This window comes from Pleurodeles waltl, chromosome 4_1, assembly GCF_031143425.1.
Source record: "Pleurodeles waltl isolate 20211129_DDA chromosome 4_1, aPleWal1.hap1.20221129, whole genome shotgun sequence".
Taxonomy (NCBI): domain Eukaryota; kingdom Metazoa; phylum Chordata; class Amphibia; order Caudata; family Salamandridae; genus Pleurodeles; species Pleurodeles waltl.
Window position 1 is genome coordinate 780,179,006 of NC_090442.1, and position 72,089 is coordinate 780,251,094.

Genomic DNA, 72,089 nt, shown 5'->3' on the forward strand with positions numbered 1-72,089 from the left:
TGTCTTGCCAGACGCACCTCCTGGACACTTGCATGGATGTCCCCACTTCCGACGGGAGGATCAGCTGCTGCAAAGTCAGGGGATTCTGAGGGTGGTTGTTCCTCTGGCATGGCCTCCCTTCCTGTGGCTGACACAGATTTACTTGGGCTTGCTGTAGTTGGCCCACAGGAAGGCGTAGATGTTGGAGGAAAAGCCATGCTCAGGGTTGTACGGATATCCCTCATCACTCCTGTTAGGGTGCCTATGTTGGAATTGTGGTCATCCAATTTTTAGATGATGTCCCTCTGCAGCTGCCTCGTTTCCCGGAAAGCAGTTAACACCTGGCTCAACACTCATTGGGACTCCTGATAGACCCTCAAGATGTGGCTGATAGTATCCTGGTAAACAGTAGCCCCAGTGGCCTTACTCTGCTGGCCCATGGCATCCCTCCCACATACCCTACCCCCCAAAAGCCTGTGCCCTCGGCACATGATGCCCTCTCTGACTAGATCCTCAATGTTAGAAGTGTTGGGCTGCACCTCAGGATCCAGGACTGGGAGACACAATATGGTTGAAATTATACTAGGTACACAGGTTGGGTTGCATGTTGTTGGCTGTGATATTGATGCAACAGAGCTGGGAGTTGTCGTTGTGGGCACAGTGAGACTCACTGTTGCCGTCTGACCAGATTGCCCAGATGTGCCAGGACCGTTCTCCACATCCACAAGCCCAGGACTGCCACCATCACTGAGGGCTTTTTCCGGGGGTAGAGTGACAGTCTAGTCGGTGTACAAGGCCTGCCCAGGGGCTGTGCCAACTCAATCTGTTGAGAAAAAGAGTACATTGTTATTGGTTGAAGTGTGACATCTACCTCCAAATGTTTTATGTTATAGTAATTAGAGACATTGCACATTCTTAAGTGGTAGGTGATATGCTGATCAGTTGCACTTTGGATGAGAAAATGAGAAAGACATCTTACCAACAGTGAAGCCAACACAGTGGAGAGGCAATATGTGCATTTGACCATTCAGAGGCCTAGTTCAGCGTGATACTGGCAAACACACAACTTTGTTGTACCTGTATTTGAAGGCATAATGTGTGCAGTGTTGTGTCAATGTGTTTGCTGCCACTATGCATCTGCTGATGCAGCTTAAGGCCTTAGGAATACTTGGTATGGTGTCATTTCTATCCTCAGTAATTTATTCTTCGGATACCAGGGCAAGATGGAGCTAGGTAGACAGACAAGTCTTTGAGTTAAGCATGGTCTGTATATTGCTCACTCCCAGGTGAGCAAACTTCATTTGAGAGATAACAAACAGGTGTATTTGGGCAAGTGAACACTGGGCTGGTGGTTGGAATTACAGAAACATGGGCGTCTGAGAGTTGCACTCAGGTCACTCCCTCTACTTCACACACTAGACAAATGGTATACTCCAAGGTGAGTAAACTTCATTTGACAGTTAACAAACAGGTGTATTTGGGCAAGTGAACATTGGACTGGTGGTTGGAGTTGCAGTCAGTTCACTCCCTCTACTTCACACACTAGACATGTGTTGGGTATTACAACTGTTGCAAGACTTCATTTATGTTGGAGCATACATGTATTTTGAGACACCAGGAGTCCTGGGGTGGTTATTGATACTGAAACACTTACACGTAACTTTCTTGCTTATGGCATGTGACGGGCCTTGGTAGCTGGGATGTTAGGTCCAACAACACACAATGACAGTCTTACATCACAGATACTCTGGGTATTGAATGTTGGTAAAGTCAATGAATGACACAGTGGTAAAAGCTGCAGTATGAGCATGCAGGACATTGTAGTTTTGCTACAGTTTTTGTGTTGTAACTTACCAGACTCCACTCCCCCAGGTATTCCTGTCATGCCCTCAGGATGCAAGATGACCAAGACCATCTCCTCCCAGGTAAAGAGTTGTAATGGGGCACTGGGAGGGCCACAGACAGACTTGTTGACCTCCATCTGTTACCTGCAGGCCCAGGGAATACACCTTGCCCTTAAGGTGGTCCCACCTCTTCCTGATATTCTCCTTTGTGTGCAGGGTGGTGCCTGCAGCATTCACCTTATCAACAATCCTTTGCAACAGTTCCATTTCCCTACTGAGAGGAGTATGCTGGACTTGGGCTCGAAACTATTGTGACTCTACTCTTATGATTTCATCCACCATGACTCTTATCACATCCTCTTAGAAACTGAGATTTTGGAACATGATATGGTACGGAATTAAAGTGGGTGACAACGAGTTACTGACAAAAGAAAAATGATGTAGGGAGTACATGAAGAAAAGTGTGTGAAAGAGGTTTAAGGGATAATGAAAAATGAGTGCCTTATCTCTCTGAACAAAATCAAATCTTGGTTGCAGTAGAGCTGCAAAGGATCATGCTTTGTAAATGGGTGTGTTTTAAAGTGTGATTTGCAGGTGTGTCCACTAGGCCCCATGATTGTCAGCTGTGTTGTTTTTTAATTCATCCAATGCGCACTTGTCTGTTGCTTCATTGAACCCGTACTGTGGTGGTCGACCGTCATTGGCTAACCACCGCAAGGGGACCACCACATCGACTGTGTGTTTGTAATTGGCACTGACGGCGCCAGAGTACAGATCACCAAGATAGCAGACCGCTGCCCTGCTGGTGGTCAGCACTTTGTCTTGGTGGGCAGCGGTTCTGCCTGTATACTTCGTAATATGGCGGTGTGGCGACAGCTGCTGCAATTGTTTTTTTGGGACCACTACCTTGGTGGTCTGATAGACTGACCGCCAAACTTGTAATCAGGCCCAGTAAGTTTTCTTTTTTTCTTTTCTTTTTGGTGGGAAAAGTGTTATAATTAGTTTCTGTCAAAATTATGTAATTTTTATGTGGAATTGTTTGATTTATTTGTTATAATTATTTTAAATGATGGATTGAGCCTGTTTGCAACTATCTTGTTTGTAATGGTTAAATTGTTTAAAAAAATAATTATACATAGTTTTATTATATCAGTACTTATTAATATTGGTGTTTTAAATACTTGTTTGACCGATCTAATAAAATATTATATTTTCTTTAAAGGTTTGGTAGGTTGGTTTTGAATTTGTCATAGTTTTTCAGTAGTTTGGTAGTTTACTATTTTTTTTTTTTTTTTTTTTTTTAATCTGTTTATTAAACTTAATACAAAACAAAATGCAAAAGTATCAGTACATTACGTATATATTGTAGGGAGAGTATCCAGTACTTCTCCATTTGTATCTTTTTTAGTTTTTGACATTTGTACATTATACTGCACAACAAAGCTGTATCTGAGTGTACTGATTTTCATAAACATTATATAACTAATAACACATTACATGAGGATTACTGTTCTAAAATATATGTATATTGGCGTCAATTATTATAGTGAAAGCAGGGATCTGTATAGGTCGTAGATACTCCTTTTTTTTTTTTTTTTTTTTTTTTTGTGTATGTACATTGGTATCAGAGAGTCGCATTAACAAAGTGTAGCCGCTTAGCAGATTTATAATGGGTTAGACCTGATATTACATTGGCATAAGGTAATTTACGGCAATCTCGACTGCTATGGATGGCTTTTAGTATTAACGTATCTTTAGAATTTTAAAGAGATTGCTTCAAGGTGGGTACTTGTCGTTTTTGGATTCAATTCCAACTATAAAGAGGTCCCAACTGTCAATCCCGCTCTGTGCCTGACCTCTGTGCTGTAATTGCCTTAATGTTCGAGATTCCGCCAGTGCATAATCATATAAGTCTCGTATCCAGAGGGACTGGGAGGGGGCGTTTGGGGCCTTCCAATGTGTAGCTATCAGACTTTTATATGTCACGAATGCTAAATCTATGAACCTATGCTTATGTTTATCATTTTTTGTACGATGCCGCACATTAAGCAGACAGGATTCTGGAGTAGGGGACAGTGGATGGCCTACTATGTCTGCGGATGTAGCGACTATTTGATTCCAGCCAGTACTGATCACGTGACATTCCCAAACCATATGGTAAAAGGTGGCTGCAGGGATAGCACATCTTGGGCATATGGAATTAGCTCCTGGATATATTTTATGAATACGAGCAGGGGAAAGATATGCATGATGCACATAATTAAATTGCGTGTATCTTAGTCTGAAGTTGCGGGATACGGATTTGATCGAGGTGAGGGCCGTGTCCCAGGATTTTTGCGTCATTGGTGCGGGGAGAGCAGAGTCCCATCGATGCTTGGCCTGGGTTAGAGCTTTACAGCTCTTTGTTAAGAGTATTTTGTATAGTTTAGTAACAGCGTGCTTCGCTGTGCTCATAGAAAGCATTATTGTAAGTAGTGTGGATTCGTTTGGCTCATTTTGTCCACAGCCCCATATGTTACGTAGGAGGTTAGATATAGCACTGAACGTCAGGAAGGCTCGTGGTTGCATAACCCCCGAAGTCACCAAATCTGCAAATTTGATTGCACTAGCGTCGCTGTATAGGTCCCCTATGTTCAGAGTATTAATCGCCCGCACATCGTGATGTGAGGAAAGTGCATGGATACCCGGCAATTGTGAAATTGGGATTAGGGGAGAATAGGGGAGAGGTTGCATTTTGCCTTGTACATATCTCTTCCAACAAAATCTGGCCGAATCAAGCAGGGGAGTATTACATAATAGATGAGGGAGACCTGTTAATAACCATGTCAGTATCATTGTTGGGGATGTATAGGCCATTATTGCTGTAGACTCTATATTGGCCGGCTCATTTAGCCATTTAGTGACCCATTGAAGTTGGGCTGCTGCATAATACAGCTCAAGATTTGGCATGCCTAGGCCCCCCTCCTCTTGTAAGTATTGTGTAGTGGTTAGGGCCACTCTACGTCTGTCTCTGCCCCATAACAAGTCTGTTAATAGAGAGTGCACCTTGTGAAAAAAAGAGCGTGGTATGTTCAGCGGGAGTGCAGAAAAGCAGTATAAGAACCTTGGTAAAATTAGCATTTTGACTAATGCAGTTCGACCCATAGGCGATAAGGGTAAAGAGCTCCAAAATGACAAGGAGCCGCGGGTAGAGCGGAGCAGCCTATCTAAATTACCTTCTCTAATGTCTGCCATAGAATGATATACCTGAACCCCTAAATATTTGAAGGTTTGGTGCGACCATGGCAGTTGGTGCATGGGGAGTGATGCACGTTGTTCAGGGGTCAGGCAGGTCAAGGGGAAAATACAGGACTTAGACCAATTCACGTGTAAGCCAGACACAAGAGCGAACCTGTTCAATATTTGCATTATTTCAGGTAGGGAGACAGAGTGATTCCGCAGATATATCAAGGCGTCGTCAGCGTACAAGGATACTATGTGATATGTGTCGAACTCCTTTATGCCCCACTTATGTGCAAAGCTCCTAAGCTTAATTGCAAGTGGTTCCATGGCTATAGCGAACAGCAATGGCGAAAGTGGGCAGCCCTGTCTAGTTCCTCTGTTCACAAGGAAGGCTTCCGAAACCACCTGACCAGTTTTAACTCGGGCTATTGGTTTGGAATATAATGTAGTGATCCAGTTAATGAAGCCTCTCTGGAATCCGAACGCCTTGAGGGTACTGAATAAATATTCCCAGCCCAGCGTATCAAACGCCTTCTCTATGTCCAGTGACACAGTTACACTATCTGGGTCCTTGGTGGCGTGCATGATACGGATTACACGTCTAATATTAGAAAAAGTAGTTCTTTCCGGAATAAATCCCGACTGATCGGGATGTATTAAGTTCGACATATGGGGGAGCAGTCTATTTGCTAGGATTTTCCCCAGAAGTTTGCAGTCAGTATTCAGAAGAGAGAGTGGCCTAAATGATCTGACATCTAGTGGGTCACGCCCTGGTTTTGGTAGGACCACTATCAATGCTTCCCTCATAGAATCTGGCAATCGTTTCCTATTGCGTGCTTCATTAAACACTTCTAGTAGGGGCCGTAACAAGTGGATGCTGTGTGAATTGTAATATTCTGGCGGTAGGCCATCTGTGCCAGGGGTCTTACCACGTGCCATTTGAGAGAGGGCCAGACGAAGCTCCTCCATAGTAATGGGACCGTCTAAGCTATCAGCATTATTAACGATGTTCGAATTTTGAGGAATCTGAACTAAGAATTCGGCCAATTGTTGTTCTTTAGGAGGAGTAGAGGATTGGTATAGCGTGTGATAATAATTGTAGAAAGCCTTATTAATATCAGCTTGAGTGTTAACCTCTATACCTGTTTGTAATTTAATAGCTCCTATTGGTGATGATTGTGGGGTCTGTCGCACCAGCCACGCCAGCATCTTGCCCGATCTGTCCCCCTCAGCATGTTGTCTCGTTTTGAAGTGTCTATAGTCATGTCTGCTAAGGCTGTCATCCGTTTCTCTATATTTTGCTTTCAGTGATATCAGTGTTTCTTGTGAGGTATTGTTTGTTGAGACTTCATTCTCCTCCCTATGTATTTTGGTTTCTAACTTTAGTAACTCCGTGGTAAGCATTTTCTTAATGCCCACAGATGCTGCCAAGCAGTGCCCCCTGATTACTACTTTATGGGCATCCCACTCAGTAGCACGATTCGATGCTGTGTTTTTATTTAATAAAAAATAGGTCGTCAAGCATGTGGCCAGTTCGGAGTTAAATGGGGGGTCAGTCAAGGCATCTGGCTGCAAGCGCCATGTAGGAATGCGGGAATGTATGTATCCCCATAGTAATACGGAATAGTGTGGGTTGTGGTCTGATATAGTGCGGGCTAGATAGCCACATGTAGTTACCTTTGGGATTATGTTAGATGTAGTGAAGAGCATATCCAACCTAGTGTAAAGTTTATGCACTGGTGAGTAAAACGAATACTCGCGCGATGTGGGATGGGAAGTTCTCCACATTTCGCTCAGTCCGTTATTCGACGCCCAATCTATCAGGTCTAGCGACGCACGTTTAGCTGGAGTGTGCTCCAGTGGAGGAGTAGAGCGGTCTTTTAAAATATCTAGAACGCAATTGAAATCCCCCCCCCATATGGCATCCATTGCAGGATCGCTGAGCATACTGCTGCCTAGTGACACCAGGAAGTCGCGTTGGTTTATGTTAGGCGCGTATACTGTTATCAGTGCTAAGGGACTTCCATCCAGAGTACCCTTTAGTATTGCGGATCGCCCGTTGGTATCGTATTGAGTGCGGGACGTAATGTATGGGATATCAGGGGCTATCCAGATTACCGTGCCTCTCGCGAATGTCGAAAAAGTGGTACCATACAATTGACCTTTCCATTTTGTTTTCGTGTGTGCTAACGAGGATTCGTCTAAGTGGGTTTCCTGTAGCATTGCTATATGTATCTGGTGTCTTCTGAGGTATGTATAAATCCGTTGCCTTTTGTTTACAGATGCCATACCCTTTACATTCCATGTGAGGATTTTGTAATGTGTATTATAACGCTTATTTTGGGTCACCATGGAGTTTGAGTGAGGTGATGTGGAGGAATGCAGCTTGTGTCTGCAGAAGCCCAATTATCCTTGCTATTTGACCCTCTTTCGTAATATCTAGCCGTTTGGTTATTAATATAGGAGCCCAGCCTTTAAGGTTTACATTGTGATGTGACGCCCTACAAATGATATGTGTCATTACTTGTAACAATAAAACATATTGTTCAACTACTACAATAACATCCACTATATATAGCAACAATAGTAGTTGAGATAGCGACAGGGGAGTGACGGAACTTGTCAACTTAGGGTAACAGTCCTTACGGATCGGAGGGTAGTCCATGGCTATGGGTAGTTAAGCGTCTTAGACCCGGCCTATTTTGCATATATTGGTGCCCGTATCAAGCAGTGTCGGCAGCAACCCGAGCATCTTAGGATTGTGCAGACCCAAACGATAAAAATCTCCAGACAGGGACAGCGGTCAGGATGTACTCTAGTACTTAGAGACAGGTATCTAACATATATCAAATGTCATCCGCTGATCTAGGTGTGAGGGTAGGACCCCGATCAATTTCCGTTGAGTCGGAATTTAACTCTGGGTCAAGGTCTGCATCTGATTGCCCAGATATGGATGTCGGCGACGTCCTGGCAAAGCGCGACGTAGATTGCAACAATAGTGAACGTTCAACACGTGACTGTTCAGGGGAAGGTTTGTTGTTTTGCTTGTTGCGAGGTCTCCGTTTATTCCTCGGAGGGAGACTTTTATCGGTAAGGGATAGTGTATCCGCCAGACCTTTTGCATGGAGCCATGTCCATGCATCTTCAGGGGTAGTGAAAAAAAGAGTACGGGTATTGTCTTGTACTCGGAGTTTAGCAGGGAACAACAGAGAATATTTAATATTGTGCCTTCTTAGGTGCTCTTTGATCCGGTAGAATGAGTTTCGTTTTTTTTTAACTTCAGTTGTAAAATCCGGATAGGCTGATATTTGTGCGCCCTCAAAGTATATTGGGCCAATTTTCCGGAATAGCTGTAATATGAGGTCTCTGTCGCGGTAGTTCAGTAGTTTTGCTATGAGGGGACGTGGATAAGCACCCGGAGGTGGGGGTCTGCCCGGAACCCTGTGGGCGCGCTCTATTGAAAAAAACTTTGGAACATTATCTTTCAGCACCGTTTCAATTAGCCATTTTTCGATAAAAAGTTCCGTATTGGGACTTTCAACGCGTTCCGGAAATCCCACGAACCGGATGTTATTCCGTCGCGATCTGCCTTCGGTTTCCTCGGCCCTACGTTTGAGTGTCTCAATTTCTGCATTTATAGCGCTCAATTGGGATTTAACTTCCAACATGGATGGTGTGAGGTGTGACGTATCCTTTTCGAGCTCAGATACCTTTTCAGCTAGTAACTGATGGTCTACGCGGAGTAGATTCACCTCTTCCGTGAGTGATCCCATTTTCGCTTCTAGCGTTGTTTTAGTATCAAGGATGGCTTGCAGCACCCTTTCGAATTGTGTTGAGTGCGCTTGTAATGTCTCTTCCATTTTCTGGAGGGTCTGGAGTGTGTCCACAGGAGTGGTTGTTAAAGGCGACTTAGTAGAATCCATGGTGTCTGGAGGTGCACGCGAAGTTTTTGGTTTTCCCATCGGGAGATTTCCGTGCAATATTTTTATTTGTCTCTGGGTTCAGCGTTGTATTGCTTGATTTTATCTCAGTGGGTGAGCATTACAACGGCAATGGCGCGTCGTATGCGGCAAATAGCAATCCGGCTGTGACACGATGCTTGAGGATCCCAGACCGTGCTCCCCCTCGCTCCCTACGCACTCGTCTATAAGTGCTATCTTAGCCAATTGCTTCTGCGGCTCATTTACGTCTTCATGTTAATTAATTCTGCGTTGACATGTCCTATGTTTTTCATCCACCCCCAGATCGGGTACTACGTTTCTTTGCTGGGCCACTCTGTGAATATACAGCGCGCACACACTTGGCCTCGTCCCGTTATGGCTGACTTGCATTGCTTTGTACTCTTTGGGAACTATTCTTTTTAGGAATTGTCAGCCTTTCAGGTTTTTTCTGTTCAGGGACCTATGCGTACTTCAGTGCTTCGCATGGGGTTCTTTGAAAGGTCTATTGAGCCCACTTGAGACTTCCGGGCCTACCCTTTTTCAGTGCCCGCAGGGGCGGCTTACCACTTACCGCACATGAAATGCATCACCCTCTACTGTAGTCACGACTCCAGGCACCCCCTTTTTTCCATGGCGGCCGCAATCGGGTGTCCCCCAACGTAATCGCGCTTCTGTAAGGGATGCCGCTACCATCCTGTGCGTCAAACGCCCCCCAGGTGTCCCGGGCAGTTCCTACGGCCCGCTACTCGCCGTTATTTCCTATTTGTTTATATCCTGCTTAGTAGGAGAGGGTGCCTGCACGCGTCTCTCCCGCCGATCTCGGTTCCAGATGTCTCGTTTTTCTTTTTTCACCGGAGGCCGCTTTTGGAACAGTCCCAGCTTGATCATGCCATTAGGAAAGGCGCCTCAATCGACACGCGAGCCAAACGCGCGCTGGCCGTCCCGAGCAGCTCCCACGCTCCGCCGCTCGTCTTCTCTTCCGCCCCACCTGCGCCTTGATCGGAAGGTGAGGATTCCTATCTCCGTCGCCCTTTGAAATCTCGCCTCCTATTATCCTGACATTTTCCTGGTTGCCGCGTCCAGGTAACTCCCTGCGCGATCTTGTTGCGGGAGAAAGCGTCTCCGGTGCCCCGTGATGCGAGTGCGCTCCGAGCCTCCCTGATAGTTCTCCCGGCCTGGCACTCTTAAACTTCCCCCGATCAATCAGCGTCCTTGTTGGGAGGACAGGGATCTCACCTCCGCCGCTCCTTATGATCGCGGCTCCCGGCGCCTCGATCTTCCGCTGGTGGCCCCCTTCCGGCGTCTCCCAACGCGGTAGCGCTGCGTGAAATGGTGCCCCAGCCGTCTCGTGATTCGGGCGCTCATCAAGCGCCACAAGCAACTCCCTCAGTCGGTCGCTCGACGTCGCCTCCGTCCCGTTTGTGTTCCGGACAAATGGAGAGGTTTCAAACCTCCACAGCAGGGCGAGGCGTCTTTAATTTCAGGATTCTTATAATAGGCCGGATCGGAGCTACGCCTTATGCGTCCGACCCGGTCGCCATCTTGGACACGCCCCCCACTATTTATTTTATAATATGCATTTGGCTATGATTTCTAGTCCTTTGTTATTTATGAAGAGTTTTATTTTAAATGATAGCATGTCATATATTCTTTTGGTTTGTTTGCTAAGTTTAGGGCCAATTTTGTCTAACAGCTTGCTCCATTTGTAGTTGTTGGTAGCTTTGCTCTTTTTGTAATGCTTCTATAAATTTGTAGAGTGTATGTTGAGTTCAGTTTAGTAGGGATTGGAAGGTGCTGTGCAAACCTTCCACTTAGTTGTTTGTTTTGGATTCCTGTGCGAAGGTGCTGTCACTGACATTCCACCATGTTATTTGGAATTTGGGTGGGCATCTGTGTTGTGAGCTATGCAGTCTGCCAAACCAGCTGTCTTTGAAATAGTCCATTTTGGGTCTAAGGGCCTGATTACGAGTATGGTGATCCATAGGACCACCATGCCTGCAGTGGCGGTCCAATAGCCAGATTACTATCCTGGCCGTTGGACCACCAGGAGACAGCTGCCACTGCCAGAATCAGAAATCCCAATGGGTTGGCGGTGGCAAACGTCGTGGTCAGCAATGGCGGTGCTGAGTTTGGCATCGCCATGCTGATGAGTTGGGGCCACACTGGAGGCCTCTGCACTGCCCACGACCATGTTGTAAGCAGTGCAAGGTCCCCCTGTCAGCACCCTCAGAATGCACACTGCCTGCTATGACAGACATAGCCCATTTCAAGGGTACTGTGTGTGGCGGCATTGGCTTCGGCTCTCCTTGAGAGCCGAGGTCAAAGCTGTTGCAATGTTTCCGCTGGGCAGCCCGGCGGAAACATCGTAATACGGTAGTGGTGAAGCCACCGGCTTGACAGCCTCCTTCCTGACATCATATTAGCGATCTCAGTGGCCACACCTCCGAGATCCTAATCAGGCCCTACGTTTTCCTTCATTATGTTGGTAGATAGGGCTTTCTATCAATAAATTGTAATAGCTGACTACTTCTGTGACAGGGACATAGGCTGGTACTATAATTTTTTTAATTTCGAAGGCAAATTGGTTGTTTGCAGCATATTCTACATTTACAGATTTTTGGAGGTGTCTCCATATACTTTGATTGAAATGATAGTAACAGCCTTGTATGGCTGTGTTGGGGTACATTTTTAGAATGGTTTGTATCATGGCTTGCTCAAAGTCTATAATTATGTTTCCGGTAATGGTTACTTGTTTTATGTGGTTTAAGAGGTCGTAGTAAGCGCTGCTTTGTTTATTTGGTGGTAGGGCTTGTATAAAAGGGATATTTGTGTTTTGATCTTCACCACATATGGTGTACATCTGAGTGAATGGTTTGGGACTCATTCTGAAGGTTCCATCCATCATCCAGGTACGACATAAATTTTATTACGTTGTCTTCTGTAGAGAATATTAGGATTTGTTTCTCATTATTTAGGTGGTTAAAAAAAAAGGTTCCCCATTATGTGTCTTTGTTAAGTGTTCAAGTATGTGTATGTCTTGGTATCTTCTAGGGGCAGGTGGGATATAATGGTGGCTTTTTCAGTTTGTGCAATTAAACGTTTGCAAATGGGTATAGGTCGTAGTTGCCCTGATATATGTTTGGGGAATTTAGGTAGTATATATTTAAGGATTTTGATTGTGGGTTACTGGGAACTGGTGAGTGTCTCTCTTGTATCCTGCAATATTGCTCTTACTTCTATTTCTGTCACATTTAGGGGGTGCTTGTGCTCTATTACATGAATTAAAACATCATCTTTTGTAGTTGCCCTCCCATAGCATGCATTAGAAAAATATTTAGTGCAAATTTAAGTTTATATTTTCTGATGATGCCCTTTCATGGCTGTGGGTGTAGCCCATGTGATGAAGTAATTGCTTTCCTTTCTGTGAAGTGATACATTTGGCAGTGCCTGTCATTGTATCTGAAAGTAGTGTATGTAATAGTATAAACATATATTATATTTGAACTTTTTCAAATTTGTTATTAACGTGTAAATAAAGCAACTACTTCTAGTTAGTATACATGCCTGTGTATTCTGTTTAGATGGTTTACATGAATGTGTAGCTTTTCCGTTGGAGGTGTTCTAGTGGAGAGCAGGTGCTTTCTTTCTGTTGGAAGAAAACAATGCAAGTTTTACTTTATATGTTCATTTCTTGGTAGTTTGTAGAGGCATATTTTTTTGGTAGTTATTTGGTGAGTTTAGACTTTTTTTTATTAATTAATGTGAACTTTTTGTTTTTCTATCTTTTTGCTGGTCTAATATAGTTGTTATTTTCTGCCAGCCAATCAGATTTTAAGTCATAGATTTTTAGGAAGTCTACGTAAAGAAATAGAAGTTGAAGTGCGTGTTAATATTTATTTGCGTTTTTATGTTTTTAAGTTTCATAACAGTTGTGTGTTAGTTTAAAAGTTTTACTTATTTGGATAGGTAGTTTTTAAGACGTACACATTTTTTCTTCAAAGGTCTGACGAGAAAATCAAGCAGACCTTACTTGTCTTGCAGCGCCTGTCATTTTTAAAGTATTTAGTTGCTTAAATTAGTGTGCCTTTTATATTGTTGATTTGATTGTTATTTGATTATATTGGTTAAAGTTTTTTATAGTTTTATTTTATTGGTTGGTTTAGTTTAGCTTGAATTTTATATCAATTGAGTCTTTCCATTGTAAACGTTAATTTAGGTTTTTTATTTAATGAGTGATATATAGCTTGATATTTTTGGATTTAAATGTATTCATATACATTTATTAATATTTAGGTTGGTGATTAAACATTTGTAGTTAATGCTATTTTTTGAGGGTTGGATTGTGTTAGAAATGGGGCCTTTGGTTGGCAGTCAGGTTACCTCCTGTCCTAGCAAGAACCCTCACTCTAGTTAGGGTAAAGTAGAATCACCCTCAGTTAACCCTCGCTCACCCCCTTGGTAGCTTGGCACAAGCAGGCGGGCTTAACTTCAGAAGCAATGTGTAAAGTATTTGTACCAACACACACAGTACCCTAGTGAAAACATTACAAAATTACACAACACAGGCTGAGAACAATAGATAATAATTATCTAAACATAACAAGACCAAAATGACAAAAATACAACATACACAAGTCAAGTTATGAATTTTAAAAGAATAAGGGGGTTATTACAACTTTGGAGGAGGTGTTAATCCGTCCCAAATGTGACGGATATACCACCAACCGTATTACGAGTTCCATAGGATATAATGGACACGTAATACGGCTGGTGGTATATCCGTTACTTTACCGTCACTTTTGGGACGGATTAACACCTCCTCCAAAGTTGTAATAACCCCCTAAGAGTCTTAAATCCTTTAGAAAACAGTGAGAACGTTGTTAGCGTACAAAAGTACCTGGGTAGCGTCAAAATAACACCGCACCGGCGAGTGGGCTTTGGAAAAGACCAGTAATGAGTCGATTTCTCACTCGCAAACTAGACCGTGTGTCATTCCTCCTCTGGTCGGCATGGGTCGTTTCACCTCTCCTGCAAGAGAGCGATGTTTCGATCCAGACAGGCACCTCGGGTCCAGGCAGGTTTTGCGTTGTTTTTCCGTGCACAGCGATGTTGCGTTGAAAAAACAGTTGCACAATATCACAAAACCACGCTGCGTGGGGTTTGCGTCGTTATCAGCCTCTGTTAGCGGGTGTTGTGTGTCATTTATCCAGCCATGTTGCGTCGATTTTCCAGCCGCGATGCAAGGTGGAGCGTTGATTTCAGTCGTAAAGCCACGGGGCGTCGTTTATCATCCACCTCACTGAAGGTGCATCGAAAATTTCCCCTCACAGGTGTCTTTTTCAGTCTTTGTCTGCCAGCTTCACCTTTCAAGGGCACAGGAACTGGTTAGGGCACCACTTGGCAGGGCAGGAGTCTCAGCAGAGAATCCAGGTGCTGGCAGGGGAAGGCTTTGATGGCCCTGAGACTTCAACAACAGGAGGCAAGCTCAGTTCAAGCCCTTGGAGATTCTTCACAAGCAGAAATGCACAAAAAAGTCCAGCCTTTGTCCCCTTTCACAGGCAGAAGCAGCAACTGCAGGATAGCTCCACAAAGCACAGGAAGGACAGCACTTCTCCTCAGCTCTTCAGCTCTCCTCCTTGACAGAGGTTCCTCTTGAGTGCAGAAGTGATCTAATTTTCAGAGGTTTTGAGGACTCTTCTTATACCCCTTTCTGCCTTTGAATTAGGCCTACTTCAAAGGAAAGTCTCTCTTGTTTGTGAGATCCTGCCTTGCCCAGGTCAGGCCCCAGACACACACCAGGTGGTTGGAGACCGCATTGTGTGAGGGCAGGCACAGCCCTTTCAGGTGTGAGTGAACACTCATCCCCTTCCTCCTAGCACAGATGGCTCATCAGGATATGCAGGCTACACCCAGCTCCCTTTGTGTCACTGTCTAGAGAGAGGTGCAAACAGCCCAATTGTCAAACTGACCCAGACAGGGAATCTACAAACAGGCAGAGTCACAGAATGGTTTAAACAAGAAAATGCCTACTTTCTAAAAATGGCATTTTCAAACACACAATCTCCAAACCAGCTTCACTAAAAGATGTATTTTCAAATTGTGAGTTCAGAGACCCCAAACTCCACATGTCTATCTACTCCCAAAGGGAGTCTACGCTTTAATCATATTTAAAAGCAGCCCCCATGTTACCCAATGAGAGAGATAGGCCTTGCAAAGTGAAAAATGAATTTGGACATGTAAAACACATAAGTATATGTCCCACCTTTAACATACACTGCACCCTGCCCATGGGGCTACCTAAGGCCTACCTTATGAGGGCCTTACACGTATAAAAAGAGAATGTTTAGGCCTGGCAAGTTGGTACACTTGCCAAGTCAAATTGGTGGTTTAAAACTACACTCACAGACACTGCAGTGACAGGTCTGAGCCATCTTTACAGAGCTACTAATGTGGGTGGCACAACTAGTGCTGCAGGCCCACTAGTAACATTTGATTTACAGGCCCTGGGCACCTCTAGTGCATTGTACTAGGGACTTACCAGTAAATCAAATATGCCAATCATGGAAAGCCAATCAACAATACAACTTACACAGAGCGCATATGCACTTTAGCACTGTTAAGCAGTAGTAAAGTGCTCAGAGTCCTAAAGCCAACACAACAGGTCAGAAACAAATAGGAGGCAGGAGGCAAAAAGAATGGAGTTGACCATGCAAAAGGAAAAAAGTCCCATATGTTGTTATTATTTTAGATGTATAACTTTTTAGAGTGAATGCTAAGTATTTTGTTGATGTAACATTTTTATTTAATGTAAATATCTGCATAAAAAGTTTTGGGTTTATTAAAAGTGATTCTGTATACAAAAAGGTTTTTCATCTATTTATTAATGATTATTTTATTGTTTTGGTAGTAATATTGTAGTTGATATTGTTTGAATTTATTTATTCATATACCATATGTTATATTTTTGCATTTGATATATGTAAAAACAATATTTTATTATTTATTATATTTGGGTTTTTATAGTACAGGATGTTGATATTTTTGGAATCGATAATTAATTTCTGCTATTTTTGTGTTTTGATATTATATGCATCGATATTATGTCAGTGATCTGAAAATTGTAAATCTTTATCATCAGAGGTAGATTCATGCCAATCATGAATCCAGGTACATCTATAAAGCCCAACTTTTGTCAACATCTCTTATGCAAGCAAATCCTCTGCAGATAGCTTCTGTCCCTCATTAGTAGGTACACATGGGGCAGTAGGATTTTTAAAAAAGCATCCATTATTCTTCCGCAAAATAATCAAAAACCTGCACAAAACAAGCTAGCAAACAATAATCAATCCCACCATGGTTACGTCAAAGGTCAACCAATTACCGCATGGCTTTCACAGCAATCAATCATTGATAGTGCAACTTTGTCATGATGTCTCATGAATCACAGCACGACTCCTCGGCTGATTAACCAACTTCAGCACAACTTATCCATGAACGGGAATACAATTATACAGCCTCTCTCATTGAAACACACTATGAAATCAAAATAAATCTTGTCTGCTCAACCTAAATAGGAGACAATCAGCAAGTTTGAATAAAATGAATCTTGCCAACAAAGGAAACAAGACTAGTACCTAAGCAGCATTCGTCACCCCCCATTGGTACTAAAGCAGACTCCCATCCAGCAGCAATCCACCTCTAACCAGTGTACGTACTCCTGTGCACTGAAGAACAGATAACATTAGCTTAATTAGCACACAAGCCTAGGAAGGAAACTTGTTGATAACAATTCCCTATCTCTGTGAATGTGGGACCTCGCAAATCACACTACCTTTAATGCAGACAAGTTCTTGAACAATATCTCAAGATTTTGGATTTTGACAAATCTGATTACCACCCCAACCAATAATAAAAGTAAAACTTTTTTGATGTAAATCACAAATAAGGATAATACATCAAAATCACAGTGTCCCAACCATCAATTGAAACAAGAATCAACATTGCATATCCAAAACCTTCACATGCAGCATAACAATTCATCATGCAATACAAATCAAAATACTTCAATAACACATTAAAGCACTCTTGATCACAAGAATCATTCTGCTCTCTACATAATTACAATCCTTTTTTATCAGGAACAGCGCTGCAAGCCAGGAACCCAGCAAATAATCCACAAGGAAAATCGCCCTTAGAAAATCCAATAATACTAAGGACAGGGAAAAAGAGGCCCCTAAAGCAGAAAGGAGGTGTTCTGATCTTACAGCCTTCCTTTGCTACCAAAATATTTGTGGATGCTGTGAATCCCTAAATAATGTATTCCAGAAATATTACTTCAAACACTTGCCCACTGGTTGATGAATCAGAGATGGGGTTAAACAACAGTTTCAAGAGGCAATTGGATCGATGCTAAGACAGCCCTCAAAACTATCAAATACACTTAATTAGGTTAGGGCCCACTACATATCTGAGTTCTAGATCAGGAATAAATGTAAAAGATTTATTACAAAAATTCAAAGGTATGATGCACAGATCACAAATGCAAAAGCATTACATCAATGCCATGAATGCTCTTAAAACAGGGCATTACAAAATAATGTGCAAATCATAGAAAAATGCTAAGTCTCAAGTGAGGAGCAACTTCAATAAAGAATTGGACAGCATCCCTAATTGCACTGTAAAGTCTTCTGACTCACCCCAAAAATCGGGACTTATACAGGAAACCTTCTCATAGAATGGAATAGAAGATGCAGACTCATTGTGGTGTGAGCAAAAGTATTCAATTATTAGCAAATCAGAACACAGTTTTATGAAACGTCATTCTGCCTTAGCACCTAAGCACTACCCCACTATATGAATATGGTTTCTTTCAACTGTATGCTAATGTCATCCGGAGATGGCAGAACAAATAGTTACATGAACAGCAGCAAACTATTATGAGTTAATAGGTACAGTGAGCTACAGAAGGTCCTTGAAAAATGCAATATTATTGTGGCTACACTGAAAACTTTTTATTGAGAACCGCAAAAACACCGCCAATGGAAATAAACAAACATGACGCTGCTTGACCGCGTGCTGCAGAAATAATGAACAGTGAAATGTGCAGATGAAGACGTTTATTTTGAACAAAAGGGTTTTTAGGCCTAAGTTGAGGCCTAGTTAACAAGTGCTAGGAGAATACACTTCTACATGTCATAGCAAAACCATTTCAAGTGCAATAGCATTAGTTCAGTGTTCACATATATATTTGACAGTAAATCTGCATATTTCACATCATTAATAATGCTCAAAAACATATAATGCACAAAACTCTAACAATGGCATCTGTGTTTGCCTAGTCTTCTTCCTGAAACTGCCAAGATGCTGTACCTGTTACACTCTGCTCAATGGATAACACTGAAGGCCTTAGACAGAGAATATGCAACCAAAAGTTGCTACAGACTAACCCTGCATACATAGAACAACATTGAACTCTATGGGGGTCATTCCAAGTTTGGCGGGCGGCAGTTGCCGCCCGCCAAACTTACGCCGCCACTTGGCCGTCAAAAGACCGCGGAGGCCATTCTGGCTTTCCCACTGGGCCGGCGGGCGCCCGCCAAAGGAGCGCCCTGCAACACAGAGGCCGGCTCCGAATGGAGCCGGCGGTGTTGCAGGGGTGCGACGGGTGCAGTTGCACCCGTCGCGATTTTCACTGTCTGCTAAGCAGACAGTGAAAATCATGCTGGGGCCCTGTGAGGGGGCCCCACGACACCCGTTCCCGCCATCCTGTTCCTGCCGGTAAAAACCGCCAGAAACAGGGTGGCGGGAAGGGGGTCGGAATCCCCATGGCGGCGCTGCTTGCAGCGCCACCATGGAGGTTCAGCCCAGCCAGGGGTATTCTGGCGGGAAACCGCCGGATCCCCTTTTCTGACCGCGGCTTTACCGCCGCGGTCAGAATGGGCAGGAAAGCACCGCCAGCCTGTTGGCGGAGCTTTCCGTTGTTCACGGCCCTAGCGGGTTTTACCGCCAGGGTCGGAATGACCCCCTATTTCTTTTATTGTGAATACTTTCTAGCAGTATTATACATATTTGGAGGTAAAATCACAGGGGCCAGAGACTTCTGATTTCCTTTTGTCTGCCTTATTTTACTGTGCATCATTTGTGTTACCAATTAAATGAGCTATTCTCCTTCTAATAACTACCTGGAACAGGCTATTCCTACGTCTTTGACCAGTGATAAAAAAAATTCTGTATTTGGTACCAATACTGAAACCAAATTTGAAGGGCTGAGACCTTTAGTTGCTGCTATCACTACCAGTGGAAGCAACAGGGTATGGAAGCAGTGGTGTAGGTTGGTTTGTAAAATTGGAGGGGGTGTGGGCTTCAGATTCTCCAACAGTCAGGCTGGCATATAATGTTTAAATAGATTACAGGACAAGCAGGGCACACAAGAGGGGCCTACGGGGCAGAGGGCAGGGAGAGGAATGCAGTTTGGTAGAAGTAGTAATAGAGAAAATACAATATTCTGTAAAATAACCACTATTTTTGGGGACTTTCAAACACTGTGTGTGTTTTTTGTCTGAGTGTATGTAAAAATTCCTGTTGAAATCCGACTGACATCTCACAATTTCTGACTGAAAGCACCTGTACCCAACTATTTCTAAGAAAATACATTGATTAGGGTGGGTGTAACACCCCCAAGCCCCCTGGAAGCTATGCTCATGTATGGAAGGACTCTGCATTCATGGTGCCCACCACATAAAAGTCTGCAGTGCCATCCCTTAAAGCAGATCTCTTTGCTCTATTTTTTTATCCATTTTTAGAATACTGCTAATTGCTCTCTTTTGTGCCCCCCTTTTGAGATCGTTGCTAGGTGATCCATTACGTGTTTAATGATGACACCATGTCTTCAACGACACAGGTCACGCCACTGGGTTTGTATCTAACAATCTAACTTGATTCAACGACTTGTCAGAGGTAGTAACGTCTATATATATGACATTTCAATTTCATTAAAGTATTGTGGGAGCTGTAGTCCTGGTTTACTTCAGTTGATCTCATTTAACTCGCAAACTCGTAAACAATGACTTGTAAGAGAAGAAACAAGCATTGGAGCATGCATGGCAACACTTGTGATAGGGAAATGTGGTATTGAGGCTGTTTGTGTCGTAGCAACGATACAGGGGATTCTAGCATGTCGGAGAACAGCAGTTAAGATGTGAAGAAACGACGGAATAACGCTTGCTCTTAAATAAACAGAAGTAAACCTTTATTACACTTCGTTTCATTCTACAATTTGACGACCGGAGGATGAGATCTGACGAGGCACTTACCGCAAGAGAAAAGAACTGCCCTGCTTTGAGAAGTAAATGTTCGTATTGTGGAATAATTGGCCATTTTGTGAAAGTTTGCAGAAGGAGGAAAAGAAGAGAAAGTGTACATTGCATTTAAGAGGAAGAAAAAAAGACATTGGTAGAAGGAAATGAATTGGATGAAGAGAATAGTATCTTGAGTATTGAAGACAATGCAATTTTAGATGTTGTTGACAAATGTAAAAAAAGACCAATGTGCAATATGACTATTGCTAGTGTGGACATTGAAATAATAGCCAATTCTGGTTCTCCGTATATGATAATACAATCTGTTTGGGATAATAAATTTGCAAAAGTTTTAGTAACTGAGTTAAATGATACAGATGTGCACCCTGTTACCTTTACTGGTGAAGAAAATCCTATGGTAGGTTTTAAATGGGTCACATTTAAGTTTCAAGGAAGGAAATCTCAAGGAAAGTTATATGTAGAGGAGAAAGGACCATCTGTGGTAGGGTGGATGGACCAAGGGAATTTAGGTATAACCTTGAATCCTAACAGCAATTAACAAGTTCTGGTGTTGAATGAATCTATGAACTCCATACATGCAGAGGTGGTAAGGAAGTTTCCTGAAGTGTTTCCAGGCAAAGTAGGGAAATTACAAGGATATATGCACAAGATTGTGCTAAAGGAAGGAGCAGTACCAATATGTCACAAAGCAAGGAATATACCTTTGGGACTACAAAAGAATGTGATGGAAGAATTGAATAAATTAGAGAAGATAGGAATAATTGAATCTGTTGAGAATGCAGAATGGTTGGCACCTTTAGTAGAGGCAAAGAAGCCTAAAGGGCAATTGAGGTTATGCATTGACCTTAGAGACTTAAACAAGAACATTGTGGTGGACAAACATCCTCTTCCAAAAATAAATGAACTTTTGGCACAGACGACTGGGATAAAATGGTTTTCTACCATAGATTTAACATCAGCTTACCACCAGGTAGAATTACACCCTGATAGCAGAAGTTTGACTTTGTTTATCACACCTTTTGGTTGTTACAGGTGTGTACGCATGCCCTTTGGTCTTGCGTCTGTTGCAGCAGTATTTCAACGGTTGATGCATAAATTGTTCAAAAGTATAGATGGTGTAGTATATTTCCAGGATGACATTCTAATTATGGGAAGAGACAAGCTGGAACATGACAATAGATTGGAGGAGGTATTGAGAATACGGAACATCAATGGGTTAACAGCAGAAATAAAGAAATGTAAATTTGGACTAAAATCAGTAACGTATTTAGGACATGAAGTGGGGATGAATGGTATTTCTCCAAAGAAAGACATAATTGATGCTGTGAGAGAGGCTCCTGCTCCAACATCTAGAGATGAAGTTAGATTGTTTTTGGGGCTGGCGGAATTTTATTCTCAATTTGTGAAAAACTTTGTGATAAAAACATATGGTTTAAGACAATTGCTAAAAATAAGAGAAAAATTTGTTTGGAATGAGAATTTTCAGAAGGATTTTGAGAACATTAAATCATACATATGTACTGCTGCACCAATACATGGTTTTGATATTAATGCACACAGCATTGTGACTATTGATGCTAGTGGCAAAGGTTTAGGTGCTGTTTTGAGCCAAACTAATGAGTTAAGAGAAGAGTACACTATAGCTTATGCTTCTCGTTCATTAACCTCAAGTGAAGAGAAATTTTCAGCGATTGAAAAAGAAATGTTGGCTGCGGTTTCGGGCATGGAAAAATGTAGGCAATACATTTGAGGCTCTCGATTTAGATTACGAATGTATCATAAACCTTTGGTGAAAGTTTTGACATCAAGTAACATGGTTAAAGCAACACCATGTAGAATGACACTAAGGCTTTTAGACTTTGTTTATGATGTGGAGTACTTACCTGGTATAAAAAACAAGATTGCAGATTATTTGAGTAGGTCACCTTTGCCTCTAGATGAACATACGACACACATTGAGAATAGATGGAGTGAATATAGTGTAGCTATGATAAATGAGAACTGCACTGTAATTTTGGAGGATGAATGGAAAAAAGAATATGACAAAGATGAGACATTATCTCAAGTGAAAGAATTTATTGTAAGAGGATGGAAGGAAAAAAGCAAGTTGCAGGGGGAGAGTAAATGTATGTGGAAAATTAAGGATGAACTATCTCTTAGTGAAAAAGGTCACATCTTGAGAGGAGATAGATTGGTTCCGCCCAAGGGTTTAGGAGTCAAAACATTGGAGATTAATCATGAGGGTCACCTGGGTATTGTTAAATTAAAAAAAATAGTAAAATCAGTTTACTGGTGGCCGGGGGTAGATGTTGAGACTGAGACATTTGTCAGAACTTGTATAGTGTGTGCAAGTGCGGATAAGACGCAGTCTACATTTAGACAACCAATGGGAGAACACATATACCTGCGAAATCCTTGGGAAGAGTTGAGTGTGGATATTTGTGGGTCTATTTTGGATGGATGGGGAGTTGCTAAGTATATTATGGTCCTGATGGATAATTATTCAAAATGGCCTGGGATTGAGATAAATAAAGTAATGGATGCCAACACAGTAGTTTTATTTTTAGAAAGGACATTCTTGAGGGAAGGAATCCCCAAAGTATTGATTAGTGAGAAAGGGCCACAATTTACAGCAGGAAAGTATAACAAATTCTTGGAAAGAAATGGCATTAAGAGTAGACGTCTCCCGGTTCATCACCCTGCAGGGAATGTTACAGTGGAACGGTTTAATAGAGTTGTAATGGGAAGTGTTCAGGCGGCCATAAGTGCAGGACTGGACTGGGAGAAAGAATTAGCCAAGACTGTTTGGGCATATAGAATTACCCCAACATTAACAGGGTATAACCCTTTTAAAAGTGTAAGGGGAAGAGAACCGTTTACGAAGGATAATAAGGCTTGGATGGATATGAAATTATGTAGTAAATGGTCTCCATCAGTAGTGAGAAGGAATTTACAAAATATGCAAATGTTGTACAAGGAGTATCATGACAAGAAACATCCAGTGAAGGAAGTTGAGTTGGATCCTGGAGATTGGGTAAGAGTTAAAGTGGGATACAAAACCAAGGAGTGCAGTACATTTTCCAAGCCATTGCAAGTTAGGGAGGTTTATGTGAGATCTGCACGGCTAAGTGATAATAATGTGTGGCATTTTAGTAGGTTGTCCAGATGCAACAAGGTTATTGATTGCGGGGATGTAATGAAGGAGGACTTGGCTAGAAATTGCACGAATGATTGGCTATGGAATGATGCAATGGAGGTGAGTCCTGATACTAGAGGTGAGTCAAATGTAACCAGAGATGATTCACATGTAAGGGAAAGTTTGAACAGCAATGGGTCATCTGGTTTGGTAAGGAAATGTGTTAATACACGTATCGGTAGAAATGTCAGATTTCTTATGCGATATAAGGAGTTTATATTGAATTAAATATACTTGAATGTATGTATTATTTTTTCTTTCATGTATTTTGAAAGAGGGGAAATGTGGTATCGAGGCTACTTGTGTCGTAGCAACAATGCGGGGGTTTCTAGAATGTCAGAGAAGAGCAGTTGAGATGTGAAGAAACAACAGAGTAACGCTTGCTCGTAAATAAACAGAAGTGAACCTTTATTATACTTTGTTTCATTCTACAGGAAACAGTTAATACCTTTATTTGCATTCCACTTTCAGGCTGCTGCTACATGCTCTCTTTTGAGTTTATGGTTAACAGATAACTCCATGTCCCACCGCTAACACAGATTACAGCCCTAGATTGACAGCTAACAATCAAATGCTTTCTGGGAGTTGTAGTCCCGGTAGCTCAATGCACTCTCAACCCCAAAAACAATTATCAGTAAAAGAACAGACCAAGACTGAAGAAATAAGGCCTTGGTGAGATGAAGTCATCTAGAAACTTTATTTTTGTTCCACTTTCAGATTGCTGCTAGCGGCTCCTTTTGTTAGTCTGGGCTGGAGGACAAATATTCTACAGAAAGAGAATAAAGACATGCAGGGGCAGATCACATCATTATCCACATCCACAACTCTGAAAAGCAGTGTCCACTATAAGGACAGGCCTTGTGCTGGAGTGATAAGAGGCAGAAGAGACAAAGAGAGCTATGAGAGACCTGTCACACAAAGACAGATTGAGCAGCAGGACAGACAGGGAGATGTGAGTTACAGACTTCACAAAGAGAAATGAGAGACAAGCCTGACAATGAGATGTGAAACATGGAGCACACAAAAAGAAATATAACAGGGAGTAGAATGATGCATCGGGTCCACCAGGAAAGGGGGCACCTTCAAGTGACATGCACGTGCCCATTGTTCTCCGCATCATCTCAGAGGCGTGAGTCACACTAAAGCTCAAGTGTGGTAGTCATTTGTCGGATATTAAGAGGAAAGACAGAGGCACAAGAAGTAGAAGGCAGTTGTGAGGAAGCACTGCCAGGCCATTATGTATTTGCGACCAGGAGGCTCTATGCAAAAATTACATAGGAGAGAATGACAACTGTGTACTATGATGTGTTGAGAAAGAAAAGGAGGCAGTTGCTCTCATGAACCAGGGAGTGGAGAAAGAACAAGCATTTGCAAAGCCAATATGTCTCGCCCTTGGGACCTTTTGGCATTGCCAATGGTTTTTAGTGATGCTGCACAGCATCTCAGATACTGTGCGGTACAGCTAATTTAGGGCCAGATGTATCAAAGGATTTTGCATTCGCAAACGGTGCGAATCGATAAATTCCACCATTTGCGAATGCAAAATTGCCTTTCAGGATGTATGAAAGGCAGTGCAGAGCAATTTTAGGGAATCACAATTTTTAGCGATTCCCTAAAATTGTGACTGTGAATAGGGAATCGCAAATTGGGATTCCATAAATAGGAAATCACAAATAGGGAATTCCTATTTGCGATTTCTAAAGCACATGTATCATGCATTTCCTAAATGCGGATTTACAATTTAGGAAATGCAATTACCACAAATTCAAGTTTGGTGGTAAGCATGTGCATTTCATTTAAAAAATGCATTACAAATGCATTTTTAAAAATGACATGTAGCGCACACATGCCCCAAAAAAATAAGGGGGCCTTAGGTCCCCGGCACCCTGGGGTTTGCATTAACTAATTTGCAAATTCCTAACTGGAATTTGCAAATTAGGTAATGCAAAACCATTCGCACCTATGGGCCCAGGCCCATAGGGATGAATGGAGTCCCATTCCCTAATTGCTATTCGGTAATAGAGATTGCGACTTTTAAGAAATCGATATTCCCGAATCGCAATTTTCATACATCCCATTTTGCATTTCTTAAATAGCGATTTCTTAAAAATCGCTATTTAGGAAATGCAGACCGAGATGATGATACATCTGGCCCAAAGAACTTTTAAAAAAGCGTTTGATGCTGCCATCCACGTCGTTGTGTAGCAGGCCCCGTTCCAGGAATTTGTATCTGGATGGGCCAAGGGAGCGACTGGGCCAATGTGTGCCCAATTTTCAACACTTCTGGAGGTAGCCTGGGCTCTGTTGCCACTGCACCTGCTGCGTCATTGGCAGGTAAACCCCTGTCTCCTCTTCCCCATCACACACCTCTCCACTGCAACGTGCCTCAGACATGAGCTAAGCACGCCACTGGGCTGTTTTCTTTGTACGGGCATGCCCAGAGTTTTGTCTCAGACAGTAGAAAAATAGGGAAAATCATCTAAAGGCGGTATTTTTATCACTATCAGTACACAAGTAAAACAGCTATTATTAAAACAATGCACTATAAAATATATTCTAGAGATTTCTTATTGACCCCTGACTGATAATTAAAGTAAACAAAAGTGAAACAAAAAGTCACATTTATCGACATGGAAGAAGCATGCAGATGCTTTCTTTGTGGCCTCTTTTGCTGTTACTGGGAGGGCCAAAGGTTATGTTTGAGTAGGCCTGGCCCACCTTGCCCTCCCACTAGAACCGGGCCTGTTGTGCCAACAAAATAACATGGAAGCTTTCTTTTCTTTTCATTTACCAGTCCAACTTAGAGACAATAAATGTGCAAATGTTTTTTTTTTAAGCAGGTGGGGGAAGGAATGTTAAGGCCGAATTAACACTGGTAATTAGGGGGATCAAGGTGACACGGGATGAGAGTGGGGGGTGATGAACAGCAAACAGATGACAAAGCAATGTGGAGCATGGGGGAGCACACAAGCAAGAGAGAAAGAGATACATTGAGCTGAAGGATGAAGTACCTAGGGAAGAAAGCAAAATAGGGGAAAAAGCAGACGAGGGTGAGTGCATCATGGAAGAGTGTCGGGAGAAGCACAAGGGCAAAAGAGAGCAACACAAAGTGTGGAGAGGGGGAGAGAAACACTCTAGGGATGCGACTAGAAATCACAAGCACTCAAAGAGTGCTTAAGACAATAGAAAAAAGTAGTTCCCTAAAAGTAAACAATGGAAGTACACAAAGCAAAATGGAAAGGGGAGGGACAAATACAAGATAGACAAGGCAAGCCATCAAATAAGAAGCAGGCAAAGAAGAGTTACAGCAAACCAACTAATGGTAAGAAACGGACAGGCTGAAAGACCCATGTGCACTTTATAAGACCACAATATGTCTATTGCTATCTGATAGGCTCAACCTAAAAATGGTGAAGAAAGTGAGTGGCATTATTAAAAAAAGGGAGAGGAATCTGAGGAATGAGGAGAAAGAGGACACACACACACACACATATATATATACATATATCATCCAAGGAGAGAAGAGAAAAGGGAGCATAAGGAGGTATTGGGGGAGAAAGAGGTAAAGAGAGGTGGAGAAGGAAGAGGAGAAAGAAAGCAGACATTAAGGCAGAGGTAGGCAAGGAAGTGAAATAGAAGAGAGAAGCAAGATAACGAGATGAAAGAAGGAGGAGGAGAAGAGTATCAGGATTGCCTCTTTCCCACAAAGTAAGGTCCTCAAAAAGAGGCAAAGGATTGGCCAGTAGGATCACTTGCATGCACCATTGACTTGGTTATGCAAAAAATGGCAAAGGTCCAATCAATGGGTGATTTTCTAGATTAAGCTTACACAACACCACTTAGGCCTTTCTGTTGTATGGGAAAACAACATTCCAAGAATGGTAAAACTTTGGGAGTTAATTTGTATGATAGGTCTGTTTAAGTTTACAGTGGATAAGCAGGGTATCTTATTACCAGTGACAAAGTGATGATCCTAAGGATGCGTGCTGAGATCATGGGCACTAATACCTTGGAAGTAATTGCCCAGCTGCCATCTTCTTTATAGACAGCTGCAACATGAGTAAGTGATGAATTAGCTACTATGCCTTTCTTTTTCCTCTTAGGAACCACAAAGTGCCCTCCTTTAACCCCCATTCCATAAAATAGGTGGTGAGGCACAACAGAGTACCACGCAGATCCCCCTTCTGTCAATGTACATGTATCTCACAGTGCGCAGACCCAGGACAACAGAAGTTGAGTGTGCAGTGTTTCTCCTGTTCCCCTAGGAGGACAGTAAGGTAGATTTCACAACCATGGTAATAAGGGTACAGAATGAAAAGAGGTAGAACAAAGAGCAGTAAGGGGAAGAGGAAGAGGAGAAAGGGCCAGAGTGCACCTTTGCTGATTCTAAATTGTCTAAATGAACATGAAAATAAGTTAAATGATCACAGCTTACCTTTTACAGGGTTACATACTGCTGCAAAGTACACTTTGTGGATGTGACGGCAAAAGCAATGTTGTGTGCCTAATCTAAGGATAACACCCAAAAATGCAAGGCAGAGAGAAAGCTCAACCAAAAATCCAAAATATGCTTGGTCTGGTGAAAAATAAAAATAAATTTAATTGATTGGAATTAGAACAAAATCACTATTGTTGCATAGGGGTCAACAGAGACCTAAGGTGTCATTTAGACATGGGTGGATGGCCTACTACCCTGTCTGTTCACCAGAAAATATGGCCGCAGCTTCCCTTGCAGAAGACCACATTCAAAATATAGAGACCTATGCCAAGCAGGCTGGGACCTCTCTGCCTTCAGCTAAGCTGCTGGAACAGATGTTCCACCAAAGGCAGAGAACTTTTTGTGCAGGGTGTCAAAATTGTCTTACCAGCTCAGCAAAGGTGTTTTTTCATTTTCATAAAAAATAAACTATTGAAAAAAACAATGGCCTGTATAAGAAACTAGGTTATTAGATGAGAGTGGTGAGAGCCCCTCTTAGGTAATAATCACAATCCTTGTCATGGTGAACCACAAAAGTCACTAAATAAACCTGTTCTTATCTCTCTTGGAGCTTGGCACATAGGCAGTCAGGGTCAATTTAGAGGCAATGTATAAAGTATGTATGCAGCGCTCAACCAATAATACATTGAACATACAACATGAGAAAAATCCAAAGCCAATTTAGAAAAATAGAGAACATTTTAATAAATAACATTAAATAATATGTAAATAACATTTTAATAAATAAAATGACAAGAAGATGATAAATACAAAAAGTGGAAGCAGGCATATGAATTTTTAAATTTTGAAGTAAAAATAGCACCAAAAAACACAAATTGCCAAACGTAGTTATCTGATTGCGCTAGACCGGGTCAAAGTCAATAGGTAAGGCTGACCGTGATAGAGTGTGGGTCGGATACAGTGACCAGGTTCACTCTGGTGGTTAGGTTACCTTCACATCTAGAAACCCCTCTATGGTTTTGTCGGCAGTAGAGCTGCAGGTGGAACTGGAGAGGGGCTTGTCCACAGGCAGGTTGCTGAAATCCTAATCCTCTGTCAGAACTTTGCTGTAGTGGGGACTGTAGACAATCATTGTCAGTGTGAAGGGATGATCGCTAACCAGAAGTTTGTAGTGGGAAAAAATGCAGAGTGGCTAAAGTCCAGGAAGATCTTATTGGCAGTTTGTTGCACTTTTCACATTGACCTTCGTAAAGTATGTTCGCGAGGAGATGGGGAATGATTGTTGTTGAGGTGAGGAACTCTGAGTGGGTTGACCTGCCAGATGAATCCAACCAGCAATTCATCAATGGTGGCTGTGGTTCCAGTGATGTCCCTGTTTGAGCACCTGGTTCTCTGGGTGAAAAATTCATAAATAATTTCTAAGTGCCCAGTTTTGCATTTTTTGGACAGGAAGACTATATTCTGACACCGGCCAAGGGTTCAGGACCTAAAGGGCACCTATTGGGTGGTCAGGTTTCACTCTAGTAGAGGGCTGAAGCAAGGTACAGTGCAGGTCCAGTTGGAACTGGTCAGCAGGAAAGATGGAATAGTTTAATAAGAAGATCTTTGGAACCTTTTTGTGTTCCTGTAGCTCACACAGGAGGTCAGCCAACTGACTATAGAAGTGATTTCTGGAGTCCTGAGATAAAGGCAACCAGATCCAGTCTTCTTCAGTCCTTCTGAGTCTACAAAGGCCAAGGAGTGTTCTGACTTTTGGTCCTGAGGATGCCTCTTTTATACCCAGTGCCAGCCTGTGGGTGCAGGTAACCTGTTTGTATAAGCTTAAAACTGGTTTGTGTCAGTTGTTCCCTTTTCTCTGGGTTTGGCTTTAATCTGTCTAATGAAACAAATGGAAGGCAGGCCCAGGTGTGAGGTGCATTTTCCAGCAAAAGTCTATGCATCTTAATTCAGAAAGAGGCTGGATGCAGCCCCTAGGCTACACTATTATGCTTAGGAAGTGTCATGGAACCCCCTCCCCTTCCTTGTCCTCCTCCTCTGTAGGAGAGGAATACTCTTTGCTACATTCAAAGCTCTTCTGTCCAATATCTAGAAGGAATATATATCTCACTACAGGAGAGTCAATAGCAGTCATGTAACCCTGGATACTGGCAGAAAGGCACAGTTAGTTCAGGCAGGAAATGGGAACTTCCTAAAAGTGGCATTTTCAGAGTAGTACCTTAAAATCTGACTTTACTGTTAAAAGGGATTTTAAATTACTGTTCAAATGTGTGGAAGAAGTATTTCTCTGGCTGTCCCCAAACTGAAGTTATCAATTATTACTTGTAATGAGGCAACCCAGTGTTAATGTATAGGACACTACCCTTGCCACAGTGAAAAACAACATTGGGGATTTTCACTGCCGGGGCATGTACAACCTAAGTAGACATGTCCTACTTTTTAAATTCCATGCACCCTGCGCTATGAGCCTCTATGGTCTACCATGGAAGTGACTCATAGATATTAAACAGGAAGGTTTAGATCTGTCAAAAGGTTCACTTTACCAGGTGGAAATTGCAGTTTTGAAACTGTACCCACAGTTTGCAATGGCAGGTCTGCAATATATTTTACTGTGCTACTTTAATAAGTAGCAAATGACTGCTGCAACTCACTAACAGCATTGCATTTACATGCCCTGGATACATGTAGTATCATACTCTAGGGACGTATAAGTGAATTTAAAGTACCGCTCAGTTATGTGACAATTTAACCATGTATAAAAGGAACAGCTCACACACTTTACCACTGTCTATCAGGGGTAAAATGCACAGAGTCCTATGGCCAACAAAAATAGGTTCAGCAAAAAAATGGAAGTGAAGGCAAAAAATGTGGGGGGAGTATTACACCAAAGACGGTTGTTTCCAATATCACTGAAATCAACAGAGATTTCTCCCTGTGTGTCACGTCCATGATTGATTTTCCTGCCAGAGGCCACCATGCTTGTATGACAATCCTAGGTGGGGTTTTCAAGTAGAGCTTTATAGGGTGGGGGGCATTGCTTAATTTGAGTTGGTTGTTTGCGGTGCTCAGCACCCGCACTTTAATGGCAACACTACCACTTATGATAGTCCACATTGTGGTGGTACTGTCTGTCTAATTTTGAGATGAGCACAACAGTTGTTTTGTAATTCGATATACAGTAAAAATTACTAACACCTGCCGCCCAAACCATTCTTAAAAATATGGGGGCATTGAATAGTCTGAAGTGTCATACTATTAGCAGTGTGATGGTCAGAATTGGTGCTGGTACTGCCATTGGCATTAGTGGCAGGGACAATGGGTGTTGTAATCTGCAGTTGTCTACTGACAAGAGCCCTGCCACTTAAAAAAAAAAAAAAAAAATGCTGGTGGGGCCGTCATCACTATTACCTGACAACCCTGTGCCAAATGGGCTATCAGGTTATGACACCAAAGCTAGCTGAGGCTCTGCATTCAGAAACTCTGTTTTCCACACCTCTAAATGGAATGGGAAATAAATTTGGCTCCTGCTCCACCAAACTTAAAATGGTCCTCTAGAGGGTTGCAAACTACACAATATAGCAACAACAAATTCCAAATACCCAAAGAGTATATTTCATCATAAAAATTAACAAAAGAATATTGCAAGCAAGAGAATAGAAACACATTGTTATAAACACCTGGTCATAGAATCATTCAAAGCACATTTGTCATATGTAGGGATAGGTGGAGTTCAGTGCAAAAAAAAAACTCTGCAAACTCCTCCTCACTCAGTGCAAACAGGCGAGTAGCGCTCTCCACATGGCAACAGAAGCACGAATGGCATCACACAGTCGCCTGCGCACGTGATCATCTTTTTCCTACTTTGTGCATGGTGCTGGACCTACCCTTCAATCTATACTATATCATCATCCTTACTTTATCCTACCTATCCTGCCCTGTTTTACATTTATTTTCATTAGTGTGTGTATTTGTGTTGGTGTATTTTATGTTTTTGCCTTTTTTAACTTTCGGTTACTGTTTGACCTTTTTTTGTTTTCCTCTAACTCCTAATTGCTTCTTATCTATTCCTTCTCTTTCCTCCTGTTTTTGTTTTATTGTCACCCAGCGCAATGGCAGAGCGTGAGGTAGAGGCGAGGCCAGTGCAGTGGATACAGCGGACTGTACTCCCTGCGGGCCCCTGCCCCACCATAGGGTGCAGCTTTATGCCATTTTTAGCAAGAAGGAGGTGGCTGTCCATGGAGGCAACAGGCGGCAAGCCTGGGAATAGGTACTGCCGTCCTGGAGCTTCAGGCTGCTGTGGGGTAGCATGCACAGTTGCGTTCACTAACATACTGGGGTTCAGGACACCCAGAAGCATCTGATGAATGTCTGGGTTGAAATCCTGGATTAGGAGCGGGACCTGCTCAACCTGCTTGGCGTCCAGGTTGCTGCACCTGCTGAATAGTAGTACTAGCCTAGTAATTATTACTAATTTTGCGTCCTACAGTGCTATTTTCTTTCAATGCTGTTGACACTCAGAGGTAAATTAAGTTAACGTAATGTTACAAATATTATGTGTTCCAATTTGAGTGAGCCAGGTGCTTGGTGCTACCTAGTTCTGTTCCCCTCTGTAGGCACTCACTTGGGACGATTATTTAAGAAGTTATGCTGACCCCTCTGTCCTCCTGTCACTAAGACAGAGGTAGAGTTCTAGCAGTAGTAATATATTATCAGTGATTTAGTGTCTTTCTTTTTATGTAGCTCTTACAGTCCCAATCAATCTCCCAGAGATGTGAATATGCATCTATGTATTTGAAAAGGGAAGCTGACTGAGTTGGCCCATTAAAGGGGGTTGCAATTTGCAAATCAAAGATCATTCATTGCAGTACATTAGTATTTCCAATTGTAGTCTAGGAAAATTGGAATATGGGATAGATAAGGTTTCAGAACCTTAGGAATAGGTCAACTCGATAATATAGACAATCAGATTTAGAAAAGTACAATGTCAATATGTTACTACCATTGCCTGTCAAAATATTTTCTAGGAGATTAACTGTACCACTAATCTATTTTTGTTATCTTCTTTATTTCTTACATCAGCAACCAAGGGCAAGAAGAGGACTTCAGAAGGAAGGGCCGAGGAAGGTGCCACCATCACAACCACAGCAGGTGGAAGTTCCGCTGCCACCACGTGCTCCATGTCTGTTGGCTCTGCTGGTCCCAGTAAGTGCTCGTTAATAGTACTTATTTCTCTAAATGTTACCTCTCCCCATTAGAATAATGTTACCTCGTTTCTCTTATACTGTGACTTTTTTTTCAGATCCTCTTCATCCTATTTAATGTTTATTCATGTTATCCCTCCCTGCATTATCTTTTTTCTATATTTCTATATTTCTTGTTTCTGTAGCTGACTTCCTCCTATCTGAACTAATCTGTAGCTTAAGCTTTTTTCTGCTTTGCTTTTAAGCTGTCCCTCTCCCCTAAATTTTATACCCTATGGACTGGGACCGGTACTGTAAGTCTAAGACAATAGATTAGGTAGTCTACTGTGAAGATTGCAGAGTTTGCAGACCCAAGCAAGCTCTTCTGTGCTTTTTTGTTGAGAAGACTTTCTATTTCTTGCTCATGCTCAAATGACAAGAGAGTTGCATGGTTTAAGGTGAAGCCCCAATGCTGTTTTGTATGTATTACATTATTCAGTATCCCAGCAGTTCCAATGACACAGCAGCATGGCAGGAAAGTACTATGCTGATGGACTCATTGCATTTGCCAATCAAAACCATATGTTCTTCATTGACCAACTTATTCTACCCCTTCATTGTGCTTCAAATGACTTTCAATCATCATCATGTATCTATCTCTCCCATTAAGGTTGTCTTGACTACTAGCTTTTCTAACATTGACAACCATCACAATGTCCAAAGTGATATTTTAGATGGAAGAAAAGATCCTGCAAAGACACTGCTAACGGAACTGTAGTCATATATTGTGGTTGTATTTTGTTTCAAAAAAATAAAGAAGGGGCGGTGTATCAGGCATCTAAAATGTATAATGTTTTTTCTAGCCGCACAGACCACCAGTGCAAGGGCCGGCACCTGTGCACCAGAAGAAGCATCAGCTGAAGGGGAGTCTCTGCGATGGCAGTGACAGGCAATGCTTAGTCACATTGCTTGGTTATTGACAATTATTAGTATACCAACTCCATTTGCTAATTGAGGCAGATCCCACCCTTCCTCATTGATGACCTCCCTGCCTATAGCACTTTGCAACCCAAGGGCCATTACCCCATCTAAAGGCAGCATGGTTCAATTCGGCACTGCAGTGTTGGCTGTGCAACATGCATCTGCATATGTAGCATTTATAAAGCTTTCAGTGGATTGAAAACCCAAATTAAAACAAGGTGTCTCTTTTTCCCTCCCATTGCCTACTCAGTCAACTCCTCGTACTGTACTTTCTTTGTTCCTACGTTCTTTCCCAGCTTATCTAAAACAGTGAAAAATAAACATTTATAGCATGTGCCACATTATAGGACAAGTGGTTCAAACGGCTTCCATAATGAATTTACAACTGTTCTTTTTTTGAGCTGGTGTAACCACAACCCTTCCACCAAGTGTGTGATCTATTTGGCATAAATTAAGACACATTGCAAAAAAATCACACAGCCCAAGCGAAGAGAGTTAGGGGTTTGATGAATGGATGAGAAAGGGGATTTGGGGAAAGGTGTAACACAGACAAACACAATACCAGAACAATATTCTTCTGGACGATGGGCAGCACATTATCATCATCAATCTGTTGTGGAAGGAAACAAAGGAATGAGTATGACTCAGTTCAGTTGAATGCATTATTGCAAAGAGTCCTTCAGCCACAGACACTCAAGTTAATAGCTATCTAAATGTTCTGTCTTCTGGGGTTGAATACAATCAAATTATGGTGGAGTGAATTGAACCCACCTAGATCTCCAAAATATGATTGCTAAAATACAAAAAAAGATGCTGTATTGCCACATTGGGTGGTGCATCTGCATTCTCCTCTGGAATGTCTGTCACTCTGAGGTGTCTGTCTAAACCAGTCTGGTAGGTAATCAGGAGTGTTGAACTCAGCTTTCGCCTTTTGTTCCTGCAGATTGTAAAACAGAAACTGTTTTGTAGAGTCAAGGAGAAGGACAGAAGGAGGGTAAGCTTCATGATGAGTATAGCAAGAAGACTCACAGGCAGGGCTAAAACAGGAGGGCTCAGAGTTTCACTTTGCCATCAGTGCAACACGCATAGTAGCATTTTCCCAATCAACACAGCTCTCTCCATTTCACATAGCTAAGTACTAGACCTCAGAGTGATGTTTTCCCTTTGAAGTCAATAACTTCCTTCTTCTAGCTGTTGAGGTAATACTGCTCTTAGTCCTTCAATCTTCCTTCTGACTTTGAGTAACTCCATCCCAGTTCTGACCTGTGAGATAGACCTGTAGTGCACTGTTGTTGAAGAATAAGTAGAGAAACAGAATTGCTGTATTTTCTATGGATTTGTGTTTGTGAACTATAGTGACTGGTCTGGTCTATGAAGAACCAAAACAAGGAGTGTACCTTACAGGTAAATGTTTGCTAAGTAAGTTTGTAATGGCCAATTAGCTTCAGGAAAAATGATTACCCATCAGGCACCAAACATTGCAATTCATCAAAATCAAGTTTACTATTAATTGAACAGCCTTGCTCACTGCCACCACATACATCATCACTCACAATCACTCACTCATTGGTGCGTTAGTTGTAAATACCTCTTTCAATGCAAGCACGAGGAGGTTAGGTACACAATTGTATCTTTGATGGAGGCAAAACACTGGAATTTAGTATTGGCACTCTGGTAAATCAGTGATGTTCTGGGGCAGTCCTGCTAGGTGATGCAAAAAAAGCATAGTCATGCAAGGGGGCAGGCATTGTTTCCAATGTCATGAAGGCATTGTGGAGTCTTCTTTACTGCACACTGGTCCAACTCCAATGCAGCCATATACATGACTAAAAAATGGTGGGACAGCATAAATCTAAGACTAACATAATGTTCCACTAGCTACATTTTTTTTCAAAGAAAGGAATTCAACAAGAAATAAGTACAAAGTTCTATGGAGGCACTGGAACGCTCAGTCTGGTAAGTAGAGTTTGTCCTCAAACTCAGGTGGTTGACCAAGCCGTTGGTCAGCTAACACACTTGATTCTGACCAATCCTCCTCTTTCTGTGCTATTTCATGAATGGTGTAATCATGTGGTATGAAATGTAGGTTTGTTTTGATCATGATCAACCTCTCCATGTTTTGAAGTAAGAGACTGGTCCTTCTCACTGTAACAACTGCGTCATCTTCACTGAACACATTCTCAGTAAACACACTGGCTATAGGACAAGCCAGATACTTTATTGCCAGCCTGCTGAGTTTTGGCCATTGGCGGATCTTCCTATACAAATACACCAATGGATTTGATCCATGTAGACATCTTTTGGGTCATCCAGATACTCCTGGAAAATCCTCTGAATGGTCATTGGTACTGCCACTTGCTCAACCTTAATTGCCTTCACCTCTGCACTGGACATAAGACCTGCTATTTGAAACCAAGCCAATGCAGAGGTTGGGTCCGATTCTTCTGTTTCTTTTGTTGCCGGTGTTGTTGTTGATGGTGTTGGTTGCATTGAGATAAGCCTACCCTCTCTGGAAGTTGAAGGTAGCACCCTAGAACTGCAGAGTGGGACTTTAAGTTTCAGCCATTCTTCTTCCAGGTCTCCCACTTGCTCAACAATCCATCCCTTGTATTTTGAAACTTACCCTTCTGAAAAAAAAATATAAAAGTGGGAAGACTTACCGTGGATAAAGTAGTGTGACACAGATGTATTCTTTGGATGAGATGATGTCATTTTACAGCCTTGCATATGCACTTCTGTGTTTTCATTCACACCTGCAATTGGAAACCTTTTAGACACCTTCTCTAGCTGATCCTGTAGCAGATGCAACAACAGGATAGCTTAGCCCATCGTACTGTCCTCCTTGCTAACTTCCCATGTGAAAATCTCAAAAGGGAGTAGCATATATGCCAGGCATTTGTCTAGGCCCCCATTCGTCCGCATTCATGGTAAAAGCTTTCCCAAGTACATCACCTCCTCTTTGAATTACATAGTCATTGATCTGTCCCCACTGCTCAAATAGATTTACATTAATAAGTTGAGTTCCAATGTGTTGGCACCTTCAGTATCAGGACCTTAACTGGTACCCTGCAGCATGCTGAATGATGCACACTGCTCCTGGGTTTAAAAGAATGGCTGGAATGAGTGCCGATTCTTCTGCAGGTGCTCAGTATGTTGCTGACTATGTCTTCTTTTTTTGATAAAGTCTTGCACAACCAGATTGATGCAGTGTCCCAAACACAGGACCCTGGAATAGGCACAGTCTGGCATGGCCTTAACTATGGTCCTGCCATTGTTCGTGGCAACAAATTCAATTCAGAGACATCAGGGTCACAGCCATTCAGACACCTTGCTGTTAAATCTGTCCAAGATGTTTGCAGCTGTATGTGATTTCTCCATGGCAAACATGGCTACTGTTGCATGACTCTGAATCCTCTTAAAACTTTCTTCAAGGCCAAGACCTGTTGCTAGCTTTTGCGTTATCTCCGCAAAAGAAATCCAGTGTGCATTGATGCACATGTAATCAGTTGTCTGACAACTGGTCCACATGTCTGTTGTCAGGTGGATAATGTGGGCAACACTTTGCCGCAAAGCTTGTCCATCCAATTGCACCACATCATGATGCAGAGCTGGAACAGAAACTCTTGTAAAATAGGTCCAAATTTGAACCTTCCAGTTTTGGCAGATGGTTGCCACAAATTCTAAGAATCCCACTCCTTCCACAAAAGAAAAAGGGAGGAGGTCCAGAACTAACATTTTTGCCAGCTTCCCATTGTACAATTGTGTCGTTGGGTGGTTGGGGTCATAGGGCCCCTTCTGCTTGAACATGCCTGTAATAGTAGCCTGGACTTTCTTCTTTTCTGGGGCTACTGATACAGATGACTTTCTAGAAGTAGGTGGTGGTAGACTCAATGTGTGGCATGGGACTGTTACTGTGTGCCATGGTGTCTCCATCTGACGCTGAGTCTTCTTGTGCCATTGTGAGGTTGCTGAGGCGGGTGATTCTGGTGCACTGCTGGGGACAGGGCTGCTTTGCGTGAGGATGTCACCCTCTTCTTCCTCATCATCACCTCTCACCGTGATTGGACTTGTAGCTGATGTTTTCCAGGTCTTCTTACCTTCACCACCATATTCAGCAATTTTCTTAAGGTGCTCCTCCCACAGGATTGAGTGATGTTTTTTCATTGGGTCATTTGACTTCCAGTACCTTACTGTGATGTGAACCAGACTTAACGTGATTAACACCTGCCTGGCAAATGAAGCATATTCCAATGTTCCTCACCTGTTTGCTAAGCATAAAAAAGTCCTTAGCTGGGGAGGAGTACTTTCTTAATGGGCCACTGCCAATGCCAGAAGAAGAACTGGAGGTAGGTTGCTGTGCCATCGATTGCCTCTCTGCAGTTCATACTTCTACTGAGGTAGGGGTTAGTGGAGGTCTCAGCTGGGGCCCTACAAATATGGGAGCTGGTGGTGTTACCTATGCCACATCCCTTCGGAGCAAGACGAATAGTAATGTCAGACTCCTCTGTTTCAGCTTCCACAATGACTGTCTTGTTGTCATCATCCTCCTCATCATCCCCTTCCATAATTCTAAGGCTTTTAGGGACTTTTCTTTGCCCTTTCCTCTCCTGGCAGCTTCCTGACTCTGTCGGGGTCCACTCCACGTCCCTTTCATCATCATCATATGAAGTGGTGCTTGGAGAAGACGGTGGAATAGTACCCATCCTTTTCCCTGCTGGAGAATTGGGAGCCAATTATTTTAAAAGAAGATGTGCTTGCTTGGCAGGAAGCTCGACCTCCTGTTCTGCTCCAACATCAGGAAGATCTACTATCTGCTATCTACTATCGCTGGCCATGGCTATTGTCCACTTTGCTCTGTTCCCTGAAATGATGGGGTACTTCTTTGAGAAAGGGAAAAATTCAATTCAATGTCACTGTTCATCAGCATCGCCATGAATTCAGTAACTGCCTCATGGTCTTGGGCTTAGGTTCAGGTGGTGCTGTTGATGCGGGGAGTGCTGCTCCCAGGTTCCTCCCTGGAGGCCGGTGTGGCAGGCACATGTGTCCTGAAATAAAGGTTGTGGTTAGCATGCCACTGGTGGAAAGCTGCTTCTTCTCACTGACCACTTTATTGGGAGCAACTTTCTTTGGGGCCATCACAAAGCTCTCAGTTGGCAGTGGCACAAGTGGAAGATTGGAGGACTGACTTCACTCTATAGGCCTTCTGTTTGGAAGTATTGCGGGGGATAACTCTTCTTCTCTTGTGCACCTAAAAGCAAACAATCAATAAAAACATTTAGTGAAACATAGCATTGCTGCAGTTTGAATTAATACAGAAAAGGCAATATTAGTGTGATTGGTTACTTAGGTAATAATAAATTAACAATTTTAAAGTCAACCCACTCAACCATACCATAATATTTCATTTTGAATCAAGATAACACAACATACAAATATAGCTCTTTGCTTTATTATAAATGGAATAATCTTTCAAATAATGAAGGTTAGTGTGTGTCCATCGCAGACAAGGTGGTCCAGGGGTAAATGGAGTAATCTTTAAATAAGTTAGTGATGCTGATGTGTCTGCAGTGCGCCACAGGGAAGATGTCCAGGAGGAAATGGAATTATAACTAAAAAAATGAAAGCTGTTATGCAGCTATGTGCCTATGTGAATGGATAGCTCAAGACAAAATGAAAAAATAAATAGAATAAAATAAAATTAAAAAAATATATATTTTAAAAAAATCTAAAATAAAAATATAAACAATAAACTTACATTGAAATAAAAAATAATTTAGAAACTAACATCACAAATTAAAATAAAAAACAATAATTGCTGATGTGTGTGGGAGAATGAGAAGGAATCTATTGTCAGACAAGGAGATGCAAAATGAAAAAAATGAATGTATATAAGCACTGTTTATCATAATCCTATTCATAACATATATACTAAACTGATCTTCAAGCATAATTTTAAACTGATATCACATCCATCCATGCAAGCCTATTGCAAACGCACACTGGGTGGATGTACAAAATGGCCACTAACCATATGGTCAAACAACAACAGCGAGCATGGAGGCCCGAGGAACAAAGAACACAAGCAAACCTATGACATAGGCTCACTGGCTGGATGCACAAAAGGGCCACCAGTCATATGGTCAAACAACAACAGTGAGCAAGGAGGCCTGAGGAACAAAGAAAGCACGCAAGCCTATTGAAAAACCACCCTGGTTGGATGCACAAAATGGCCACCAGCCACGTGGTCAAACACCAACAGCGAGCAAGGAGGCATGAGGATCAAAGAAGACATGTAAACCTATGGCAAAAACACACTGGCTGGATGCACAGAATGGCCGCCAGCCACATGGTCAAATAACAACAGCGACCAAGAAGACATGGGGAACACAAAACACATGCAGGGCTATGGCAAAGACATACTGGAAGGATTTACAAATTGGTCACCAGCAACATGGTCAAACAACAACAGCGAGCAAAGAGGCACAGGGAACAAGGAGCACTCGAAAATCTATAGCAAAAACACACTAGATGGATGCACCAAATGGCCACCAGCCACATGGTCAAACAACAACAGCAAGCAAAGAGGCATGGGGAACAAAGAACACATGCAAGCCTTTGGCAAAGGCACACTGCCTGGATGCACAAAATGTCTACCAACCACATGGTCAAACAACAACAGCGAACAAGGACACATGGGAACAAAGAACGCATGCATGCATATGGCAAAAAGCACACCGGCTGGCTGCACAAAATGCCCACCAGCCACATGGTCAAACAACAACAAGCAAGGAGGCATGGAGAACAAAGAACACATCCACGCCTATGGACACAGACTACACAAAATGGCCACTGGCCATATGGCACAGAGAACAAAGACAAATGGTGGCTGATGACAAACACACACACACACACACACACACTGGCCGGAAAAAGGAGGCATTGTGGTAACACTGAAGAAAACACTACTTTTAGAAATTGCCCTTTTTGCAGGGTTATCCCCAAACCTTTTGCCTTCTTCTTCCTATGTTTTGAGGTCTGTTTTTGCTGGTTTATTGTCTCTGCACACTTTGCCACTGCTAATCAGTGCTAAAGTGCAAGTGCTCCCTATAAAGTGTACTGTTGATTGGTTTATCCATGATTGGCTTATTTGATTTACTGGTAAGTCCCTAGTAAAGTGCACTAGAGGTGCCCAGGGCCTGTAAACCAAATGCAACTAGTGGGCCTGCAGCACTGGGTGTGCCACCCACATTAGTAGCCCTGTAAACATGGCTCAGACCTGCCACTGCAGTGTCTGTGTGTGCAGTGTTAAACTGCCAATTCGTCTTGGCAAGTGTACCCACTTGCCAGGCCTAAACCTTCCCTTCTTCTACATGTCAGGCACCCCTAAGGTAGGCCCTAGGTAGCCCCAGGGGCAGGGTGCAGTGCATGTTTAAGGTAGGACATATACTAGTGTGTTTTATATGTCCTAACAGTGAAATACTGCCAAATTCGGTTTTCACTGTGCAAGGCCTATCCCTCTCATAGGTTAACATGAGGGGATGCCTTTAAATATCCTTAAAGCGCAGATTCCCTTTGAGAGCAGATAAAAATGTGAAGTTTAGGGTCTCTGAACTCACAATTTAAAAATAGATCTTTTTGTGAAGTTGGTTTTTAAATTGTCTGTTTGAAAATTCCACTTTTAGAAAGTAGGCATTTTCTTGCTTATGTCTTTCTGTGACTCTGCCTGTTTGTGGATTGTCTGTTTGGGTCGGTTTGACAGTTGGGCTGTTTTGCACCTCTCTAGACAGTGACAACAAAAGGGGGTGGGTGGTGTAGCCTGCATATCCTGATGAGCCATCTGAGCTAGAGAGGAGTGGTCATTCACACCTGAAAGGACTGTTCCTGCACTCACACAATGTAGTCTCCGACCCCCTGGTGTGCGTCTGGGGCCTGGCCTGGACAAGGAAGGATCTTGCAAACACTTGAGACTTTGCTCTGAAGTTTGCCAACTTCAAAGGCAGAACTGGGTATAAGAAGAAGACCCAAAACCCCAGACTTTTAGAATCTTTCTGGAATCAAGAGGACCCTCTGCCCAGGAGAAGAGCTGAAGAGCTGAAGAAGGAGTAGTGTCCCTTTGCTGTGTTGCTTTGCTGGAATAGCCTGCAGTTGCTGCTTCTGCCTCAAAAGAGTGCAAAAGGTGAACTTTGCTGTGTGTCCTGCTTGAGAAAATTCTCCAAGAGCTTGGAGTAGAGCTTGCCTCCTGTTGGAAGTCTCAGGGACACTAAAGACTTCAGTTTCCTCGACCTGCAGCACTGGAAACTGTGTGTTTTGTGCTGTTCAAGAGGAGAAACTACTGCGACGCCTCCAACGATGGCGCTGGCCTTCACCGTGACCTGCCAACCCCACACAGAGTCTCATTGCCTCGCTTCACACCGCGACCCTGGTCTCACCGATGCCGTCATCGGATGACTTCACAGAGCTGCTGCTCACACTGCGACCTGTGGGCCCCGCACTCCAGCATCACCTGCTCACACCGCAGCCTGGGCTTCCCCGACGACCACGCTCCTGCTGACACCGGCACTGCTGCCTTCACAGTGGCCTGTGGACACTGCTCGTGAGGTACACAAAGCACCGTCCCATCCCTCACCGCAGCCCCGGTCCACCGACGCTAGCACCATTGACTCCTGTGTCGTCACCAGGCACCCTGCCTGCACCGTGGCCTGTGGACACCACTCGTGAGGGTCACGAAGCACCGAACCGTCCCGCACCGCTGGGTTGGGCCTACAGACAATAGCGCTTCAGCAACCACGATGCCACTGCCTGCACTGTGACCTGTGGACACCGCACGTCGCACCGCCCCGCTTTACTCCGCAGCCCTGGTTTCACCGACGCTGCTGGACGCCGTCACCGAGCCGCTGCCCTGCCTGCACCGTGACCTGTGGGCACCGCACGTCGCATCATCCCGCTTTGCACAACAGCTCCGACGCCATCCACGCCGGCGCACCTGACATCATCAGCCTGAAGTTCGATCTGCAAGCCGTGTGACCTCAAGGGCCCTATGACTCCTGCACCGACTCCGGAACTGTCACCGCAACGTCAATGATGCTGCTCTCCGGAGCTCACCGTGAGGATCACGACGCCCTGCAAATCCAAGGTACTTTTGGCGGGTCTTCTTGACACCGTAGCTGGCCCTCAATGTCGCGGCCGGACTGAACTGTTGGTTTTGCTGATCACAACGCCATGATAGCCCCAGGTGGAGCTATCGACTTCAAGGAACTGCATTTTTGAGTAAATCTTGCAGAATTCATATTTTTATTACTGTATGTTGGATTTTTATCGTATTTACTCTTGTTTTATATATATAAATATTGGCTATTTTTCTAAAACTGGTGTGGTGTCCTTTTGTAGTGTTTTCACTTATTACTGTGTGCTATGTGCAAATGCTTTACACATTGCTTCTGAGATAAGCCTGACTGCTCGTGCCAAGCTACCAAGGGGGTGAGCAGGGGTTATCTGAGCGGGTATCTCCCTTATCCTGACTAGAGTGAGGGTCCCTACTTGGACAGGGTGCAAACTGACTACCAACTAGAGACTCCATTACTAACAACTACCATTATTTCAGTAATGCTAAACACGTGAAGTAACTGAGCTATAAACATTTTACAACAATACACATCCTCCATCAGCATCAAATGCTACCCCACAGATAAAAAAAACTTGAAACACAAACAATGGCCAACATTTATAATTTAATCCAATGCAACCCCTAAGTTTTAAAAACATACCACAGAACCATTTATTTCATGCTGTTGACAAGTACTGGGCCTACTGGCTGGATGGTACATTGGAAGAATAGACTACATATTAAACAAATAATAATACTGCAAATGTAACAAACATGGAGAAAAGGTACTGAACTGTGCAACATGTCCCCTTTACACAAAAATAACTAGGCCCTTACTTAAACTCCAGGCCACCCACCACAATGAAATTAAAAAATCAAATAAAAGTACAAAGAAATGCTGGTGCAGGCCCTATCAAACAAACAACACCCTTATACAATAGTTTTTGAACTTACTCGTGTGATGTCACAAAGACAAAGTGCTTAAATCTAAATTTATATATCCAGCAGACAAAGAGAGTGATCCTTCCACCTTGAAATCCTAGTGAAAGGAGACCACTGAGAGGAGCCTGCTGGACTGGAAGAGGAAGTTGGAGTCTCTAGGGTGCTTCTTTCCTGTTGGAAAAAAGTTAAAAAATGCTTCTGGTACTAAAAAACAACTTAAAAGGTCTGTTGGAGAAGAAAATCCACTCAGAAAGTTTTTGGAGTAGGTTTAGCTGCTTCACGAGTAGAAAATGTACTCAAGGTGAATTTACAAGCTACACTATATTGGCACCGTCATGGCCGGGAGCCGAATGAGTGGGTGGGAAATCTCACGCATTCGCTAGCAGCCTGAGAATATCATAGCACTGGCGAGCGATTGCCAAAAACAAATCTTTCGCACACGAATGGAAACAAAGAACTCCACTTTGAGCCAGGAGGTGGTATGCGGGAACTCCGCGTGACTGGGCATAACACGGAGTGCCTGAATTCTGAAAACTCCGCAAGTGGAACAGAGTTTACTGCCCAGGCCGAGTTATATGATGATCTAACAAGTGACTGGGGAAGGGGACAGAGCTCAACAAAGCAAAATGTTTTCAAAGGATCATTTTTTTTAATAATACCTTTCACAGTATGTTTTATGAATTAAACTTTTGGACCTGTTCACAATGAAAGAGCAATGCTTGCATTTTAGCATTCCCAAAGCCGGTAGCTACCTTCCTCTAGATAATGCATAATCACATTTGATTGATGCATTGAGACAGTTACACTTCAGATCCAGTAGCTTGCTAGAACCATTCACAGCATAGGAACTGAGGCTTATCGTGGATAAGTATTAGGGCATGGAGGTCAAAGGTTCATTTCTACAGTCTAAAAAGAGGAGGAAAGAATTGCACATCTTCTACTGTTGTCATGTGATTGCAAAATTCAATCAAAGATAAAGGTTAGGAGATCAACTCTGTGACTTGAGGTTCAACCAGGGAATTTTATTAAGGCTGAGATATAGCTCTTATCTGGGCTCATAACCCCAAAACAAATTACTGCCTAAGGCCAGAGAGAATTTATTAGTTTGCTGTTTACCACCTAAGGCAGTAGCTAAAACAATTTTACAATACAAATAATAAGATTATTCAAAGTATCTTTACTTATTACAAAAAAAGAACAATTAAATAATTCATATCATGTAGTCAGGATTACAAACCACCAGAGTTATGTGTAATATCAAAAACACGGAGACTTAAAAAACAACTAATATCAGTCTTAAAATTGCAGAAAAAGGAGTTCAACAATCTAAGGGAAATACTGATACTAAGAAATGAGAAATATTCAGAAGTATATTTTGGGTATTTAAAAACGATAACGACCAGCAAATCTAAACCTTTCCACACTTCTTGTGCTTGTGTCTGAAGTTGAGTTTCAAAAGACCAAGATTGCTGTGACCAACACTAAAGGTAGCAGAAAAGGAAATACCAGACTTAGACCTGATTTAGAGTTTGGTGTCAGGGTACTCCATAGCAAGAACAACACAGTGTTCTGTCTGCCACAATTTTGGTCCTTCCACCCAAATTTGAGGCATGCTGGATGCCAGGTTTTTGCCACTGTAGTAAATTTTACTCTCTCAGCATAACCCTGCCTCGAACAGCCAGAGTATGGGCCGTTTGAGGTAAGCCATCCAACCACCCACTCTATTAATATTGGGAAGTCAGTTTCTTTTTACTGTCCATCATCACAGTGAGGAATAGTAATATTGATAAAGTGACCTCCCCACCATGGGAAAAACTTGCATGGTTTCACACCATTAGTATCTTCTTTTCCAACACAAACTCCCACTTTAGAGTTTATTTTTAGAAAAGAAAAAACATTTAAAATTATGATGTAAGCGTCCATCACCAATGACAGACACACACCAAATTTTTAGATGGCTTTGTGACTGTGGTTCATAAAAAATGCAGAGAGTTCACCAAATAGCCAGCGGTGAATTATAAATTTGGTGGGGCGGTATATGTAGGATGCGTCTAATTTGTGGGCCAAAATATGAATCTGACCTTTACTATCTTTCCTTTTTAATGATGACACAACAAAGACCCCAGACCAGTTGCAATTTTCATTAAGACAGTAATGTGTCTAAAAGCAAAGGATTAAAACTAGGAATGGCTGTGTAAACACTCAATAACATTGCATAATCTCAAGTCTGCCCCTCTATTATCACCCAAAGGACACAACTGAACTGTGTGAGGTCTGAGGGGCATATTAATACTTGTTTTGCGCCGAATTTGCGTCATTTTTTTTTTTACACAAATTCAGTGCAAAACTAACTGCATATTTATACTTTGGCGCTAGACCGGTCTAGCGCCAAAGTTTTGGCATTAAAGTCATTTTTGGGACGTGGAAACCTACCTTGCATCAATGAGATGCAAGGCGTTCCTGTGCAAAAAATGACTCTATGGCCTTAGCGCCATATTTACTCCCCGTGCTAAAATCACGCACGGGGAGGAGGGGTCATATAATGGTGCAAAGCTTGCTTTGCACCATTATATAACACCTGGGTCAGGGCAGGCGTTATAGGCCTATTTCCATGGTGGAACACAATGGAATAAGCCCACAGGTGCCCTCCCTAGGCCCCAGGGACACCTCCACCCACACCAGAGGGACAACTGAGGATGGGGGACCACATCCCAGGTAACTATAGGTAAGTACAGGTAAGTATGTTATTTTATTTTTTAAAGTGCCATTGGGGGCCCTGAAATGGGCTCCCTACATTGCACTGGGTGCAATGGCCATGACCAGGGGACCCTGGTCCCCTGTGCTGGCCATTGGGGTGGTGGGCATGACTCCTGTCTTTTGAAAGACAGGAGTCATGTGGTATGGATGGTTTTGCGTCAGAAAATGACGCTAAGCTGGTTAGAGTCATTTTGTTTTTTTACTATAACCTTCCTAACGTCATTTTTTGGTGCAAAACCCCCTTCTCCCATACCACCACCCTCACCCAGTTAATATCATTTTTTTTTTTTTACGCTAGCCTATCCTTTGCGCCAGCTTGCACCATTTAATAAATATGGTGCCCGGCTGGCGCTCAAGAATGGTGCAAGCCGGTGCAAAACTTTTTGATGCAAAACTGCGTTAGTGCAGTTTTGCACCAAAAAGTATAAATATGCCCCTGAATGCCCGAAGTATTGCCCAGGCACCAACCCTTACAAATAAGTTCCCACAAAATGAAAAGAATAATTCTTGGAAGACAGGCAGCAACTTTATGGGAGTGTACAGTGAGCTCCTCTTCCACTGATGTTTGCTTAGCTCAATCGTAAAGGGCTCATTGAGGGACTATGTGGTCTAATAATTTCTGATGAAAAAAGACCAATACATTTCATTTTGCTGCCCACGTCCTTCCTGCCCCTTTTTCTGTTATTTTTAATAATTCAATTTTTGTTCCCCAATTCCACCTTTATTTTAGTATTTTGATTATCATTGTTTCGGTGTGTTTTAATCCTTGCACTCAAAAATCAAGTGGCTGAATGTAAATGAAAAACAATAATCCTGATGGGAAAGAGTAGAAAGGAAGATAAAAACAAAGAGAAAAGAGGAATGGTAGGAATGGTAAGGAATTCAAAACGAGCAATTACTAGAGAAGAAAAAGGAGTGTGGTAAGAAAAGGCAGTAAAGGCAGAGGAGAACTGTAAGCAACGTTGATTAAGAGATACAAATGTGAAGGGAAGAAGAGATATTTGAGAGGAAGGGAAAGGAAAGGCAACTATGAAATGCTGAAGACAAATGAGAAGAGTGAAGTAAAGACAATTAGAAGCATATAGGGATGGGGAGACGAAGAGACATCCGAAAAACAGTTGACTAGATGACAAAAAAATAGTAAAAAAGGTAGACAGAGTAAAAATAGCTTTAGGGTCAAAGGTCACTGGCGCAGTGCCCATATGACAGCCTGCTCATCATTTTGACGTTTTGTCCGACCTGGCATGTTTTCTGATGCTATAAACCTGTGTCACCAATGATCTTGATGATTATTGGGTATTGCGAAGCAACAGAGTATTAGACGGTGTTGGATTTTGGTGTGCTCCAAAAGCAGCAGTCCTATAAGCATGGACCAGTACTGTCCCTATGACTAGGCTGTTACATTACTAATGGTTTGGCCTTTTTACCTGAATCTCACGAGGGCTGCACCTACTCACTCTCCCTGGTAAATGAGTGTAGTAGGTTATATCTGAAACCTCTGATTTCCTTTGAATATGTATTGTGTGTGCATGTGAGTGGCTGGGATTGTTTGAGGTGGGGTTACCAGGTTGGGGGTATCCTTGTATGAAACCCCTTAGGTTGTTAGGCGCGTCATAATGATAGTGGTAGAAGGTGTGACAAAATAATCATGCATTTCTACTGCTTTATCAATCATTCCCCTGGATATGTATATAACTATGTGCGTTGATATATTTTATTATCGGATATTGATATTGTCTTACTATTAACCTGAAGTGTCCATTAGCCTCAATATGGACACTACATTTTATGACGATAATAGGCCTAGAAGCCATTTTACTTGAGGTAGTACTTTTGCACATTTCCTCTATTTAGTAGTAAAGACTATTCTCATTTTCAATGTTGCAACCATAAGCATGTGTCATCAACACTGTGACAGGGCCCATTCATATCTCGTCCAATGTTATTGTGTACTTGCCAGCAGACATATTTATCTTTCTCTAAAAGCAAAGTGTGAGGTGTTAGGCACATGCGTAAGTTTTATTAGCAGGTCTGTCTCAAGGTTAATATATCCCTGTTGTTTGTATTATAATTGCTGCAATAACGTAATGGACGCGTACAGTGAAAGCTGACATCCTTAGTTATAGGAACAAATTATCTATGTGTAAATTGAGATTAAATTAATTGCCATACTTATTTTCTATTTTATACATTCACAGGTAAGACCTTTTGTGCTCTGGATCAAACAAAGACCTAGGAATCAATTCTAGCAATTCAAGGTCATCCTGACAAAGTAACACCAGACAAAGACTTGGGCCTGCTGGCCCAGGAAAAGTAAGCACCTATACTAAAATGGACTTACCTATAATCACGTCCCTACATCTAGGTCTTTCTGCTGGTGTTGGGAATTGTCTACCTGCAATAATCAAGAGGCAACGTGCCAGCTCCCCTCACAGATGGGTACATGGGCTTTGGGTACATGAAAGAGCAATCCAAGCGCCAGCTTGGCTCCCCTCAAATGTTTTGGGATCATGTAAATAATTAGACATTTGTAAATTTCTGCAGTACTTGGTATTTACTCATATGCAAAATACTCACTTTTTGGCTTGTAGAATTTTGCCACACCTATGTAGATAAAATAGAGGACTGCAGAGAGAACGCATAGTAGTCTTCCTTTAAGGAGTTAGGACTAAATCCCTACAACTGCAAAGATGTAATTTGCTGGGCTTCACTGAGAAGTACATATACTATGCTGCACGCTGAAAACCTGCTTTACACTGCCAGAGTTTGAGATTACTACTATTAGCTGGAATTTATAGCGTGCATGGCTTCCCAATCAAGGGTTTCCCCGCTCTAAATCACAGCACTAATAATAAGAAAATGTCCCAATTGTTGGTCCTGAAGTCAATGATTAAAACAGACAAGTTTTAAGTTGTTTGCAGAAGAGTGATCTACATTCTCTTAGATCGGGGGAGAGAGTTCTACAACTTTGGGCCTAAGAAGTAAAACGTTCGGCCCCTTTTTGACTGGTTCTCTTAACTGTGGGAACTACAGCTAGGTCCGTGTTACTTAAACGCAAAGACTGTTTAGGTGTATAGGGTGGCAGCAAAGATCTTAGGTATAAAGGACTGGAATTTGAGAGGCATTTATCTGCATAGCAGAGTGCTTTGCATATCACTCAGCGCTCAATTGGAAGCCATTACAACTCACGCAGCAAGCAGGCCATTGGATGGAACTTAGGAAGGTGGAGTAACAATCTGGCAGCAGCAATCTGCACTATCTGGAGTCTCCTTTGGTGATACTTTGGGACCCCTAGGTAGAGAATATATCCATAATCAAGCCTTGACATGACTAAGAGATGGATAACTGTCCACTGGGCCGAAAACGGAAGGCAGCCTAAAATTGTTCTCAGCCATCTCAGGATACCGAAGCAGGTCACTGACACTTTGGTGACTTGGTGGCTCATAAACATGTTGTCGTCCAGCTAGATGCTAAGATTCGTGACTACTGGGGCTGGAGTTGATAGTGCACTCATTACATTTGGCCACAGATGGGACCCTCAGAGATGGTGACAGCTACCAAACAGTAAGACATCCATCATGTCTCCATTTAATTTCAGCAAATTTGTGTTTATCCAGGTGGAAACTTGATTGAGGCAGATCTTCAAAGCCTCTGCACCGTGCTTCTCCTGGAGAGACAAGGAGACCAGAATCTGCATATTGTCAGCATAAGACAAGAAAGTGAGGCCATATGTTTCTACATTGCCTGCAAGTGGCTCTACATACAAGTTAAAGAGCGTTGGGCTCAGAGTAGACCCAAGAGGAACACCAGATGGTAAATGCTGTAGTACTGAGCTTTATTGATATGTGTACACTTGAAAGAACCGGCCCTTCAGAAAATAACTCCTCCAGGAAAGAGCCAAATCCTGCACCCCCATGGCCTCTAATCTCTGCTGCAGAATTTTGTGGTTCACCGTATCGAACGCTGAGCTGAGATTTAAAAAAATCAGAGCAGCTGTGCCTCCATTGGCAGGCTGTTGCTGTAGGTACTCAGTTACGGCCAAAAGAGCAGATTCTGTACTATACGTAGTCAGCTCTAAACCCTGATTGTGAAGAGTGAAAGAAGGATGGCGGAAATCCGGCTGTGGCCATGCCTGCAGATGGTGGTAAGGTAGCGCTGCTGCCAGCAGCAGCGCCACGCCAGTAGACCACCGCTAGCCATATTATGACCAATAATACGTCCTGGCGGAGTCCTGCTGGCGGACGCTGCTGCTGGCAGCAGAGCCCTGTCCCGTCTCCTGCCGAAGAACCTCGTAAACACAGGTAAGTGGGTGCGTTGACAGGGGAGGTGGGTGGAGGGTGTTGTGTGTGTGTGCAGGTGTGTGTTCTTTGTTGAATGTGTGTGCATGTATGAATGTGAGAGTGCGTGTATGTTGTGTTCTGTGAATGCGTGTCTGCGTGTATGTATGAAGGTGTGTGCGGATGTGTGTGTGAATGGATGTATGCATGCGTGGACGAATGTGACAATGGGTGTGTGTATGCGTGTGTGCGTGTGTGAAGGGAGGGGCGTGAAAGAAGGGGGGCCTGGAGAGGAAGGAGGGCTGGAGGGGGGAATCTGGGGAGGGGGTGGGAGTGCGGAAAACCTCTATCAGTGACAGGGAAGGGATTCCCTCTCACTGATAGTGCCTACCGCCATGGTTTTCATAGCGGTAAGGAAGCCACAAAAACCATGGCGGTAGGCGGGTCATAATCCCGCAGGCAGTACATAGACGGCCACCGGGCTGGAGATTAATTTCTTCAGCCCAGCGGCCGTTACCACTGTGGCGGTCGGTGTGGTACACTGGCGGTTTGGCTTCAGCCAAACCACCAATGTCATAATATGGTGGAAAGTACCGCCAGCCTGTTGGCAATACTTTCCACCATATTACCGCTGACCGCCAGGGTCATAATGAGGGCCATAGTCTTGTGCAGAGGAGAGAGTAGCTTGAATATCTGAAACTTTTTTTGAGAAGAAGAGAGCTAACTCACCACACTGTGATTGAGAGACAGAGAGAGAGAGAGAGAGAGAGAGAGAGAGAGAGACAGCCTGAACTCTGTTTGCAGTATCAGAAAGTGTTTTAACGACTTGAAATAAGGTTTTTAGGCAGTTTTGGGCCACACATACTGAACCAGAGAATGAGGTAGCTCTGGCAGTATATCAGCTTTTATAGTATTCTTTCAGAGCTATTTTATACTTAGTTTTGTCGGCTGCATTATAAAATTTACGACACACTCCCTCAAAAGATTTGCAATTCTTTTTATCACTGTGGAGTGTGTCATTAAACCATGGGGCCAGTGGGAGAGTTCTGTGATTTTTTTTTATTTTGATTGGTATAAGAGAGTCCAGCGCAGACAGCAACCACTTATCAACTATGGATGCATCCTGGCAAACAGAATTATTTAACTCTGGACGGGTGACCTCTAAGGTGGAATTCATGATGGACAAGTTGAACTTTGGCTGATTTCTACCCTTAATAGGGGTCTGGGTTGCCCCGAGCCTAAGAATGCATGGGATCCTAATAATGAAAAGGACTGCATAATGGTCTGGCCACAGTAAAGGTAAGATCTTGGTCCTCTCACAGGTTCTTCTCATCAGAAAAAATACGATCAAGCAAATGGACAGCCATATGAGTGGGAACGTTATTGATAAGCTGGATATCCAAGGCCATAAACTCCTCAATGAAAAAAATGGAAAAAAGGGCTGCCGAAGAAGGCTTGTGGTTTTTACCCTGAAAATTGCATCAACAAAGGGTTTGCGGTGCTAAAATCACCATCTTCTCAGCTTTCAGGAACAGGCAGAGTTGAATCAGAAAACCACATTTTTCAACACAATTTTGGCATTTTACTAGGACATACTTCATTTTTACTATTTTTGGTGCTTTCATCCTCCTTCCAGTTAGTTACAGGAATGGGTATGAAACCAACACTGGATCCTGGAAACCTAAGTATTTCTGAAAAGTAGACAGAATTCTGAATTCAGCAAGGGGTCATTTGTGTAGATACTACAAGGTTTTCCTACAGAAAATAACAGCTGAAAAATACAATATTTAAATTGAGCTAAAAAAACAGCAGTTTTTCTCAGCGTTTTACTCTATAACTTTTTCCTGCAATGTCAGATTGTTTAAAGCAATATACCGTTACGTGTGCTGGACTCTTCTGGTTGCAGGGATATATAAGGCTTGTAGGTTCATCAAGATCCAGAGCCAATAAATGAGCTGCACCTTGCAATGGGTTTTCATTCTATACTGGGTATACAGCAATTCATTTGCTGAAATATAAAGAGTGAAAAATAGGTATCAAGAAAACCTTTGTATTTCCACAATGGGCATAAGATAAGGTATTGAGCAGCAGTGGTTTTTTGCCCATCTCTGAATTCCGGGGTGCCCATACTAGCATGTGAATTACAGGCCATTTCTGAAATAGACGTCTTTTTTACACACTGTCTTACATTTGGAAGGAAAAAATGTAGAGAAAGACAAGGGGCAACAACACTTGTTGTGCTATTCTGTGTTCCCCCAAGTCTCCCGATACAAATGGTACCTCACTTGCGTAGGTAGGCCTAATGCTCGCGACAGGAAAGGCAACATGGACCCATCACATTTTTACATTGAAATCTGATGTGTTTTTTGCAAAGTGCCTAGCTGTGGATTTTGGCCTCTAGCTCAGCCGGCACCTGGGGAAACCTACCAAACCTGCACATTTTTGAAAACTAGACACCTAGGGGAATCCAGGATGGGCTGACTTGTGGGGCTCTGATCAGGTTCTGTTACCCAGAATCCTTTGCAAACCCCAAAATGTGGCCTAAAAAACACTTTTTCCTCACATTTCGGTGACAGAAAGTTCTGGAATCTGAGAGGAGCCACAAATTTCCTTCCACCCAGCGTTCCCACAAGCCTCCCGATAAAAATGATACCTCACTTGTGTGGGTAGGCCTAGTGCCCGCGACAGGAAATGCCCCAAAACACAACGTGGACACATCTCATTTTTACATTGAAATCTGATGTGTTTTTTGCAAAGTGCCTAGCTGTGGATTTTGGCCTCTAGCTCAGCCGGCACCTAGGGAAACCTACCAAACCTGCACATTTTTTAAAACTAGACACCTAGGGGAATCCAGGATGGACTGACTTGTGGGGCTCTGATCAGGTTCTGTTACCCAGAATCCTTTGCAAACCTCAAAATGTGGTCACAAAACACTTTTTCCCCACATTTCAGTGACAGAAAGTTCTGGAATCTGAGAGGAGCCACAAATTTCCTTCCACCCAGCGTTCCCCCAAGCCTCCCGATAAAAATGATACCTCACTTGTGTGGGTAGGCCTAGTGCCCGCGACAGGAAATGCCCCAAAACACAACGTGGACACATCACATTTTCACAAAGAAAACAGAGCTGTTTTTTGCAAAGTGCCCAGCTGTGGATTTTGGCCTCTACCTCAGCCGGCACCTAGGGAAACCTAGAAAACCTGCACAGTTTTGAAAACTAGACACCTAGGGGAATCCAAGATGGGGTGACTTGTGGGGCTCTGATCAGGTTCTGTTACCCAGAATCCTTTGCTAACCTCAATATTTGGAAAAAAACACTTTAGTTTCACATTTCGGTGATAGAAAGTTCTGGAATCTGAGAGGAGCCACAAATGTCCTTCCACCCAGCATTCCCCCAAGTCTCCCGATAAAAATGGTACCTCACTTGTGTGGGTAGGCCTAGTGCCCGCGACAGGAAATGCCCCAAAACACAACGTGGACACATCTCATTTTTACATTGAAATCTGATGTGTTTTTTGCAAAGTGCCTAGCTGTGGATTTTGGCCTCTAGCTCAGCCGGCACCTAGGGAAACCTACCAAACCTGCACATTTTTTAAAACTAGACACCGAGGGGAATCCAGGATGGACTGACTTGTGGGGCTCTGATCAGGTTCTGTTACCCAGAATCCTTTGCAAACCTCAAAATGTGGCCACAAAACACTTTTTCCCCACATTTCAGTGACAGAAAGTTCTGGAATCTGAGAGGAGCCACAAATTTCCTGCCACCCAGCGTTACCCCAAGCCTCCCGATAAAAATGATACCTCACTTGTGTGGGTAGGCCTAGTGCCCGCGACAGGAAATGCCCCAAAACACAACGTGGACACATCTCATTTTTACATTGAAATCTGATGTGTTTTTTGCAAAGTGCCTAGCTGTGGATTTTGGCCTCTAGCTCAGCCGGCACCTAGGGAAACCTACCAAACCTGCACATTTTTTAAAACTAGACACCTAGGGGAATCCAGGATGGGCTGACTTGTGGGGCTCTGAACAGGTTCTGTTACCCAGAATCCTTTGCAAACCTCAAAATGTGGCCAAAAAAACACCTTTTCCTCACATTTCGGTGACAGAAAGTTTTGGAATCTGAGAGGAGCCACAAAATTCCTTCCACCCAGCGTTCCCCCAAGCCTCCTGATAAAAATGATACCTCACTTGTGTGTTTAGGCCTCGTACCCGCGACAGGAAATGGGCCAAAACACAACGTGGACACATCACATTTTCACAAAGAAAACAGAGCTGTTTTTTGCAAAGTGCCTAGCTGTGGATTTTGGCCTCTACCTCAGCCGGCACCTAGGGAAACCTAGCAAACCTGCACAGTTTTGAAAACTAGACACCTAGGGGAATCCAAGATGGGGTGACTTGTGGGGCTCTGATCAGGTTCTGTTACCCAGAATCCTTTGCTAACCTCAATATTTGGAAAAAAACACTTTAGTTTCACATTTCGGTGATAGAAAGTTCTGGAATCTGAGAGGAGCCACAAATGTCCTTCCACCCAGCATTCCCCCAAGTCTCCCGATAAAAATGGTACCTCACTTGTGTGGGTAGGCCTAGTGCCTGCGACAGGAATAGATCACACAACGGTCAATGTTGGTACTTACATGAGGCAACTGTTGACCCTCGGGTGATCCATTCCTTACACAGGCACTAGGTATAGGCACTCAAGTGGGGTAGTGTTTTTATCAGGACAGATGAGGAATCACTGGGTGGTAGGAATTTTGTGGATCACAGCATATTCCTGTAGTTTGTGTGACAGAAATGCAAGAAAAATAGAGTTTTTATTCAACATTTCAGCTTTGCAGGGTATTCTGGGTAAGAAAACTTTGGGGAATCCACACAGGTCACACCTCTGTGGACTCCCCCAGATGTCTAGTTTCCAGAAATGTTTGGGTTTAGTATGTTTCCCTATATAGCCGCCGAACCCAGGACCAAAAACACAGGTGCCTGCCTTACAAAACCAGTTTGTTTTGTGATAGATAATTTTGATGTCTCGACAATACAATTTGGGCAGTGAAATTTGGGGCTGAACTAAATTGGGTTGCTCCCAAGAAAGCACCCTCTCTGTGCTTGCCCCCGCATTCACCTGCTCTCTGGGTTGGGCTAACCCACTATTGCCCTGTTGCACAGACTGCGCCTGCGAAGGAACAACAGGACTGCCCTCATCACCTCCCTCACAATTTACTGGAAGGAGTTATCCAATAGGACTCCTCCAACTGAAAAATCACTCCCAGAGTATGCGCCATTGTCCTATCCCTCAGTTGCTGTCTCAGTCTCTGATCCTATGTCAGAGCTGTCCTCTATAACCCGAGTGATGTCAGCAGCAGTCATCCATCAAGATTCCATCTCTGTTATTGGCTAAAATGTTGCTCTTAAACACTAGCCTACAAAGACAGTCACAAAATTCCTGGTGTGTGTGTGAGATACGTGCAACAGTAGAGGCCACCTTACCTGCGCTTCTTTCCTCAATCAGCACGTTCTTTCAAGACACTCAAACACCTAGTCACATACCATTCGTCAGTCTTTAGCACCTCCTGTGCCCAGTCCAACAATCATTATTGGTGCTCCCACTCCCATGTCCTCCTCCTCGGATTCCCTCATTACCACCCAGCAAACATGCTCTTCATCTCTCCATAGCCACCCCCCACATACATTTCATTTGTATTATAGCGCAGGTAGTGGCTGACTTTACTAATGTACTCAGCTATTTACATAAAATACAGATTTGCTCTTAGCAGTAGTCATATAAACCTTCTGCGCTTCTTTATGGCACTAAAACTGCCACTAGATAAAAGTCTGATCCTTTTGTAGCAGAAACATAATCACATAAATTTACTTGACTTTTTTATTGCTGCCTAAAAGCTACTGTTGAAATGCCTCAGTTGAACAAAGACGCAAGCTGTAACTGCAAGACAACTGGTGGCATATATATATATCTTATATATATATATATATATATAAATATATGTATATATATATAAATATACATATATTTATATATATATATATATATATATATATATATATATATATATATATATATATATAAGATATATATATTAGATATATATATAAGATATATATATAGATCACTTTTATATGTGGGTCTGGTTTTCCTGGGGGCCGATTGCAGCCCCCAGGGAAACCACACATGCACTGCCAAAAGTGATCTCTATATATATATATATCTATCTACATGGATATATCTATAGATATATATATATATATGTATATATATATATATATACACACACACACATACATATAGACCTATTTATATATATATATATATATACATATATATATATATACATAGATCTATCTATAGATATATCCATGTATATATATAAATCTGTATTTTTTTTTGTGGTAGTTGTAGGGTTTTCTTGGAATAAAAAAATATGGCCCCGGGGGGGAGGGGGGGTGGCCCGTTTTCCGAGGGGGGGCGACCCCCCCAAGTGAAATCCCTGGTGTATAGTGGTGTTTCCTGGCCCTCGATCGCAGCTGTGCATTCAGGAAGGCCTTGTATGAAAGGGGAGAGTTTCATATGAGGCCTTCCCGAACGCGGGGAAGGCCGTTTGGGGGTGTTTTCCCCATCGGAGCAGCAAGTGGCCACAGTCAACACTGTGACGCCAGCGTGCCATCACAGAGGGGTTGGTGGGGGGCGGGGGAGACACGGAAGCTCTTCCGTGTCTCCCAGGGCTTTAAAAAAAAGAAAAGAAAATCCTTGGGTGCGACGCACCCGTGGATTTTCAAACCCCCTCCCTGGTGTCGGCCACTGGTCGTGACCCGCACCAGGTAGGTAGTGCGGGCGTCAGCCAGTGGCCGACACCCGCACTAAAGGGGTTAAGGATTTGGTTCCTCGAAGGCTGAGCAGCTATAATATCTGGTGCTGAGGCTTCCTTTACCCAGGTTTCTGTTAAGAACATCGCTTCCGGACTGTAGTCTGTTATGAAACCGAAATGTTCTGATTGATGTTTTCCTAAAGAATGGCAGTTAAGGTTGAAGAATTTAAAAGATATAGGGGGTCATTCCGACCCCGGCGGTCAAGGACCGCAGGGGCCGGGGTCGGCGGGAGTACCGCCAACAGGCTGGCGGTGCCCCGCAGGGCATTCTGACCGCGGCGGTTTGGCCGCGGTCAGAACAGGAAAACCGACGGTGTCCCGCCGGTTTTCCGCTGCCCTGGGAATCCCCCATGGCGGCGCAGCTTGCTGCGCCACCATGGGGGATTCCGACCCCCTCACCGCCATCCTGTTCCTGGCGGTTCCGACCGCCAGGAACAGGATGGCGGTGAGGGGTGTCGTGGGGCCCCTGGGTGCCCCTGCAGTGCCCATGCCAATGGCATGGGCACTGCAGGGGCCCCCGTAAGAGGGCCCCACTTTGAATTTCAGTGTCTGCTTTGCAGACACTGAAATTCGCGACGGGTGCCACTGCACCCGTCGCACACCTTCCACTCCGCCGGCTCCATTCGGAGCCGGCTTCCTCGTGGAAGGGTGTTTCCCACTGGGCTGGCGGGCGGCCTTTTGGCGGTCGCCCGCCAGCCCAATGGGAAACCCAGAATGACCACTGCGGTCTTCTGACCGCGGGACGGTCTTCTGGCGGTCCCAGACAGGCCGGCGGCTACTGCCGCCGGCGGGGGTCAGAATGACCCCCATATTGTTGATTAAGCGACGGTGGTCTCTGTTGAAGTCTTGGGTCAATTGCAGTGAGGACATTTAAAGTTTCCCACGTGATTTGCAAGTTTCTGATTTAGTTAGGCATAATGCTAGAAGCTGAGAAGAGGTATAAATCATCCTACCTGGGGGCTATGGACCAGCGTACCTGGCCCCTGCTCCCATTCGCGCACAGACGGGCTTGCCTTAGGTGTACATTCAGTGGGCCAGCAGTGCACCCGCTGCAGACGTCTGCCCTGCGTCCGCACCACAGGCACAATTAAATAGGCAGGCTGTGCCTGAAAGAGAGACAGAGAGATAGCTGGAGAGCTAACAGCTCTAATCATATGGCTCCCTAGAAATGGCCACCGGATCAAATGTGTCTGTACAGATCTCAGTACTTAGCTAAGTCAGACCAAGGGCTGCATGTGGTTTACAGCATCGTCTGAACTGAAGCTGATCATACTTAACAGTTTGCTCAGTGAAGCACTAGACCCTTAAAGGCCAATATTGGACCCTGCAAGAGGTACCACTTGAAGTGGTCCATTACTGTTGGAACTCCAATAGCCACAGGTGTGAGTCCAACATGTGACCACCTGAGAAGCTCCCGTTAGGTGGCATATCATCTTTGTGGCCCCTGCACTCTGCAGACATGAGGCTCATGTGTCACCATCTGTGTGACTCACCATGTGACCATTGCAGCTATGATACCATACAGTCTCAGCAGGACTAAACAAGCTGCACTGGTTGTAGGAGGCTGTCTCTCTAAATAGTGTACACAAATAATGTGCACTGTGCAGAGAGCCCAAGCAACCCAGTCTTGGTTTACAGAGGTAAAAACTAGACTACCTAATGCTCTAATTTTTATGGTAGCATGGTCGAGCAGTTAGGGCAATCTTGGAGACGTGCTGAGCATTTATTGTATGCACAGTATCAATAAATGTGGACACACCTTCAAAAGAATAACTCAAGACCAATTTATAAAAATACCTCAGATTTTTATAAAAGTTTTAAGACCAAGATCATCAAAATCGGTAAGTACTTTCAAAGTTATGATTTTTTTAAAGTTTAGAAAATGTCTTGTTTTTGTGCATAATTATGCAATTTAGGAATCAATGGGAGCAAACTTTTAAAATGCATATAAAACCAGGCAATGCGTTTACCAATGTCCCCTTTTGTTTTTAGGTCAAGGTCATCGAGGAGTCCTATAGGCCGGCTGGAGAAGTTCAGGCAGTTCCCGGTTCGAGTGGGAGCAGCTGCTGAAAGTCTTGGAGCTAGTGCAGGACAGGAGAGGGGGACCTATTGGAAATGCACTGCACAAGTGGACTTCAAGGTGAGTCCGGTGAGTCCCCTTGGAGTGTAGAGGTCACAAGGGGTGGGGGACTCTTAAAGTACAGCTGCTTCTCAGGTGCCAGGGCTAGGGAGGCCGGGTGCAGAGCAGATATGTGAGCCAAGAACTGTGTGCAAAAGTGCCCTTGGAACCAGGAGGCAGGTCACTTTGAGGGTGGATTGCAGGTCAGCATGGCCATTCTCGGGGGCGGTTCTTATGTGGTTCTTATATTTCCTGAAGTCCCTCAACCAGAGTTTGCTTCTGGTCCTTGGAGAGTCCGGAGTGGACTTTTCTTCTGGGTGTCTGATGTTGGGGGTACAGTACCCCTGGCTATTGCACAGTTCAGCCACTGGAGGTTGCAGTGCCACTACACTTACCACACTTGCAGGTTTTGTCCTCCAGTTCCCTCAGGTAGAATTTGGTCCAGCTGCTATGCCTGGTTCCTTGGTCAGCAGCCGGTCAGTGAACTGGACTTCACTGGTCTTGGCTTTTTTGTTGCAGATTGTGATACCTTCACTTTGGAGGGAGGCCCTCTGCAATTTTTAGAAGAATGGAGGTCCTCTGGATTTTGTAGAGTCCATCCGATGTCCAGTCAACCCCTCAGCCTTGATTGTTGAGTCCTGGGTGCAGCATGCAGGGTTTGGCACCATTTTCTTTGTGCAGCAGAACTTCTATTTTCTAGTTTTCTTTGTTGCTGGCCTTCTTGTGTCCCTGGAATCTGACATCCAAGTCTAGGGGTGCCCACTAAATACTGTATTTAGTGGACATTAGGGGAATTCCTAATAGTAATCAATGAGCCATCTACCTTAGGGTGGCTCTGCCCACAATGTGACCACTTCCTTTGGGCAGAGGTCACTTCCCTATCCCTAATTGGCTATTTCCCTACCATGTGAGATGAAGGAAAATGAAATGGAGGGGTCACGATGCATATAGCACCTTAGGGGTGGTGCAGGCTGGGGGTAGTCACGCCTCCTGTCCTTTGTGCATTTCCCGCCGTTGCTCCTGCGAAAAGTAGGGGGTTGCAATGCTTCTAAGGTGGCCCTTGGGTACCTTTTGCAATACATCCAATACTGGTACCAGTTTGGATTTATTGTTCTGAGTTGTTTGATACCAAACAACCCAGGGTTCAGAGTGGCCATTATGTAGCTGTTAAACTCGTAATAACCAGTGTCCAGCACATACATTTAAAATGGCTGCTTTGTACACTTACAATGTCCCAAGTTTAGCAAGGACACAGTAGGGGCATATTGCTCATGCACCTATGCCCACACTTGCATTATAGTGCACCCTGTCTTAGGGCTGGAAAGCCTGCCAGAGGGGTGGCTTATCTATACACAGGCTGTGTTCCATGTCATGTTTGCATTTAGGATTGCACCAGAACACTCAGCCTCCAATGGTAGTGCTGGGTGCACTTGGATGCATGATCCCTGAGGGTGGCACAATCTGTGCTGCTGTCCTCAGGGGCCTACGCTTAGTACCCTATGCCCTGGGAACCCATGTACTATTTACCAGGGACTTATAGTGGCAGCTAAAGGTGTTGCCAATTGTTTCAATGCATCATAACAGCAATAGCACCTGGATGCTTTTGGGTATTTGTGCACTCCTACAATCTATTTCATTTCACTGACAGAACGTCCCTCGCATATTATCTCTTTATATTTAAACATGTCTACTCTACCAAGTTACATCCTCTGAGACAAAGAGTATAACAAAAGATCCCTGACACAATGAGAGCAATACATTTTAATATATTCCAATTCATGAGAACTATGTGTCAAATAATTTTTTTATTGTTTCCTTCAAACCAACAGATTTCTTGAGAATATATTACTACACTACATTTCCTATCATGCTTCAGGTCTATGTGTGATGATCAGATGACCAGACAAAAGATACCTGACATAGTGAGGGCAATATACCTGGATATATTACCATCATTGAAAACAATGTGTGCTAAGTACATTTCACTCATGTTGCCATCACACTGACAGATTCCCTGAAGTAATCAATATAATATGTTTCATACCATTCTGTAGGTCCTTATGTGATGACCACATGCTAGCCATGATGGCTTGCTCATGACCTTCTTTAGTCTCCACTCATGAACAAGCACACGAGAGAGTAGGGAACTAGGGCCCCGATTCACAAATGGTGTAGTCTCAACAGTTGTGGCGGGATCTCCGCATTGAGAAACTGCGATGAGGAGATCCTGCCACAACTGTGGACCCTCTGCCACAAGTGCAGAGGTTCTTTGTGAGTTACACCCTAGATTCCCTGTCATTTAAATGGCATGTTTGGATGACATAATTCCGAAGTTAGTGGCAGCACACATTATAAACAGAGTTAAGTGCATGGGCGACTGGTGTTAATGGGCATAATGGGTGTTGCCCTGCTACCTTCAGGGGATAGGCAAGAACCGAGAAAATAAACACAGAGCAGCTGAAAAAAATTACTGCTCGGAGAGAGAACCCTGAATCTCCTGGGTGAACTCTAGTGAACTCTTCAGATGTCCTACTGGGCAAGCGCCAACCCAGCAAGCTTATCTTTGACCTGCAATCACAAGCAACAGCAGTGACATCATCGGAGAGGGAGTGTTGAATTAGAATGCCATGGATCTGGTTGGCTTTGGGGTGCATAAACAGTGGCCCTGGGAGGAGTTAGCCAAGCTCCATTCACTTCAATGGCTGGGGTTGGGGCAAGCTGATGAGGACAAGGAAGGAGTGTATGGCAACAATGTATTGGTCATCATAGAGGGGCAGATTGTAGGAGGGGTGCAGGGGGCTGTTCTCCTGGCAGTATCACATGTTTAGTACTGCATTTGGTTTCACTATGAAAAAAACATTATCAAGCTGAGTTCCAAAGAGTGCTTCCTTATCTCGGCTCCTTGGCTGCATAGAGCCCAAGATAAGGAAGGAACCAGCTGCAGACAATTGCCCTAGTGGACTAAGGGGTAAGTGTGCAGTTAAGCTTCTGCTTCAGGGACATCACTAGTACCCCCATCTCTCTCCCCTTTTAGTAGCTACAGTGGGGTGGGGATCTTGATGGACCTCAACTATCTGCAGCTTGGCAGACAAAGGCTCATAATTAACTTGGGAGGGTAAGTGAAAGGAAGGATGGGTGGATGGATGGATGGATAAAATGGTGGATGAATAGATGCATGGGTGAATGAAAGAAAGCATGAATGTATGAATGCAAGAGTGAAAGGTAGGGGGTGTATGAGCGAAGGGAGAAGGGTGTATGAGTGAAAAGGGAGATGGATGGATGGATGAAATGATGGATGGATGGATTGATTGATTGATGGATGGATTGATGGCTGAAGAGAGAAAGGATGGATGGATGGATGGATGGATGGGTGGATGGATGGAAGAAAGAGGGAAAGGGTAAGGATGGATGATGAGTGGAAGTGTAAATGGATGGCTGGAGTGAGAATATGGATGGATGAGTGAAAAGATGATTGTAAAGATGGATGAGTAAAAGAATGGATGGACAAGTGAAACCCAGGGTGGGTGGGTGGATGGATGGAAGGGTGAGTGGATGGAGGAGTGAAAGGATGGCTTGATGGATGATGAGAGAAATGATGTATGGTGAAAGAATGAGTGAAAGGATGGATGGATGGATGAGTGGAAGGGTAAATGGAAGAATTGAGTGAAAATATGAATAGATAAGTGAAAGGATGTATGTAAAGATGGATGAGTAAAACAATGGATGGATGAGTGAAAGGCAGGGTAGGTGGATGTCTGGGTGAAAGGATGGATGGACGAGTGAAAGGGAGAACTGGTGGATGGATGGATAGATGGGTGAGTGACTGAAAAGATGGGTGGCTGAGTGAAAGGGTAGATGGATGGATGGATGGATGGATAAATGGATGGGACGGAGGGTGTATGGATGAGTGTAAGAAAGGATGGCTCAGTGAAAGGGTGGATAGATGGATGAGCCAAAGAGAGAATGATAGATGGGTGGAGTGAAAGGATGGATAGATGGATGGAGCAAAAGGGTGCATGGATGAGCAAAAGGATGGATGAATGATTGAAAGGATGGGTGAATGGATGGATGAAAAGAGTGGATATGTGACAAGATGGATGATTGAGTGAATGGATTGGTTTGATGGATAGGTGCCCCTAGATCAGTGTAGGGGGTCCTTTATGGGCTGCACAGCTACACTACACCCTCCTTATTTTGTGGTCCATTGTTATTGTATCAAGAGTGGTTAATTATTCACTCTTGGTATGATAAACATAAAATGCAGGCCCGCTTTGGGTCCAGTAAGAAACTGAGGCAGCTAGTGTCATTGTTTAATTGCTGACACAAGTGCATGAAGGCACCTGCGCCATTCCAGCACTGTGAGCATGTCTCTGTGACTGTGTGTGAGTTAAAGTGAGAGTCAGTGAAGGAGTGAGTCAGAGTGAGTGAGAATGAGTGACAGTAAGGACGAGTATGGGTTAGAGTAAATGTGAGTGAGGGAGAACGGCAGTGAGTGTAACTGAATGTTACTGTGTGTGAGACTGAGTCACAGTAAGACTGAGTAATTCAGAATGAGTGAGAATGAGTGGGACTGAGTGAGACAGAGTAGGTCAGACTAGAATGAGTGAGACTGCGTGAATTAGTGAGATCAAGTAAGATTGAGTCAAAGTGAGACAGTAAACTTAGTGCAAGAAAGTGAGAGAACCGTTCAAGAAAAAGCTCATTGGAATTGGAGCCAAGGATTACGCCTCACCACTTTTAAAGGTCACCAGCCACCACTGGTTTAGAGTCTGCCCAAGCGCTCTCGATCCGCAAGATGCCAAGTGAAGCTAAAGAAGGCTTCTGTCCATTATCAAATTGGATAGACTCATTTCCCTTTGACAGGTATTAGAGCTGTTGCTAGGCTAAACAGCAAGAAGTACTTGTTTATAGCCTGTCAGTTTAATGTGTCCAAAATCCCAGTGACCTGAAAAATGTGCCTACTTTAGAATTGTGTCCATTTTGAAAGGAGATTATAATATTTTATACCTGACATTTTCTATATTGGAATGCTATTCCAGTATCACTGAGATGCATAAGAGAGAGGAACTACCTCATAACCGAGGACAGTAGGGCTTGGTGTTTTTCATACTACGAGTTTTAATACAAAGGAGTCCTCCACATTTTAGGAAATTGCTCAGAATTTTCCTTTCACAAGTATAGTCTGGTCTAAATTGTATAGGTGACTTTGTGTGCATTGCATAAACAGATATGTGGAATAAAGATCATTCACTGCTATGTATATGAAGTGTCGCTGTACTCGCGACTTAATCCGTTTTTTCCAAAGGCCTCTATTTGAGGTCTTTAATCCTACTAGTTGGGGTAAACACATGTACATACACACCTCAACTAGTTAGATCAAGGATTTTTATAAAGATCACAGCAGTTTAATGGAGGCATACTGATACACTATTACCACACGTTGGGTATGGTGATTGACAAAAAGCCTCTGAAAGTAGGAATGGTTTATGGTACGAGAAGGAACCCTATGAAAAAGCATCCAATCTAAGAGTGGGTGAGGTTTCTTGGACTTACAAAAAAAGGCTGTTTTAAATCAGCGCCCCAACCACCTTTAAAGTCTATGCTTTCTTAAAGAAGGCGAGCACTTTCTGTGCGTGTCGTGACACCGTGTGATAGCCCATCACCACTGTGAAACCTCGTTCACAGGACGTGAGCTGTTCCCGAGAGCCTGTATTCTGTCTCACCTGCATACCAGCAACCATCACCGAGGCCCGCACAACCCTCCACCAGCTGCACTCAACTGCGATTTGACAGCACTGCTGCCCTGTACTGCACGAGCCCTCGCGCGCCACACCGTCTAAGGCGAACACAGCATCATCGTCATGCTTGTTCATCTGTGGGACAGTGCAGCACTCACTGTGGTCCCCTGCCTCTACACTGACCCACCGCGTCCAACATTGTAGAGATCGTGACCCCCACTGAGTGCCAAACACTTTTCTCCCGAACGTCAAGTACTGTATGCCCCAGTATTGCAGACAACAAACGTATGTGTCTATTTCTGTGTTTAATGTATGTGCAATTGTAACCCTGAATCCCTTCCCCGGAGCGCAGACGGTTGGAAAAACGTAATTACTGAGATAACGTAAAGTTCGATGTAAGCCACAAAAAATGTTTAAATTACTGATCATGTTTGTTTATTATTGTTATGTTTTATTCCATTTAATAAATGTAATAACTCTGAGCAATATATTTATTTGATACATGCACTGCCAGAAACAGATGCACCACCCCCACACAGATCGCCAAGAGTAATCATTTTCTGGTCGACAGGCACTTGAAAATGAGAGTTTGAAAAGGAGGCCCTGGACATTTCAGTGAACTCACTTCAATATCCGGTTTCTTCATTTTCAGGGACAGCTACAGTACTTGTCAGAAAGATTGCTTGTCTGCTCTGGAGTCGTGCAGTCCCTGCAGAACTTGCCTGAAGTTAGAGCAGTAAGAAAATAGAGATAAGTTAGAAGAAAGGAAGAACGAAGTACTGAAGTAAAGGAAGAGAAAGAGACGAATTAAGGAAGAGAAAGATGACAGCAAGGAAGACTAATGCTGATAAACTAAAAGATCAGAATGCAGACGATGGGTGAGGTGGTAGTTTATAGGGAGAAATGGTGGAGTGACGAGGGTGGGCCATGGCCGATGAGATGGGGGTCAGTGGGCTTGTCAGAAGATATGGAGATGGGGGTGTCCTAGTGAGAAGAGGTGAAGGGCAGTGGAATTGAGAAGAGACAGAGGTGGAGTGTGGGTAGTAAGAAGAGACAGTTGTGAAACATATGTTATGGGCAGAGATGGAGATGGGTGTCTGGAATGATCCAAAGAGGTAGAAGTAGGTGTGGGAGGAGAGAAGAGACAAGGTGGCATGAAAAGTAAGAAGACATGGAAAATGACAATGTGGTGGTGAGGAGTTGGAAGAGCACATTGGGGCGAATAAGAGAGATGGGGTGAGACATAGAAGGTAGGAAGAAATGGTAGATGGGCCTCTGTGGTGAGAAAAGAGGGGCGAGGGGTGTGGTGGTCAGAATAGAAAAGAAAAAGGCAAAGAAGTGGCCAGATGTGATGGTGGTGGAGCATGGGTGACGAGAGTGAGGGGTTTGGACTTGTTGGGGAGAAGAGGTCAGATAACAACCAGGGTGGCAAAAAGTGAAAGAAGCGAGAAGTGGGTGATGGGATGTGGGAGAAATGGAACCACAGAAGGCATGGAGCGGGCCAGGTGATGGTGAGAAGAGGCGGAGGACAGTGGAATGGTGAGACGTGTGGCCTGGGTGGCAAGGAGAGATGGACGATGTTGGTGGGTAGAGGGGAGGGGCAGAGGAGGGAGGTGGAATGTATCCTTCCCTTATCACAGACAGTCTGTCCTTGTTTTCTCACACACATGCCTGTGGTTCCCGGCTCAGGTTATCACAACTGACTACTGCTTGTCACCTGATACCTGCCTATTTACCTCCGTGAACAGGATTCTTTGTGCGCTCCCCTGCCAGGCCGGGGATGAAGGCCGCAGATCAGGCACCGCTTTGTCTGACTGTTCACACTCCGCTGCTTCGGGTCTGAGGCAGGAAAGTGATATCTGCGAGAGAGCATCTCACTGGGCCGTGGTCGAGTGATTTACCCACTGAGTTAGACCCGCGCAGAAACCAGAGCGTCAGGGGGTGTGCTGCAGCAGGGCGGTTTTAGAGTCGCGAGACCAGTCTGCAAGAGGCTCCGAAGCAGCTGAGTTCGGAGTTGAGGTGTCTGAAAAACCGCCTGCTGGATCCGAGTCGAAGGTTAGATTTTAAGCTTGTAAGTAATTGAGGGACTATGGAGAAAGTCTACACAAAATGGAGCCTGTAAGAGAATCCCAAGAAATGGACTCTAGCGCGTGGGAAAGGACCTGGTAAATTAAAGGCCCTGTGGTCTCTGGGACCGCTTGTAGTGGTAGACGGTCTGGGGGATTAGAGGCACCGTGGTTTCGGAGAACGCTTGTAGATAAGAACCTGATTGTCACAACTGCCACATTCTGAGCATTTTTTCATTTCTCATGAAGAGTAACCCTTCGGTTTCTCTTTCGATTGTTTTTTCCATTTTCTCTGCAGTAGTCCACTTTGATAGTTTTTCAGTTGTAGGCCTTTAGTTTGTTGGAATAACTAGCTGGTAGTTTTCTGTTTCTTAGCTGGGTGATCGGACTTGGCTTTTTATGGCGGTACCCACTCTGATCTCAGTGGGGTAAACGTGCTTACTCATGGTGACACTGAATAGGTTGTGTAAGGCTACTGATAACGATGTTGAAATAATTTACTGTACCTTAGAGGGTTAAATCTAGGGACCCCAGTAATTCTCAGCAGGTGTCCTGTAATATGACCCTTCCCCTGCAAGTCTGGGTCGAATGCTAGAAAGCATGGCTGAGCTCTCTGCTTGAGGGATACCTGGATGTGGTATGTAGGTTGTATAATAAATCATATAATAAAGAACTTCCTCTGGGACATTGTGTTTTTATCACTTCCTACATCATGGTAACATATAAACAGTTGTTACTGAGGTGTCTGTCTTGAGGCTGGAGTACACATATTGTCAGCCTGAGTGAGTTTTCCCTAGGTCGCACAACAGAAAGCCTCTGAAAATGTCCTCTCTTCTGATTTGCTTACCACCTAAAATTTAGGCCCATATTTATACTTTTTTAGCTCCATATTTGCGTTGTTTTTTGACGCAAAATCAGCGCAAACTTACAAAATACAATTGTATTTTGTAAGTTTGCGCTGCTTTTGCGTCAAAATGCGGCACTACAAAAGTATAAATATGGCCCTCAATATCCAAACATAAAGAGAAAGGTGATTTGATAGAGAGGCTAATACAGTCTCCCTACCTTAAACAGCCATACCTAAAAATAATACTCTTTTCAACGCACTCAATTAGGACCTCACAAATATCAAAGATTGAGTTTGGAACAATCTTAAAATTTGCTGTGTGTGACATTTGTAAGAATGTTGAATTCTCATCCACACAAAGTGTCTTGCTTGATCTCCAGGCCCAAACTTTTTCAGAAAGAGTGATAATCTATGATGGGTGGCTACATGCTTTGTATATAGCCAGTGCTGTGCTTTGGAACCGATCTATGGGCACCTTGTATTCCATCCTGTAAGTACCTATTCTTACTTTCCAGAGAGAGTGTAACTGACATGCCCTCCTACATTAACACTTTGTCACCTAAAAAAACAAACTAATGTGGTTCATTTCCTTCATTGCTTCCCCATCAAAACATTAACAAGCATTTGCAATGCAATGGGTATCGCATTTGCTTAAGCTAGAGCTACTAGCGTTGTAAACTCCTAATCAGACTTTTCTTGCCACATAAATTGAAAATGAAAAGTAATACAGTTTCACATAAGCAAGCCAATTCAAAGCGCCACGCCCTCAGCGTGAAGGAGCACACAAAGGGAAAAAGAAGTTCGCTCACAGTCAAACGTATCGGTAAAAGTGCAATTAGCCATGTAACAGGGGAGATGTCCAAGGCGGTAAGTAAACCGCCCCAAGGAGGGACAAAAGTAAAGCATTTACCGACGAAAATAAAGGAATTCTGAAGGGCAAGCCCACGAACAAGTGATAGTGATGGGCATGCGGTGGGTGTGGTTATAAGCCGAGATACATACCAACTCGTTGGAAAAGCAGCACTTGCGCGCTAAATGTGTCCATCCGTCGTAAACCCTCAAAGTCTATGTCTACATGTTTCTACATCAGCATATTTTGTCATAATGGGCCATTCATTAGGATATAAGAAGGTACTGGTTGAACTCCATTCCTATCAGTTTACGGGACTTTGGGTGTTATATAATATACACTACAAAGATATCCTAGACTACAGTCCATGGTAAGGGAGACAAGTTAAGGTTACAAGAGATAAGGAACCCAATCATGTTAATGTTTTTCCTGAGACACATCACCTTAAGCTGCATGGTCAAATTAGACTCAGCACCCATCTGACATTTATTAATTGCATAGGTATTTCTTCTCCTTTGTACAGCATGTGATAACATCATATAGCTCCCTATTTCCATAGTCCTAATAAAGTGTGACCTAACTTATTTATCAACTGCTCCCAAAGTTTGGAGCTTTACCTAACTCCTATAGTAAATATACACTTTCAACTAATGTAAATAAGAATTGGCAAAGCCGATAGGTCTCGCCTATGCAAGAGCTATTGGCTTTGGCAATGTGTTTCAGACATGTCGTATTCCAGTGTGGCTGCTGTTCAAGTTAGTGGCATGGAGTGTTGTAGATTAGAGTGGGAGGCAGAATGTCGTAGAGTGCATTTGTTGGAGTAGAGTGTCATAGACTTGAGTGGGGAATATGGTGTCATAGAGAGGAGTAGAGTTCAGTGGTTCAGTGGCACTGAGGGTCATAGAGTGGGGTGGAATAGGGTGAGATATGTGGAGTGCGTTGGAGTGGATTAGGTAACAGGATGGATTGGATTGGGGTAGAGTGGGGTGGATTGGATTATACTGGGGTAGAGTGGGGTGGATTGAAGTGGGATGGATTGGATTGGGGTGAATTGGGTAGGGTAGATTGGATCGGAGTGGGATGCATTGAACTGGGATGGTGTGGATTGGAGTGAGGTGGGGTGGATTTAAGTGGGAGGAGTTACAGTGGATTAAGGTGGGAGGATTGGATTGGAATGATTGGACGGGGTGGGGTGGATTTGATTGGAGTTGGGTGAATTGGAGTGGGGCGGTTTGCATTGGAATGGATTGGGGTGGATTGGAGTGGGGTGCTTTGGATTAGAGCAGAGTGGAGTGGATTGGATTGGATTGGTGGAGTGGGGTGGATTTAATTGGAGTTTGGTGGGTTGGATTAGAGTGGGGTGGATTGGAGTGGGCTGGATTAGAGTGGGGTGGGCTTGATTGGATGGATTAGATTGAATGGGGTGCTTGGATTGGAGTGACTGGATGGGAGTAGGGTGGGGTGGATTGGAGTGGGGTGGTTTGGAGTAGGGTTAGTTGAAGTGGGGTGGGTGGATTGGATTGGAGTGGATTGGACTGGGCATATTGGACTGGGATGGGCTGGTGTGGGGTGGACTGAGAGGATTAGAGTGTTGTGGATTGGGGTGGGGTGGATTGGATGGGAGTGTGTGGTTTGGATGAGATTGGAGTGGGGTGGATTGGAGTGGCGTGGCCTGGCATGGATTGGTCTGGAGTGGATGGCATGGTTTGGGTGAATTGGATTGAATTGGATTGAGTGGAGTGGAATGGATTGGAGTGGGCAGGACTGGATGGGGTTGGATTGGGATGGGGTGAGGTGAGGTGGATTGAAGTGAGATGGAAATTGAGTGGAGCAGATTTGATTGGGGTGGATTGAGGTGTTCTGCACAATTATGTGTTACAGCATAATTTTGGAAATTACACATAAGAAAGAAATAATATTGCTTTGTAATATTTTAGAACAAGAAACTCATCATGTTTTAGGAACATCATTCACAAGCAAAAACAAAAATAAACCTGAGTGCAAAGTGGTAAAAAGAAGACCTGGCAAAATAAAAGAAAGTTAACTATAGAAAATAAAACTTTGTAATCTTATTTGTCCTGCTAGGTACTTTTTTACCAGTCACTCACCTTGAATTCGCAGGGCATTAAAAGTTAAGGTGAGCAAAATAGTACCTTAATGATGTTGGGAGCAGCGGACAGACACTGATTAAGTTGAATGAATTAGTGCTCGGCCTCTGCTCCTCAGAATGGAACAGAAATGATGATTGGCCTGCAGTGATCAATTACAAGGTTGTAAAGAGGAGTTCCAGGCAAGCCAACATATGAAAATCAAAGGGCAGCTCCAAGCCCTTTTTTATTAACAATAATGAGACACACTTCTTTTGTTTTTTACCTTACTAAGGATTGGGTTACTGATTTAGACTGTGGTAGTGGTTGTTTT